The sequence below is a fragment of the Mustela putorius genome, unplaced genomic scaffold, assembly GCF_011764305.1.
Source record: "Mustela putorius furo isolate JIRA1106 unplaced genomic scaffold, ASM1176430v1.1 tig00000196_pilon_pilon_pilon, whole genome shotgun sequence".
Lineage (NCBI taxonomy): Eukaryota > Metazoa > Chordata > Mammalia > Carnivora > Mustelidae > Mustela > Mustela putorius.
The window spans coordinates 13,141,578-13,202,525 of NW_025421310.1; the positions used below are offsets into that span (position 1 = coordinate 13,141,578).

Sequence of the window (60,948 nt, forward strand, 5' to 3'; positions counted from 1 at the left end):
TGATAGACAAATGGGTAAAGAAAATGTTGTAAATATGCACAGTGAAATCTTGGGTTCCCTGGTGGCTCAGTTGGTTCAGCAATTGCCTTTGGCTCAGGTCATGATCTCAGAGTCCTGGGATCGAGTCCCATATTGGGCTCCTTGCTCGGCGGGGAGCCTGCTTCTCCCTCCGCCTCTGCCTGCTTGTGCTCTCTCTCACTCTCTGACAAATAAATAAGTAAAATCTTCAAAACAAACAAACAAACAAAAACCGAAATCCTACCATTTGCAACAACATGGATGGAACTAGAAGAGATTATGCTAAATGAAATAAATCAGAGAAAGACATATATCATATGTCTTCCTTCATATGTGGAATATAAGAAACAAAACAGAGGAGCTTACTGGTAAGGGAGGGAAAAATCAGGTGAAATCAGAGGGAGACAAACCATGAGAGACTCAACTCTAGGCAAACAAACAGGGTTGTTGGAGGAGGCAGGGCGGGGGGGAGGGGGCTGGGGTAACTGGGCGTCGGGCATTAAGGCAGGCACGTGACGTAATGAATACTGGGTGTTGTCTGCAACTGATGAATCACTGAACCCTATCTTTGGAATGAGTAATACACTGTATGTTAATCAATTGCATTTAAATAAAATAAAATTAAAAATTAAACATTTTAGAGAAATTGGGTTTGGAGTGGGAACCAAGATGTGTACGGCACTGGGCACAAGCTGGGAAACTGAGTCAGGGATGTGGATGGGGCTGAGCCTGGGGATGTGGAACGGGTGTCGCCATGATGAAGCCTTCATTCCCCCTCAGTGCCCAGGATACATGATGTTGACCAGACGAATTGGTAGCCAGTATCCCAACCCTGCGGGGCCAAGCTGCAGGCAGGTGAAGCCTGGAGTAGCCTGGGAAGCAGCAGTGAGTCTGTCTGTGAGTTATTTTTAGGAGCTCACACCTAAGGGCAGACCAAATAGTCTCCTTTTAAAACAACTAGGTGCTGGTGATTCCTCTGGAAAGTGCTGGAGAGCTGGGAGTGGCCTGATCTGAATGGCTCAATCAGAAACTGGTGACAGAAGTCTGCCCACAGGGTACAATCAAGTTCCAGACTTGACCGGCCTCCTTCACTGTCCAGCACCTCTTCGGAAGTGATGACACCACGAAGCTCCGTCTCAGGTAAGGAGGACCCCCAAAGGCTAGCACCATCCCCCTCCAGCCCCAGCGCAGCCCCCACACCTCAGCATCATCCCGGGCTCCTCCCCCACTCCTGGTTGCCTCAGAGGCATCTGTGACAAACAGCTCCATCCTTCCATTCTTTAACAAACCAGATGCCTTCTATCTGGGAGCCAAGGCTGAGGACTCAGTCTTCCCTGAATGCCCTCCCCTGGAGAGCCCCAGCTACGCAGCGCCTGCCCCTGCCAGAGCTAACGCCCTTGCCGGGGTGGCCCCAAATCCAAATCCACACCTGTAGATCCCCCTGACCTGCGGCTTCTTCCGTACTCACCTTCCTGAGGATCCCACGGCCACTTTCTCTGCCCCATGGTCCACCCTGAGATATAATGATTTATAAGAAATACATACCTGATTCAAATAACCAAAATATATTCCTCAGGTAGAGTTGGGCTTCACTGATTGTTAAAATGATTCAGAAGCGTAAAGGTGAAACGGGAATCTTGGGAATGAAGGTGACTTTTGGACCGCACCCCAGAATGGGAGCTGGCAGCCAGGAGCACCAATCCTATGAGTAAAGGGATGGAACTTTTGCTCCCACCTTCCCTAACTCCTAGGAGGGGAGAGGGGCTAGAGACCCAACCGGCCAATGGCCAGTGACTTCGTCAGACACGATCATGCAATAAGCCCCACCGTAAAAACCCAAAAGGATTAGGTTTGGAGGGCTTCCAGTCTGGTGAGTCCACGGGCGATGGGGAGAGCAGCACACCTGCAGCCGGATAGGTGCGCCGCAACCCTTCCTTCCCCAGACTCCACCTATGATCCCTTCACCTGGCTAATGAGAAAAAAAAAAAAAACTGTTATAACCTCTATCTCTGCGTAGCAGCCACAGAATGGAGTTGAATTCCCACCCTGCCGGTGTCTCAGAATTGTTTGGCATTGTGTGTACAGGAAGCCCCACATGCTGGAACTAACTCGGGGAACCCTAAAAGAGCCCCCCTTCTTTCTCCCATAGTTTCTGTCTGCATAACAATCTTCTTCCTCCAGTGTGCAAAAGTAGTCACAGGTAAGGACAAGGGTGGGGAAGAATGGGGAGCGAGGAGGGTGCCCTTGGGAAGTGGGTATCTGGTCCTTCTTGAACCCACAGCATCAGTGTCTCCACCAGATGTCCCCATGGCCTCGGGGCTGTGGCTGTGCCAGCCTGCCCCCAGGTGTGGGGACCACCTCTATAACCCCTTGGAGCAATGCTGTGATGACGACACCATCCTGCCTCTGAATCGGACTCGCCTTTGCGGCCCCAACTGCACCTTCTGGCCCTGCTTTGAACTCTGCTGTCCTGAGTCCTTTGGCTCCCAGAAGTTTGTTGTGAAGTTGAAGGTCCTGGGCGTCAAGTCCCGGTGCTTCTCGTCCCCAATCTCCAGAAACTGCCCCAGGTAAGGGCCTCTAACTGCTCATGGCTGAGGGAAGGAAGGAAGGATGAGGGACACAGGGGGTCACAAGAGGATCCCCTGTCATGTTGTTGTTCTTTAACTTATTTTTAACTTTTTTTAAGCAATCTCTACATACAACGCAGGGCTCAAACTCATGATTCTCAGATCAAGAGCTGCACACTCTAATGACTGAGCCAGCCAGACACCTCCCCACCATGTCCTATTGTTTTATCTCTGGCCATTTCTGGAAGCTTCCCACTCCTCCCCGCCTGTGTCTCATAATTTCCTAATTTATCTTTCTCTGTGGCAGAAGGAAACCTTTCTAGACAAGCTCGTTATGAAAATGTGGTATTTTCCACATGCCAGGAAGACCCCAAACTACATCACTAGCTTCCCCCCCCCCCCAACCCCACCCAGTTTCTGTGGGGCAGGCAGGAAAACCGAGAAGTTGACCCTGTGCTGGGCCCTGTGTTGCGCGTCTTGGGACACTCAGAGACTCTCCCATGACCTTCATCTCCTTGTGCCTCAGTCCCTCATCTGTAAAACAGGGGTAATACCCATTTCCCTGAGCCACTGAGGCATTGTAAGGAAGATTCTCAGGATTTGAGTATTGGGGGGGAGCAGAATGAGATGAAAACCCTTTTCTTGAAAAGTGTGCATGGGTTTTTTTTTTGTTTGTTTTTTTTTGTTTTGTTTTGTTTTGTTTTGTTTTTTGACAGATCACATGTAGGCAGGAAGGCAGGCAGAGAGAAAGGAGGAAGCAGATTCCCTGCTGAGCAGAGAGCCCGACTCGGGGCTCGATCCCAGTGATGAAGTCCCAGAACCTACGTCAGGTTCGGTGGGGTGAGGAGGTTCAGAGCCGACAACTAAAGAAAGAATTCTTAAGACGTCGTTGGTGCAAAATGGTGGTTTTTTAAAGCACGGGGACAGGACCCGTGGGCAGGAAGAGCTGCTGCCCCGATTGTGAGGGTGGGCATGTTATATACCCCACGGTTGGGGGGAGGTGGTGAAGGAATGGGAGATTTCGACAGAGTTCTCACATGCTAGAGAGGGCCTACAAGGTGCCGGGGGGAGTCTTTGCCCTTATGGCTTGATCAATGTCGTCCTTTAGGTCAGGCACTAACATCAAGATAATTGGGAGATTCTTGGTGGGGTGTTATGATCCGGCTATCATTTACATTCCCTTCTACCCCAGTCTCCTCCAGTTTATGGTGGGAGGGGGACATTAGGGCTTCAGGAACCAAGAGTTATTGCCTCTGGAAATTTGTGTTATTGATAAGGTAACCTCCCTGTTTAGGTCTCTAGGACATCTTGTAGGGCAAGGGAGATTCCTGTTCTGCAGGATTGCGATCCCTGCAAGTTAACTATTTATCGTTTTATGGCAGTCAGGGGTGCCTGAGGAATGCCACACGTATGGAGGGAAGCGGGTGAAGAGGGGGTGCAAGGCGCCAGCTTTTGCTTTGTCCTCAGACAGCCTCCTGCTCCCTCATCACCAGGACCCTGGGATCATGACCTGAGCCCAAGGCAGAGGCTTTAAGCCACCGAGCCGCCACGGAGCCACCCAGGCACCCCTGTGCATGGGTCTTTTAAAATGTAAACAAACAAGTAAACAAAGAAGTACACCAACCAAAGACGTGTGTAATTGAGAAAGCAGCTTCTAGAATATCTACCTGATGGCTTCATGTTAAATGAATTTATAAAATCGAAACTTCTCTTTTCTTTTTCTTATTGTCTTAATCTCCTCTGAAACTGCATAAAGCAAACCTCACTTAAAATGGGAGTCAGAAGCCCAGAAGGGGAAGCTTTCACGGTATAACACATACATCCCTTTGCAGAACCAACCAGAAGAAGCCTACGTGACTACCTCAGCAAGAGGAAGACTCTGTCCTTGGCAAGAGGCCGCCATTACACGCGGAACTCCCAGTGTACGCCAATGGGCTTTTCCTCTATAACAATCCCCACCTCCCTGCGTTTCTCTGGAAAAGGGGGTTTCTTGGAGGAATACAGGAGAACTGCCAATGCCAGACAAGTTAGGACTGAAACACAGGCAAGTTGGAATTGCAAATGTGGTGGCTTCTCACCGAGGGAGCTGTTGTTGCCTGGAGGGATGAGGAATGCTGCTTCCTTCCCCACAGGGGAGGTATCCTTTGTTTTCTGGACTTGCCTGTGGTTTTGCCAGGGCTTGTGTGTGTCAAATTCCAATTCTCTGCTATTCCTTAAAAGAAAAAAAAAAAAATTGAGGACAGGGAGGTGCTGGTAAAAGAACATTTCTATTGCTAGCATTGACACTATATACCCAAATGAAATGAAATCACCATCTCAAAGAAGTGGTGGCACACCCTTGTTTGTGTAAGGTTTTATTTATTTATTTTTTAAAGATTTTATTTATTTATTTGGGTAAGTATATGGCGCCTATTCCTCTTTCGGTACCGATATTCATGTGCACATGCTAGTCTGATTCTGTTTTCTCGTGATTTCTGATGATATCTGGGCAACCTTCAGTGTCTGACAGACGTGTCCAGAAACAACAGTTGCGACCTTGGGGGATGCCCCAGAGGTGAAGGAGGGCCAGGGACACCTGGTGGCCTCCTATCGGGTAGATCCGGAGGATCTACATCTGTTATATCCCAGAAAACACTATCATAGGCCACTATTTTATTTTTCATCTCTCCTACAGTCCCACTGGGGACAAGTGCTTGCGTCCTATTTTTTTCTAGGTTTGGTGACTGCAGGAATCTTCCTGTACTTCGAGATGGGACAGTACACATCAACTCCCCTGTCTCTAACCCTAGCCCATTGGTCAGAGGTTCGGGCTAGAGCTCATAATCTCTCTCTCTCTCTGTAAAGAAAGCTAAATGGCAGACTCTCTGTGCCACTGAATGGCCATCTTTTGAGGTCAACTCCCCCCCCCACCAGGGGTCTTTCCATCTCACCCTGATTTTGCAGGTCAAGAACGTCATCTACCGGCCCCGACCTGAGGGACACCCGGACCAGGAGCCCTACATCTTGGTGTGGCAGGATCTCTGCGAAAACCCTCCCTCTTGGGTTAAGCCTTTTCTGCCCCCCCCCCCGGAATCTCCCACCTCCTTCGTCCCCAACACCTGCAAGCCCAGCAGTCCTTGCTCTAACAGCACCCACCCCCTCCACCGGACCCATTCCAGCTCCCCCGAAAAACCCCCTCAAGCCCCCTATACTTCCAGACTCTCAGGACCTTCTCCTCTTTGAAGCCCCCCCTCCTTACCCTCCCGTACCTGGTCCACAGCCCCTACCACCTCAACCGGGACCTCCTGATCCGCCTTCCACCCCCTCTGCACCGGTGCCTGACTCCTCCGTCTCCCGTTTCGGACCAGCCCATGGCACCCGTAGCCGCACGACCCGGACTGATAACAACCAAGGTCCTGAAGCTGAAGCCATTATGCTCCCGCTCAGACCTTATGGCCCAGATATTCCAGATGGGCAAGGGGGCCGCATGCCAAGCCTCCAGTACTGGCCTTTCTCCTCCTCTGGTGTCCATAACTGGAAGAATAATACTCCTCCTTTCTCTGAGGACCCTGCCTGCTTAACTGATGTAATCACCTGTCTACTGAACTCCCATCAGCGCACATGGGACGGCTGCCAGCAGCTGCTCTCAGTCCTCCTCACCTCTGAGGAGAAGGACAATGTCCTCTTGAATGCCCGAAAGAATGTGCCTGGCCCCGGCGGGCAACCTACCCAGCTTCCTAATCTGATTGATGAATATTCCCTCTGATGCGCCCTGACTGGGGTCCTAATCTGCCTGAAGGTAGGAGACACCTCGAAATCTATTGCCAGACTCTAGGGGCAGGGTCTCAGGGCAGCAGGTCGAAAGCCCACTAATTTGGCTAAGGTAAGAGGTGTAATCCAGGGCCCTACTGAAAGCCCCTCTCTATTTCTAGAAAGGCTTCTTGATGCCTACCGGAGGTATACTCCCTTTGACCCTCAGTCGGAGGAACAGCAGGCGTCAATAGCCATGGCTTTCACTGGACAGTCTGCAGTAGACTTAAGAAGGAAGCTGCAGAGGCTGGAGGGATTACAAGAATTAACTATAAGAGATTTGGTCAGAGAAGCTAACAAAACTTTTAATAAAAGGGAAACAGAGGAGGAGAAAGAGGAAAGGAAGGAGAGAGAAAGAGAGGAAAAGGAAAAAGAAAGGGATAAAAGAAGGAACAAAGAGTTGACTAAGATCCTGGCCGCAATGGTAGAAACTAGTAGAAATGCCATATGCTGCTATGTTTGGTACATTTTAAACCCGTCTTTGATCCCATATTAGATGATGTTATAACCTCTATAAAAAATGATCAAGGGCGCCTGGGTGGCTCAGTGGGTTAAAGCCGCTGCCTTCGGCTCAGGTCATGGTCTCAGGGTCCTGGGATCGAGTTCCGCGTCGGGCTCTCTGCTCAGCAGGGAGCCTGCTTCTCTCTCTCTGCCTGCTTCTCCATCTACTTGTGATCTCTCTCTCTGTCAAATAAATAAATAAAATCTTAAAAAAAAATGATCAAAAACCGGACCAATTTTTTAGGGGGTGAAGAGTCCATTAATGCCTCTTTTGGATCGCGAGGTCTTGGTGGTCTATGTTAAACTTGTTCTTGCAGGCTCATGGTTGGAGAGGGTGGGCGGTGAATGAAAAAATGTTCAGGGTAAGTTTTAGCCCCTTATTTCTGGGAAGCTGACCTCAGGTGATCTTCTCTCCATACAGTTTCTTTGGAACCATCCTGGGTTAAGATAAATGTGGAGTGTCAACTGTGTTATCAGGCAACATTGTTTATCATTAAGAGGATGCCTGATCTGGACTCAAAAAAACTGTGGATGTGTGACCAGAAAGAGTTAGAGATCCTTGGAAAAAGAAAGACAGACAAAGCTTTCTTAATATAAGAAAGTTAACTTTAGCTGCCCCTGCTCCCCATCTCCTGAAAGAACAAACGGCCAGGAAGTTGCCTAATCATACCAGAATGATGAATCAGTATTAAAACTCCCAGTGCTCATTCATAAGTGCAGACAGCCTTACACACACTAGTAAGTTATCTTGGCAGGATCTAACCCCCCTTTGAGTGCTCAGATACTGGACCAAAAGGAGCCACAGAATTCATGATGCTGACCCTTGCCAACCCTGGTGACTTTGACGTGGACTCAGTCATTTCAAGATGATTTTTGCCCCAAGTCCATTCTGTATTCCCCATTGAGCAAGCCCCTTCATGACTATGGATGTACCCTCAGCTTAAAATTTCTCCAATTTTGTTCAGTTGTGTTCTCCTTTATTTGTTCCAAATAAAATCCTTTCTTTTCCTGTTCTTTGACTTGGTTGTGTCTTTTGGTTCAACACACACCAAGAGGCGAACCCAGTTTCAGGTAACAAATGACACACAGAGCCAGACAGAGGATTTCATCATCTGGGCTACAAAGTACAGTTTAAGAGCTAAACCTTGGTTTTCCTGAGTGAAGTTTCTTGTTTTTGAGCATAACACTTGTGAGTTTCCCTATTCTATTTCTTGTTTTCTGTTTATAACCACCAAGTATGATGAGTAGCAGATTTCTTCAGTTCAGGTTGACATTCACATATGTGAGCCACAATAGGGCTGTAACTCGGGGTAGCAGAGTTAAAAAGACATGGGAGGGAAACCCAATATGCACCATAACAGCACCACACATATCTTTATTGGGATGGCTTGGAACCATTTATGTGGTGCTTTCTAGCGCCCAAAATAGGCAGCTCAGCTGAAAGGGGTAAGCCCTGGGGTTGGAATTGCCACCTTGATCAATTCGATGTGGTTAGGATAACAAAATTGCTCCTCGAAAGTCAAAGCGTACCCCCCACTCCATGAGACTAACTGTGAATTTGTGGAGCTAAAGGATTGGCTCCACCGTCTTTATAATTGGATTGGAGAATGCACTTGGAGATGCCCTTAGCTCCCGGGACAAGTCATCTCCCACTTGACAGTGCTTCCTCATAATTAGGATACTGTTATGGCTAGACAACAGGCAAAGAGGGCTTTTTTTTTTTTTAAAGATGTATTTGTTTATTTTAGAGAAAACGAGGGTCTCAAGCAGACTCTGAGCTGAGCCAGAGGCTGGCATGGGGCTCCCTCTCAAGACCCTGAGATCACGACCTGAACTGAAAAGAAGAGTTGGGACACTTAACTCACTATGTCACCCAGGCAGTCTGCAGAGAGGACTTCTTTATGGTTTTACCCCCTTAGCCTCATTTGTCCTGAGACCCACCTCTATAGTTGTAAGATTACAAACAGAGGCTTTAGCCAACCATACAGCAGCCACCTTTTAACCCAACCCAACACGGAATCACCCACAAATTCAAAAAGTGGCCCTCCAAAACCTAATCCTGATTGCAAGTCAAAGGGGGGACTTATTATGCTAATACTGAAACTAAATGTTGTGTATGTATCCCAAAAGACTCTACCAATGTATCCGAAGTTTTAGTAGACATGCCTACCGAAATTAAGGCAACATCTCATTCATCTAGTTCTCCCAATGATGGGTTATCTTCCTGGTTTAGCAGAGACGGATTTCAGGATGATAATAATATTTTTGTATGTATCATTATGTAAAACGATATATAAATTATGTAACTTGTAATTATGCAAATATGTAAAATATAATTATATAATCATGTAATTATGTAAAATATTGCATAATATAGTTATGAAATTATGTAAATATGTAAAATATTTTCTAACTTATATTGAAAATTTTAGACTTAACAAAAAAGTTGCAAAGACAATAGTTATCTCTCGTAACATGGACATTTTACATGATTCTAATACAATTACTGAAACCAGGAAACTAACACTGCCATGATACTATTAACTACTCTACAGACCTTATTTTAAGTTTCCCCGATGTCCGCTACCTGCTCAGGATCCAATCCAGAATCCCACATTACAATTTGATCGATGTGACTCCTTTGTGCCCCTCCATCTGGAATAATATTCTGTGTTTTCTTAGAGTCTGTATTTATCTATTTAATTTAGCATCCATTGCAGGACCAAACTAAAGGTCCGATCTTCCCTGTGATCTGTGTTCATGCTCTGGCCCACCCCCTTTGTCTACTCATGCACACAAAGCCAATATTGTCCCTTCCCTAAATCAACCCAGAGGAAGGTACCAGACAAGTAGAGATCACCACGAAAGCCCAGAGCCCAGCAACATCATCTAACTAGACAATGCCAAACTGTTTGCCATGCCCTGCTTTGCCTTTCCCTTGGGAAACACACAGTAAGTCTCTGGCCCATGATTTCCCATCTCTGCTGCTTCTTCCTCATGACCAAACCTGGTGCTTCCTCATGTGACCCGGCATAGCATGTCTCGTTTCTAGGGAAACTGTCAGTAACATTAAACTCTTTCCAATGGCATTAGCCTGTGTCATCACTCAATAACCTTCATACATTGGGTACAAATGAGTCAGATACTTTCTTCCTTAAACTTTCCCTCGCTGGTCAGCTTTGGGAGGTATGGCCTGTGTATGCACAGCCTGGCCCTCTCTGCCCACGTGGATTTCTGGGGCTCATTCTCTGCCCTTTCTCTTTGACACCAAACGCCTGAGGTTCCAGTTCCATCCAGTTTCCAGAACAAACCCGTTTCTTTCTTTCTTTCTTTCTTTTTTTTTTTTTTTCCCAACCAGTGTTTATTGGTGACGGACTGCCAAGTGGGCACTGGCTACGGGGGCAGGAACAAACTCGTTTCTAAAGGTTGACTGTGCTCTACTCAGGTCCCTACGGCTTGCACAACTAAGTCAGTGAAAATGTCCCTGAGTAGAAAACGTAATTAGCTAGGTAATCAATTGGTATGTTGTTTTTGTTCCCATTACATATGACTCAGTGTGTCACACCCAAATTCTTGTTCTAGGGGTACCTGGGTGTCTCAGTGGGTTGAGTCTCTGTCTTCAGCTCAGGTCATGATCTCAGGGTCCTGGGATCAAGCTCTGCATTGTTCTCTCTGCTCAGTGGGGAGCCCTACTTCTCCCTCTCCCTCTGCCTGCCTCTCTGCCTACTTGTGATCTCTCTCTCTCTCTCTGTCAAATTAATAAATAAAATCTTAAAAAAAAAAAGAACTTCTCCTTCTAATGCTGTTACCAGCAAAATACTTTACTATGTGCACAAAGACTTAAGTATAAGAATATTTATTGCCACATTTTTAGGTAAGACTGAGAAATTGGGGAAACCTTAGGTAACTTTCAAAAGGAGACAGATGAAATAAATTATAATTTATTTGTAGAATGAAAATCTAGGCAGCCATAAAAAGAATACCTTGTGTGCTTTTGGGATTTTAAAGGGTGTATGTATAATATTGTCCTATTTTATAAATGGAAAAATATGGTATATACGTGTACATATTTACAGGTATGTGTGGATACATATATACATAAATTTAGAGAAAAATACAAAGAGTACATTGTAAATGCCATTACCATGTGGGAGGGGAAGGGGTGTGATGAAGAAGGTTATCATCTCTCACTGTATAATTTCTAGTGCTCAACAAATGGAACATTTTTCAATAAAATATATTCCCATTTTCCATATTGTTAGTTTAAGCAATATTTCAAGATTAAGAAAGAGGGCGCCTGGGTGGCTCGGTCATTAAGTGTCTGCCTTCAGCTCAGGTCGTGATCGCAGGGTCCTGGGATCAAGCCCCGCATCCAGCTCCTTGCTCTGCAGGAAGCCTGCTTCTCCCTCTCCCACTCCCCCTGCTTGTGTTCCCTCTCCCACTGTGTCTCTCTCTGTTCAATAAATAAATAAAATCTTTAACAACAACAAAAAAAGCTGAAGAAAGATAGGCAAAGAGGGGCACCTGGCTGGTTCAGTCTGTAGAGCTTGCAACTCTTAAGGATTTCTTTCATTTATTTGTAAAAGAGAGAGAGAAAGAGCACGAGTGTGTTGGGGGCGGGTGGGGGGAGGACAGAGGGAGAGGATCTCAGGCAGACTATGCACCGAGAGTGAAGTCTGACGCGGGCCTTGAGATCATGACCCTGAAATCATGACCTTGAGGTGACAGCCGAGCCAAAATCAAGAGTCTTATGCTTAACTGACTGAGGAAGGAAGGGAGGGAGGGAGGGAGGGAGGAAAGGGAGAATGGAGTGACAGGAGAGAAGAGTCACAGGGGATGGAAAGAGACAAAGCAATGGAAAATCGGGATGGAGAGAAAGGTGCAGGCTGGGGGGAGAAGAGACAGGAGCTTTCATTTGTAGCATCGGCAGTGGCTGGCCTGGCCTCTGGGGTGGGCCCTGGAACAAAGCTCTGTGTCCCCACTCCTTGCTGGAGACGGTCAGTAATAGGAATAGATATTCTCAGTCCAGGAGCCTCTGACCACCTGCTCTTTGCAGAGCTGACTGGACAGCCTTGCATTTATTGCCTGCTGTCGTGGAGCTGGAACCCAGCACAACCCTCAGCCAGAGTCCAGGAACGGAGGGGGTGAGGTGCTTCCATCCTAATCACTAGTGAAACTGTCCCTAGACGAGGACCCACCTCGCTTGAGTGGGCCCTTAAGTCCGTTGGACAAAACGATGGAGGTCCCCAGAGCTCAGAGTTGACGGGCCTTCCCGAGTACCACCCTGATGGGCCCTGAGGCCGGCGGGGTCCGGGGATGCCTGAGCCGATGGAAAGCCTTCCTCTTACAACACACACTGCCTCTAACCGCAGTCACAAAGAACTAGACTGTTTGTCTGGAGTCTTCCCAACAGTCTCCCAGGAGGAAAACCATAGGCAAGACAGGCCATGTAGAGGCAGCCCTCCGCCCCCTAAAATGCACCACACACCCTTGTTCCAAAAACCAGCAAAGCAGGAGGACAATTAAGGAAAGAGTTCGGATCTGGTTACCTTATTCCAAACGTGGCAAGCAAAAAAAAAAAAAAAACCAAAAACAAAAAATCTAGCAAGAAGGGTTCTTTGCAATTCCGCACATGATTCAGCATGACGTTCACGTTCAGCCTTGGTTTGGGGTGGTATCGCCATGAGAGCGCGCGTGGAGCGCTGCGGTCTCCAAAGCCTTTGATGTGCCCTGCACGCCGGGTTATCCCAGGCCAGCCTGACCCCACGCTCCACTTTCAGCTGCTGCAGGAAACATCAGCTCCAGTCCCTCTGGCAAGCCGCTCTTCAGCTGGAAAGAGGCAGAAAGGCGCGTTTGAGACCAGGGATGACAAGCATCTAGGTTAAGAGGTGGAGAGAGGGAGGATGAACCAGGGTGCTCTATCAGAAGACCCACGCATGGAAATTCCCTGCCCTGCTCTCTCCACTCCGGCCTCCAGCCCAGAGGCACCTGTCATTTCTTGGTGGCAGGAACAGACATACAGTCAGAGGTCCCACTTGGCACCTTTTACTTCAAAGTCACCTTCCCCAAGAAAGCAACGATCTCAAGGCATGAGGCCAGAAACAGGACCAATATTTGTGACAAAGGGCACTAGGGTCTCTTTGATATAGCCGTTCTCTGTGGTGGCATGGATTTAGCTCCCATAACTGGCTCTCTGTCATGTCCCAGGTCCAGAGTTCAAGGGGAAGCCTCAGCCTGAGAGCCGGGGGTCCCCGGGAAGCACTAAACCTGGTTCCCAGTTGGGGTCATATAGACGCCCACCCCACCTTCCCGTGAATTGCTTCCTCCTGCCTCCTCACCTAGACTCCAAGTCTCTGCACAAGCGCAAGAGGACGCAGACCAACCTGTGGGACAGAAACGGGGTTGGCAATGGAGCCAATCTATTGTCATTTCCTGCCTGGGGTAGGCTCTGCGGAGAGTTCAGCTTCTGGCTACAGTGTTAGTTTGAAGCAGATTCTTTGGGATCTGGTTCTGGCAGGAAGTGGGCAGTGTCCCCAGAGCTGGCCTTGGGCTCCCTGGGATCGTGAAAGAATTCCCAACTCCCAAGTCCATCTGAAGGGAACCAGACTGGACATGGGGAAAGCTCGTGTGAGCTCTCTGGAGGGTGGGAGGGGCTGGGATGGTGCAACCCATCAAGCTACAGCTGGTCCAAACAACTTCCGGGGGGCTACCAAATGTTCCAGGGATCAAGTCTGCTCAGCTGTCTCCATTTCACCCCAGTAAATCCATACACACACACACACACACACACATTCAGTGATACCAGTATTTGTATCCACAAGCACATAGCATGACGAATGTGTCTATTTTGTGAGACACTCAGAACAATGCCCCCTGGTAAATATCCAAATGTTTGCAAAACATTGGAAAGCAATCTTCTCAGGGCTATAACTTTATATATCCTCTCCATCAGTGAGGAGTCCAGATTTCAGTCAGGATAAACACACTTGGAGTAATTCATTTAGAAAAGGAATTTTTCGGAAGGGTACAAGGGAGCCCCAAGAATCAACTGGGAGGCTGGAAAAATGGGTGCAGAGCCTAGCTGTCCTAGCTCTTTTCAAAACCAAGCTATGGGGGCGCCTGGGTGGCTCAGTGGGTTAAACCTCTGCCTTCGGCTCCGGTCATGATCTCAGGGTCCTGAGATTGAGCTCCCTGTCCAGCTCTCTGCTCAGCGGGGAGCCTGCTTCCTCCTCTTTCTCTGCCTGCTTCTCTGCCTACTTGTGATCTCTGTCTGTCAAATAAATAAATAAAAATCTTAAAAATAAAAAAAACAAGCTATGGATCAAAAACCAAGAATGACTGCTCCCCAATATATGTGCCTGAAACGGGGATCTCAATGCAGTTGCTACCGCCCACCCCCCCACGAGAAACACTGTGTTTTCTGGCCCCAGAGTGCTCTGCGCACCCACCAGAAACAGGGTCAGCTGCAGCCTTCATGTAGCCAGAGAGATGGCAGCCCGGGGTGAACTGCTAGAACCCAGAGCTCTCCCAGGACCTGCTGACGTCAGGTCATATCTCAGATGTGTTCCAGGTGAGGAAATCCTGGAGAACACTGGAGCCTGGTCACAGATCTTGAGGGTCCCTCCCAAGCCACAGTGTTGACATTTTTTTTTTTTTCAAGAACTATGATCTCCAATATGGGAGCCACTGGTCACAGCAGCTTTTTTAATCAATTAAAATTAAATAAAATGTTGGGTTTATTTCCTCGATTTCCAATACAATGGAGAATGTGTTCGCCATGGCAGAAAGTTCTGTTGGACGGTGCTGAACGAAATGCTTTGAGAGGAGAATTTAAAGAGCCTCTCAGTGATGAAGTGTATAAAACCAGCAAAAAGAAGAAAGATTCCAATTTCCTAACTCTTGTGGGTTTTCTCCCACAATGTAACCCGCTGTGGTTGGGTTGCCTGGGCAGCTTGCCACAGCCTGGTGGGAATTGTCTTCTCCCAGAACATGTTCCTGGAAAGTCTCTGACTGTGCCCTTAGACACAAAATGGAAAATCTCAAAATGAAGTCTGCAAAAACGTCACCGAATCATGTACACTTGCAACTGGTAAACTTCATGACGTGTAAACTAGACCCCAATAAAGTTGTTCCAAAGTAGGATAAATTCTGTGCAAAAGACAAAATCACTTATGTAGAGTGTCTTTCTTTTTTGTTTTTAAAGATTTTATTTTATTTATTTCTTTGAGATAGAGAGAGAGTGCACACGAGTATCAGGGAGGGGCAGAGGGAGAAGCAGACTCCCCGCTGAGCAGGGAGCCTGACAGGGGGCTCGATCCCAGGGCCCTGAGGTCATGACCCGAGCCCAAGGCAGACGCTCAACAGACTGAGCCACCCAGGAGTCTGTCTATCTTTCCCCGTGATGGCCAACAGCAACACAGTACATATAAGGCTCTTCAGAAACGGCGAGGTGAAAATAAAGACAAACATGAAAAAACCACTTGTCAGAAACTGGGAAGGGACGGAGATGTGAACCTACTGCATCCGGCCACATCCTACGGTTCCTCTCAGAAGACACAAGACTTCTGGGTCAGAGACAAAGGACAGATTTGCTCCCAGCAGTAGAGAATAACCAGGTGCCAGCATTTGCACCTGTCCCCTGAGCCACAGCACCTACAGGGCAAGCAAGGGGGTCCGGGGGACGGCAGCGCACACAGAGGGTTGCATTATAGGAGATGTACTTGTATCTTAAGTAAGGAAACCCAAATTTTTTATAATGGGTGGTAAGCCTGCCTGGCTTTTGTCCTGGAAGATCTTACCACTATTATACAGGACACTGAACAAATCCGTCTTCTCCCTGGAGGGAGATACTCCCTCTTATCTTTCAAGGCTCTTCACACTACAAATATTCTTTTTTTTTTATTTTATTTATTTATTCAACAGAGAGAGATCACAAGTAGGCAGAGAGGCAGGCAGAGAGAGAGGGGGAAGCAGGCTCCCCACTGAGGAGAGAGCCTGATGTGGGGCTCGATCCCAGGACCCTGAGATCATGACCTGAGCCAAAGGCAGTCTGAGTCACCCACTAACTCACTAACCACTCACTAACCCACTGCGCCACCCAGGCGCCCCTCTTTTTTTTTTTTTTTTTTAAGACGTTTTCACACTACTTGAAAAGAACTTGGAAGAAAGAGCAGTCAATACCTCCTGGCAAGACAGGCAAAAACACAAGAGACACACGGAGAATGGTCACCAACACCAACAAACAATATTAAAACAAAGAAACACCTACAGTAGTCCCCTCCCTTCCCTTATCCATGGTGGGATATTTCCAAAATCCCCAGTGGATGTCTGAAACCATGGATAGTATCCGATCCCATAAATACTATGTTTTTTCCTATAGGATGCCATAGGTGTCCACAAATACCTATGATAAAGTGTAATTTATAAATCAGGCACAGTAATGGATTAACAGCAATAACTAATAATAAAAAGAGGATTATAATAATACGCTGTACTAAAAGCTATATGAGTGTGGACTCTCTCTCTCAAAATATCTTGGTGTAGTGTAGTGCACTCATCCTTCCCGAGATGACCCAGGAGGCGTGATGAGATGGAGTGAATGGAGTGACAGGCATTAGGACACAGCATTAGGCTACTATCGACCTGGAGATAGTCCTTCAGAATTAGGGTTATCTGCCTCCCCCCCATGGCAGGTAAAGCAGGGATTGCTGTAAATAAACGAGTTAAGAATAGAGAGCAGGCTTGTGGTCTGGGAAGTTGTTGTCTTTGCTAAGATGGTTGTGACAGTCCTGAGCAGGAGGGAAGACACTAGGATCACAGAAACGTGACCTGGTTTCCATCTTCAAGGTTGCTCAAAATCAGGGAGTGACTCCCCACTGTCTCCAGGATGAAACCCAACCCAGTCTGCCCAGCACGTCCAGCAAGGTCCTTCCTGATCTGCCCTGCTTGTTCTACAGCACCTTCTCCTCCAGCACTGCTGGCCTCTGCCATGCACCCCAACACTCTCTCCCTGTGGTTCCCCAAACAGGTTCCCAAACCTGGCTCACCTGCGGGTCTCTGGGTATTGTCCTCCTGGCCTTCACAGGAGTCATTCAATCTTTTCCGAGGGCTTGGCTGAGGCCGCCCCTCTTCCCCACCCTCCCAGCACTGCCAATTCCTCCCACTGATAATGAATAAGGTGTATGGTGGCTCAGTGGGTTAAGCAACCAACTCTTGACTTAAGTTCAGCTCAGGATCTCAGGAACCTGAGATGGAGCCTCTATCGGGGGCTCCATGCTGGGTATGGAATCTGCTTAAGATTCTTTCTCTGCCTCTCCCTCTGGCCCCGCCCTTCTCACCTTCCCACTCCAGTTCATGCGCACTGGGCAGGCACTTTCTCTCTCTCTCTCTCTTAAAAAACAAAACAAAACAAAACAAAACAAAAAAACATTCTATCTGTCCCCCATAGCGCTCATGCTTAACACTATCATTGGTTCATGGGCCATGTGGAGCCAACCTAGGCTCCTTTTAAATTTTCAAAGGCATGCATAGATAGGGTAAAACTTCCAGCTCATGCTTTTTTAAAAATTAAAAATTAAAATCGCTCTCCCTTCCTTTGACCTTCCTCCCCATCAGCACTCCTGAGTCCCACGCTTTTACCAGTTTCTGGCATTAGCCCGTTCGTGGCTTTAAATAATGTGCTTGCAATTCTCTTTGATGATTTTAAGGACCCGACTCTACCATTTCCAAGCAGTGGGATTTTTTTGTCCAGTGACTTAGTGTCTCGGACCTTCGGTGTGCTCTTCACATACAATGAAATAACCACACTTCCCCTGGCTGGTACTTAGGTACGATATAAAGCAAATGCCGTTGTAATTATCACAGACACTGGAGACTCCAGCATACTCCTTATGATCCAAATTGAGTCCATTTCTGGAATCATTTTGGATATACATATTTCAGGACATAAGAATTTGGACTCTATTTTTTTTAAGATTTTTTTTTTTTTTTTTTTTTTTTTTTTTGTGGGTGGTAGGAGCTGGCTCGGTGGCTGAGTCAGTGGAACGTCCGACTCTTGACCTCAGCTCAGGTCTTGATCTGAGTCCTGTGTTCAAGCCTCGCATTGGGCTCAAAACGTGGGACTTGAACTTACAACCTTACAAGATCAAGACTTGCATGCTGCCCGGACTGAACCAGTTGGGCGCTCCAGCTTTTGGGGGCTGAATCTACCAGCCTTGCTTCTTGCTTGACAAGAGGTTTCATGAGGTTTCTATGAAGATAACTTAATTACACTGAAATTAATTCTTCTACTAGTAATTTATGATTTGGCTTTATAGTTGGTTATACTGTTTATCTACAGCATTCTCCTCCCTGAGGCCAGGAATTCCTCTGTTGTAGGTTCAGAATTATGACTGGATTATTAATTCATTCATAAGCTAATTAATTTAGAAGACAGGAACGCAGTTTTTCACGTCTGTGATCCCATCAGCAGAGGGGTGGGTGTGTCTCCAAGGTTGGGTCTCCTGTTGGGATGCCTTGGGCATGAGGAGACAGTGTGGAAATCTGCTATGCCAATACCAACCTACGCAGTGCCTGCTGAGACAGCACATACAGTAAAACTGGAAGGATACAGAAATTAGCACGGCCCCTGTACAAGGAGGACACGCAAATCTGCAAAGCGCTCCCTTTTAAAATAAACAAACAAAAGCAGAAATATACACCAACCCACACAGGCTTCTGCCAAATTAGGGGAGGAGGGCTCATTTATATGCGAGTATCCTCAGACTCTAACAGCCCTCCAGGCTGTCTTAACTTGCTTCAAGTAACACACCGCATTGTTTGCTGACTTAATGCCTTTGGTCTCTAACAGAATTAACTTGCCTTCCTTGAAATTTACAGACAACTGGCCTTGGGCAATAAGGGATCAGAACTTCCGCAGGCCACAGAGGCGGGCTTTCTGACTCTCTCAAAACTCTTTTAGCAAATGAGTCTAAGGTCATGCACCACATTACCAACCCCCCTTTGCACATCTGTAAAACTTGTCCTCCTTGGCAGAAAGAACAGAATACTCTTGCACAACAACAGGATATGAAAATATCAGACCTTCTTGTGCACCCCACCCAAACCCAGGGCACCAAGGAACTGGAATTTCTGGTACAATCAATCTCCCAGCACAGAGGTAACTCAGGAGCTGGCACCAGCCAGAAAGGTCACTGATCCCAGCACTTCCTTAACGAATTCAACCCCTTTGAAAAATCTCCAGGCCAGGCAGAAACTTTGGAGTTGGCCTTTGGACAAAAGCCCACCCTCTCCCCAGGTGGCCAGCCTCCTGAGTAAAGCTCCTCTCCCCAGTCAAAACTCATCTCTTGAGTACTGACCTTTCCAGGGAAAGGCTGCTGAACTTGGGTTTTAGGAACAAGACCACTCCTATTCAAAATTACTCAGGCACTTAGAGAGGAGAGGGAGGAGTCCCTCCTGCCACAACAATGCACTTTTACAAGGATGTGAATACTCTGCTTTCTCTTTCTCCAGCCTTTCCCATCTTTTTCTTGTGCCGTGGGAAGGAAGCCATCAGGAGACAGAGGGGCACAACTAGTAATATCCCACATACTTATCTCTTCACACAATTAACGTTCATGGTGACAGTAGAATCCTAGGAAGGAGCATGGATGGAATGTTCCTTCAGACAAGGCACTCTGTAGTCTGCTGCCTTGCAGTGTTTTATGAACTCTGGAAGCCTATCCTGTGGTTGCCTATTCCTTTCTGGTTCACTCTGGTGGAGTTTCTGCAGCCCCACTCTTCTAGATCACTCTGCAGCTCCATCATTTCCCACAAATGAGTCTGAAGAAGACGCACAGGGTGGGTCTGGAGGTGCCTTGCAGGGGAGGGGAGAACAGGGACCCCTTGAAGCCTCCAGGGCAGGGAAACACGGAAAGTCTAGAAAAAAGTGGGCCTCTGGCCGGTGACTTGACAAGCGATCATTTCCAGGTGGGCTTTCCCTGGAGGCCTTCAGAGAACGGCACTTGCCAGAGTCACCACTTTGAAAGTATCTGTGGTCATACGGACCCTGAGGTTTGGCAAGTGTGTCTATCAGAGTCCCAGGATCAAATCTCAGCCCCAGCTCTGTGGCTGCTCTGCCCACAACTGCTCTGGAGCCGAGATTCGAGAACCGTGGTGCCCAGGATCTTTGGTAAGGATCCGGGGCACTCCCCCCAAGCTTCTGTCTTGTCGTATCCCAAATGGACCCGTGAACCTCAAACGTAATGCTCTCTCGCCTGCTCGATTCTTGGCTTCCTGCTTCGTCATCACCCCCAGGCCAGCTCTGGCTGCAGCTCAGTCTCCCCCTGACCGGCAACTATTAGACCCGACCTTTCCTGGAGCCCTTCCTGCCACCCTGAGTCTGTGTCAACATTCACTCTGAGCTGTGGCCCATGCTGAATGCAGCTCGGTGACGTCATCTGCTGTACCCCGGTGCTGACCGCTGACCGGATGCTTATACTCTCTCCATCATTCTCATGTCCCTCCACTGCGGCTGTGGCTGCTGCCTCCCATTCTAAACTCGTGAGCTCAGGCTCGGAAGGAATCACAGGTGAGAGCAGGTGGAGTGTGGAGGGAGGAGGTGGTACCATGGATGGAGGTGGGTGTTAGGGTCTGTAATCAAAGGAGCGAGACTGATAAAAAGCGAAGGTCAAGCAAAGCTTTATTTTGCGCCACGCATCAGGAATCATAACGACCATCAAACACACCGACCGGGGCCCGCCCCTCCAGAGAGGACGACCCCTCCCTGCTTTCCAGACTAACTTTTATAGAGCAAAGGCCATGCGGTTGGGCCCGGCCACACACGGGTGGCCAATGAGATTGTAATGCACACAGGAAACTCCACAGTGATGCTAGGCGACCAACTGAATTACAATTTACCCTAGTAGACATTTGAACCAGCCTATGACACCTTGGTTAAGATTGGCACCAAAAGTCTCCCAAAGGGCGGGGCCCATACTCCTCGGTAGCTCGGAGACAGTATGCGCCCCCACTGATTGAATACCTCCACCTGGCTAGACCCACCCTTGTACTTGGACTTTGTTACCTGCAACTGGTTTCCATGACTTGCTTTTAAATAACTTCCCCGTTGGGGGGGGGGGGGCAAGGTCAATTTAAGTTTTACAACAAAATGGCAGTTCAACCGGGGTGGGGCTGCTCTGGCTGAATAGGCCCTTACAAAATGGAATCTTTTATTTGATTTGAGCAGCTTCATTTTTGATTTATATAAAAATGCAGCGTCACACACTGTTGTGATAATATTTAATTTTTAGGGGCACCTGGGTGGCTCAGTGGGTTAAGTCTCTGCCTTCGGCTCAGGTCATAATCTCAGGGTCCTGGGATCAAGCCCCACATCGGGCTCTCTGCTCTGCAAGGAGCCTGCTTCCTCTCTCTCTCTGCCTGCCTTTCTGCCTACTTGTGATCTCTCTCTCTCTCTTTGTCAAATAAATAAATAAAATCTTTAAAAAATATTTAATTTTTAGAATTAGCTTCCTGCTATTCCAACTGTATGAGGCTGTTGCTAGGATTTTGCAGACCCTGACATCATTGTAAATTTCGGGTAAGTCCATTCTGAATGTAAATTTCAGTAGTTCTGGAGCTGATGATTCTCTCAAGACAAGTTCTCTAAAAATATTTAACTTTACAAATCGGTCCTGTGTAGCGTGGATTTATTTAAATGCAAATATATCCAAGGGTATTTTGCTGTCTCATTTGACATTTCTTGTAACTTGTGAATTTGTCTAAGAAACCAAACGGGGCTTCATAATTTGTATATAACTCAAACGTTTTGTGTTTCATTGTATCTTCAACTATAAGGAAAAATGACTTTTTTAAAATTACCTTCCTGGGGCGTCTGGGTGGCTCAGTGGGTTAAGCCTTGGCCTTCGGCTCAGGTCATGATCTCAGGATCCCGGGATCGAGCCCAGTATCGGGCTTTCTGCTCAGTGGGGAGCCTGCTTCCTCCTCTTTCTCTGCCTGCCTCTCTGCCTACTTGTGATCTCTCCCTCTGCCAAATAAATAAATAAAATCTTTAAAAATAATAAAATTACCTTCCTGGAGGGGTGCCTGGATGGCTCAGTTGCTGAAGCGTCCAGCTCTTAATCTTAGGGTTGTAAGTTCAAGCCCCACACTAGGCTCCATGCTGGGCGTGGAGCCTACCTTTAAAGAAAGGAAAAAAAAAAGAATTATTAAACATTTTATGAAGGCAGAAGTTTGGATAGGATCATTTGAATATAATTTTCCTTGGGTTTTGTCTTTTGGGCTTTTTGGTAGGGGAGGAAGGGTCCGTGTTCCATAATTCCTGGTACCCTAACCACAAGCATGGTGGACCCCTTGGTCACTCACCACTTGAGGAATTTTCCTTTGTTTTCTGATGATTTTTTTCTTAATATATAGTGAACTTTGTCAAGTACCTTTCTGTGTCTATTGAAATGACCATACAGGTTCTTCCTTACTCTGACGCCATGGCAAACTATACAGATTTTTTTTTAATGATAAATAAAGTCATTGCACTTAACGTTACTGTCTTAGAAACCAAATCATCATATTCCTTAGTGTTGTATCAAACACCAACAATATCAGTTCAAATTAGAGGAAATACATGCCAATACCAGCTTCTGACAATAAAACTAAGGAAGGTTCAAGTCCCGAAGTTTGGCTACTTGAGGTCAGGAAATCATGGAAAAATTCCAGAGTATATTTTATCATTCTGCACATTGAAGGAGGGCAGGAAAGACAGCGGTGTTCTCTTGTATCACAAGATCACGTCTTCCCCTTTATTTCTAGAAGCACTAACTTGAAGAGGTCCTGGCACATTCCAGTTATAATAATTTTTCTCCCATGAACAATTATCTCATATTTGCAGTATGTTGAAAAAAAATGTCATCTTGTAAGTCTTTTCTTTTCTTTTGAGTCTGAACCACTAAGACTCCCGGGTACTTTGGGAGACTCCTGATGGGTTGGATGGCTTGCTGAATGCATCAAAAATCAAATTTGAGTCCTTGGCTCCGCCAGTGGACTGTGAGGCTCGATCTTGGGGTTCTAAGTTTGAGCCCCACGTTGGTTGTAGAGATTACTTTAAAATATTTATTTTTTAAATCAAGTTTTGTCCTTTGAAAATACTCTTAAATACATACGCACACCGCGGACATGGTGGAATGTGTATGGACATGGAGCTCAGATCTCTCTCACTGGAACTTTGACATCTGAGGAAACGTGTGTGTTAGAAGTTGCACGTTAATTCTGGTTTGTTCCTTCTCCCTGAGCGGCTGGGCTTCCTTTTCCATGTTCTTTGTTGTTCTCTTGCTCTCTTTTCTCCCTTTGCTATTTTCTGCTGCCTCAGAACATCTGCCGGCTAGGCCAGCTCGCATCCTCTTGCCATGCCCTGGTACTTTTCTTGCTACGTGTCTCTGTCACCTAATTCAGGAAACTGAAGGGAAAAAGCCAAATTTGCAGAGATGCCAATCAACCCCAGAAACCATCTGGAAGGCCAAAACCTAATGGCCCGTCCCCCTCCTCCCCCTCCTCCTCCTCCTCCTCCACCTGCCGCCTCTCCTCCTCCTGCTCCTTCTCCCCACCCACCATCTCCCGCCTCCTCCCTCTGTCTCTCCTCCTCTCCCTCCTCCAGCCTCCTCCTTCTCTCCCTCCTCCCTCCCCCCCCTCCTTTTTTTTTTTTAAAAAAGTTATCCCTACACCCAACATGGGGGTTCAAACTCACAACCCTGAGATCGAGAGTCACATGTTCTGCTGACTGAGCTAGCCAGGCGCTCCATGACACACTTTTCTTAATAATAGTTTCCTGAACTTTCCTTACAGTTGCTGTCTCGTCCTTAAAACAGCTGGATCCCAGTTGTTTCAAAATGTTTTGTGCTGGGGCCACATTCCCACCTCGCCCTGGGTCTCTACCCGTGTGGGTGGCTCTCCCTCTCAAGCAGCCCACTCTTCGTCATGCATCTGCTTAGGAACTGATGAACTATCGGCTCTGGTTGCAAAATTATCTGATGGCCAGGTGACTTCTGTCCTCTGCCAGATCTGCAACCTCGATCTCCTTAGGAACAAGAATCCTGCCTCGAAGCAGCTTTAAGCTTTAAGTCACCAACTTCCTGATGGCCAGTGGGGAAAATCACAACTTGCCCTCCCCTTCCACTCTGCTGTGGGCTGCCCCGGACACAGGATATGAAGGCTCGGGCTTCACCGACTGGGTTTTGAACGTTAAGCACACGCAGAGCTGCTGGGTTAAACCTCATTTGCTCTCTTTACATATTTGTTGGATTCTGTCTGCTTGTACTTTATTAAAGCGTTTTTGTATCCATTATTTTCTTTATCTGTCAGACAGAGAGAGCAAGGGGGAGCAGGAGGTAGAGGGAGAAGCAGGCTCCCCTCTGAGCGGAACCCTAACCCAGGACCCCGGGATCATGACCTGAGCCGAAGACAGTCACTTAACCGACTGAGCCCCCACCAGGCGTCCCATTGCCTCCATTAAAAAAAAAATTTTTTTTTAAATAAACATGTAATGTATTTTTATCCCCAGGGGTACAGGTCTGTGAATCGCCAGGTTTACACATTTCACAGCACTCACCATAGCACATACCCTCCCCAATGTCCATAACCCCACCACCCTCTCCTGACTCCCCTACCCCCAGCAACCCTCAGTCTGTTTTTTGAGATTGAGTCTTTTATGGTTTGTCTCCCTCCCGATCCCATCTTCTTTCATTTTTTCTTTTCCTGCCCCCCAACCCCTCCACATTGTATCTCCACTTCCTCATATCAGGGAGATCATATGATAGTTGTCTTTCTCCGATTGACTTATTTCGCTAAACATGATACGCTCTAGTTCCATCCACATGGTCACAAATTCATTGCCTCCATTTTCATGAGGGATATTGGTCTGTGATTTTTCTTTTTCGGGAATATCTTTCTTTCTGGCTTTGATATCAGGATTACCCTGATGTCATAAACGAGTTAGGGAGTACTTCTTACCTCGATTTTCAGAAAGAGTTTGTACGAAACTGTCCTTTATTCCTTGAATGTTTGAATCCACCAATAGAACTGTCAGGGTCTGGGATTTCACTCTCCGTTACAGGTCAACAAATTATTCCGTAATTGTTGCATAAAAGTTGGCAGAAATCTCAAAACACCTGGGTCAGAGACAGAGGACTTTGGTATTCAGAGCGTATCAAAAGGAAGAGGATTAGCGTGTCCATATTGATGCATCTCCCCCCCCCCACCACCCCCACAAGTACCATGGGGCAGGCAGGGGGAGTCAGAGCTTGGCCTGCTTGCCTGCGGTTGTATCACAACACAGAGCTTCAGGAATCTGAGCAGTAAGTCAGTCTCCTCTTTATCTGGGAGATAAAGCCTTCCGGGCTGCCAGCTGTAACCACGATCTTAAGAAATACATAAACAGCCATCTGAGCTTGGATTCCTTTCTCGCCCAACAAGAATGTTCAGGGATGCTCAGTTCCTTCTGTGGATTGCCTCTCTCTGGGGGCTCAAAGGGAGAATTCTTTCCATGTATTCTATTCGTTCAAAGTTACCAGCTTCCACCAGAAGCTGGTAACTTTGGCTGTGCCGGCATTGTTCCAATCTCTGCCTCTGTCTCTGCAGGGCTTTCCCTTCTGTCTCTAGTCAAACACCCCTCTCTTTCCCCCTTCTAAGTGTGATTGTATTTAGAGCCTACCTGGGTAATCCCAGATAATCTCCCCATCTCAAGACCCTCCCTGAGTGTAATCACACCTGCAAAGATTTGGGGGGAGAGGGTCTTTTTGCCAAGGAAAGTAACACTCACAGTTTCCAGCATTAGGATGTGGGTATCTTTGAGGAAGACCACTTTTCAGCCTACCACAGCCATTATATTACACAACCTTTCAAAGACACAGTGAACACAATTGCCCTAATCGAGAGGTTGAAACAAGGAATTAGTAAAAATCTCTCTAATTTATGAAGCATCAAAGGGCATAAGAATTTGGTAAGAGACCTGATCTTAGGTGAGGCTCAGCAATATTATCACAGATACAGATTCTCTGTATCTTCTCTGCCTTCCGAAGAGCTGACCACACTAATTGTGGCTTCCCTCATGGTTGAAATCAGGTTTCCAGAAGTTTCCGTGGGTATAGTTATAGACCTCCAAGAGGGTCTGCTATCTTTCACTCCCTCTCCCTCTCTGCTCCTCAAAATGACCTCTTAAAAATGCAAAGTGGTGGGCAGTGCCCAGCTGGCTCAGTTGCTGGAGCAGAGGTTGAAACTCTTGATCTTAGGGTTGTGAGGTCTAGCCCCACGGTGGGTGTGGAGATTATTTTAAAATTTTTAAAAATTTTTTTAATTAGAAATAAAAATGCAGGGGCACCTGGGTGGCTCAGTGGGTTAGGCCACTGCCTTCGACTCGGGTCATGATCTCAGGGGCCTGGGATCGAGCCCCACATCAGGGTCTCTGCTCAGCAGGGAGCCTGTTCCCCCCGCCTCTCTGCCTACTTGTGATCTCTCTCTCTCTGTCAAATAAATAAATAAAATCTTTAAAAAATAATAAAAAATGAAATAAAAATGCAAAGTGGGTTAGCATCACTCTTTACATGCTTTTCTGTGGCGTTCCAGTGCTCACAGCACAAATCCAGGCCCTTACCAAGCCAGACAAGCCCCAGGAGAATCTGGTTCTACTGAGCTGGCTCCCCACACACTCTGGTCCTTTCCAGTCCAGCAACAGCAACCTTCTTATAGCTCCAGAACATTATCCTGCAGTTTCTCTTCTCCACACCTCGACTCCAGCTGGTCCCTCTGACACAACAGCTCTCTCTCTGGACCCTGGCTGATTGTGCCAATAGGTGCTGAGTGATCAACACGAAACTCAGTAACTCTGGGCTCTAGTTCTTCATGGCATGGTTGCCATAGCTCTTATTAGGAGCAAACCACTCTCAGGGACACACAGACCCCCAAGAAAATCACAGAACAGTACCCTTGACAGGCTGAGGCTGTCTCCTTACTATTGAGATTGAGGAAAAGCGCGCCAGGGAGGGCAGGGACAGCTGAGGACGGCGCGCCCTCTGGCGGTGGAAGAAGGGAACAGAGGAGAAGGATGCTTTTCCCCTTCGCCAAAACCAAGCTCAAGGTCAGAGTTGATGATGATGTTCTTTGGGGGCCTGCTACCTGCCAGGCCTAATGCTAGCTGCGCCACCCATGTGAAATATAGTATATCTGGAGTTATTTTAAATAGTTAGGAGTTTCTTTGTTTCTGTGTGTCTTCCCTACTAGAAAGTGAGTAAAGGGACACCTTGTTTTTGTGTTTTTTTTAAAAGATTTTATTTATTTATTTGACAGACAGAGATCACAAGTAGGCAGAGAGGCAGGCAGAGAGAAAGGGAGGAAGCAGGCTCCCCGCTGAGCAGAGAGCCAGATGGGGGGCTTGATCCTAGGACCTTGGGTCATGACCAAGCTGAAGGCAGAGGCTTTAACCCACTGAGCCACCCAGGCGCCCCATGGGACGCCTGATTTTGTTGTTGTTTTGGTTTGGTTTTGTTTTTTGTTTTTTGTTTTTAAGATTTTATTTATTCATTTGACAGAGAGAGGGGGAGTGGGGGAGCGGCAGGCAGAGGCAGAGGGAGAAGCAGGCTTCCTGCCCAGCGGGGAAGCTGACGCAGGGCTTCATCCCAGGACCATGGGATCACGACCCCAGCAAAAGACAGACACTCAACCAACTGAGCCACCCAGGCACCCTGGGACTCCTGTTTTATTTACCATTGAGTTCCCAGGACCTGCAATAGGTAGAGCAAGGAGCCTGCTTCTCCCTCCACCTGCCCTTCCCCCTGCTTGTACTCTCGTGCTCTCTTGCTCTCTCTCCTATGCTTGCTTTCTCTCTCCCTCTCTCTCTGGCAAATAAGTAAATAAATAAAAAATTTTTATTTACTCAACAGAGATCACAACTAGGCAGAGAGCTGGGGGTGGTGGCGGGCAGGCTCCAGGTGAGCAGAGAGCCCAATGTGGGGCTCAATCCCAGGACCCTGAGACCATGACCTGAGCCGAAGGCAGAGTCTTAACCCACTGAGCCACCCAGGTGCCCCAAATAAAATATTTTTAAATAAAAATAAATAAATCTTTTTTAAAAAAGAGAAACAACAACAAAAAAAGGTATTAATCGCATGACTTAAAGTCAACTGACTGAGAGATTCAACAAATGTGCAAGAAGGTGTCCCATTCCCCCTCCTCCCCTCCTTCCCTCCAATGGCCCGAGTGAACCATGGTCTCTGGCAGGAGAAAAAAATCCATTTTGAAAGTGCACAGTCACGCTTGGTGTGGACTGTTGCTTTGCACACAGCTTTCTATGTTGTGTTTCTGAAGGTGTTTTTGCAAAGAGGCAAGACCGTATTTTGCCTAGCAGCTGTCTGCTTGATGTATAACTTTTCAATATTTAGCAATAGGGTATGTAGACATCTATCTGTACTTTTTTAAAAGAATACAAGTCAGGGGAAGGGCAGAGAGAGGGAGGAGCAGACTCTGCTGAGCATGGAAACCAAGGCAGGGCTCGATCCCAGGACCCCGGAACCCAGGACCCTGAGACCATGACCTGAGCCAAAGGCAGAGCTTAACCCACTGAGCCACCTAGGCGCCCTGGGCCTCTATCTGTACTCTTGCCCAGGAACATTCATCTGAGGGGCAGTCTTGATGCTTACAACAGCTCTCTGAGGGCAAAACTGTCCTTAAACACATTCACAGATGGAGAAACGGAGGGTAGCTTCGAATGTGATCTTCCCATGTATCTGCCACCAGCTGTATGCAAGGAACTGGGGATATAATAGTATGCAAAAAGGGGAAAATGATAGCCCCTTCCTTATCTTTAAGTCGGGTGATGACATGTCCTCAGTTGTCTGGGACAGTCCATGTTTGCCTGCTGACCCAGCAAAACTATCAGTAGCTCTGGACTACTGTAGGTCTGGGCTACTTATAGACCCCACTGTATACGAGAGACAGAAATTCATCAAAAAATTGCCCAGGTAAGTTAATAACTATGCTTGTGATAAACACGAAGGAAAGGAAATGATGTGGGGAAAACAACTGGGGGAATTCGTCACCTCCTCAGGTGACACGGAAAGAAGAGTGACAGGATGGGACAAGTGAGGGGGGCTTGGGAATGTCAAGGAAAAAAAAGAAGATTCTGCATTGTGTTTTAACTTTGTTTTTGCTACAATCGGCATTTAGTTTGACTTTCTCTCATTGTTGAGATGACAAAGAAAACCAGTGTTTTTTGCTAACTGCAAGAGAATCTGAGGAGTTTTTATAATGGCTGACTTAATTATAATGAGATCAAAGAAAAGCAGTTGATGAATTAAATAGTGAAAAAATCCAACTTCCTAAAACATACAGGGAGTAGATCTAATTCCCTATTTAGAAAAATGCATCAGTAATACAGTGTCAGGATTAAAGGTAATAAAATTGCCCACTGAAGCTCTTGTAAATGCTCACAAGGGTATGTCTCAATTTTAGGCTGACAAGAGACAGAATAAATAGAATTCTAACAAGGGAAGACTTCACACCACCTGTTCATAGTACCGGCAAGCAGTCTGATGTGTAAATATCCCTGTCTTGTTACAAAAGGCAAGCTGACTGTTTTGTCATCTTAAAGGTAAGGTACAAAGTTCCCAAATTTTTTAAGGTTCCTCTATTTAAAACTTGTACACAGGGTGAAGAAAGTCCCCTGGGGACAGGGTATCAAAGTATCCTTAAAGGCAGCAAGAAGGGCAGGGAAGCTTGATGTCTCGGGAGTGAGCCAAGCAAGGTTAGGCTGATGTCAGATCATGGTGAGGTGCTTGGGACTCATCCTAAGGGTCATGAGAAGCCACAGAAAACTGCGACTCACTTTTGAGAGTGACCTGATCAGATCTGAGCTGTGGTCTCACGGGAGCCAAGGTGCATGCTGGGAAGTCACCGAGGAGGTGGGAGCAAAATCCAGGGGCAAGACTATGGTGACTGGACCAAGATGGGGAGGGGGCAGTAGCCAGCCTAATTCATAGGACATTTAGGAGATAACAGCAACATGACTTGGGGGTGACTGGATATTTATCAGTCATTCAGGATTTATTGAGCACGTGCTATGTACGGGCTGTTGTTCTGGGCGGGGGGGTGCTGGAAACAAGAGGAGACAGAGTAGAGGTTGGTCAAGGATGGTAAGCTCATGCATGGCTTTTGTAACTGGAAGACCATCACAGCATTCCTTTAGATGGGGACTCTTGGAAGAGGGCTGATTACGGAGGAGCACATCCTAAACCATTCTGGGAACCTTGCATTTGAGTTCCCCGTGGGACATCCAATTAGTGATGTCAAGTAGGCAGGTGGATATACAGATGCAGACGTCATCTGAAAGCTCCAGGCTGGACATATAAAGTCTGGAAGTCAGCTGCATTTCAGGGGCAGCTGAAGTCATCGCATGGATGAAATCCTCCAGTAGAACAAGTATAGTAAGATGGTCAAAGAAGGAAGACGAAGTCAAAAAGGGAGAGAAAAAGACCAGCTAGAGAAGCAGAAGGAAAATCAAGACAGTCTTGTGCCACAGAGGCTGAGGAAAGGGAATGTTTCAAAAGGGATGTGGTCGACTATGTCAAATGCTGTCTAATTGCCCAAGGCAATCCAGCTAAGATGTGGCAGGACTGAAATTTAAAATAAGGTCTAACTATTTAATACAGCGCCAGGCCAAATGGCTAGCCATTTGGAGACAAAATTAACCCCCTACCTCACACTGTATACAATTGCAAATTCTTGCCAAGGTAAAAGTCTAAAAGTAGAAACACAGATAACAATATTTTTTTAAACAGAAAAAGTTTTACAGTCTTGGTGTGTTAAGGTATTCTTAAGGCAGAGCAGGAAACACAGCATCCGTAAAAGAAAGAAACAGACTTTTCTTTTTAATAAACTAGAGGAAAATGTTTACAGCACATTTGGCAGTGTCAATACTCTCCATATACAACGACCCAACAGCAAAACTGAGAGACTTAAAGATATGAACAGACAGTTTGCAGAAAATGGATGCAAATAGCCATAGATAACCACCTCTCTGATCCTTGAAGAAGTGCAAATAAAACAGTAATGACACCATTCCTTGGATTGGTAAAGCATTTTAAAGCGGATCCCATTACTGGGGAAAAGAAATACGAAAACTTTTTTAGGATGATATTTGGCAATATTTATTAAAAATTTTAATGTAGGGGCACCTGGGTGGCTCAGTGGGTTAAAGCCTCTGCCTTCGGCTCAGGTCATGATCCCAGGGTCCTGGGATCAAGTCCCACATCAGGCTCTCTGCTCAGCAGGGAGCCTGTTTCCCCCTCTCTCTGCAGCTTCTCTGCCTACTTGTGATCTCTGTCTGTCAAATAAATAAATAAATTCTTTGAAAAAAATTTTAATGTAGCTCTATTTCCTGATGTGGGTGCTGGGTACATGGTGTATACATGGCGTGAAATTAACATAGTTCTTCACTCTATTAATTCTAATAACCATATTTAAAAAGTACAATTTTCTATATGTATGTTATTCCTTGATGTTTTCTTTATGATTTTATTTATTTATTTGACAGAGAGAAATCACAAGTAGATGGAGAGGCAGGCAGAGAGAGAGAGGGAAGCGGGCTCTCCGCTGAGCAGAGAGCCCGATGCGGGACTCGATCCCAGGACTCTGAGATCATGACCTGAGCCGAAGGCAGCGGCCTAACCCACTGAGCCACCCAGGCGCCCTCCTTGATGTTTTCAAAAAGACCACAGACACAAAACGTACACACCCAATGACTCAACAATCCCAGTTATGGGATTCTTTCCTTCAATTTGCAAATTGATAACAAAAAGACGAACAACCCAATTTATTTTATTTTTTTAAGATTTTTTTCCTTAAGGCATCTCTGTACTCAACGTGGGGCTTGAACTCACAACTCTGAGATCTAGAGGTGTGTGTTCTACTGACTGAGCCAACCAGGTGCCTCCAGTATTTCAATGTATTTCCAATGTATTTCAAAAATGGACAACGGACATGGCAGCCAATCAGACATGGCAGCCAATCGACAGAAGAGGATTCCCAGCAGGCAGAAAACACAGGGAACAAAATGTCCTGAGTGGTCATAAAAATGCCATTTCAAGTTAAAAAGAGATCTCTATTGCTTTACACTCATAAATTTAATAATTGATAACATCCACCTCTGGGATACAAGGGGGTTCCAATACGGTACTGGTAGAAATAGGAATTGTTAACAGCCTCCGGGGGAAAACCATTGGGTAATAACTATTAAATATGTAGAGTCTTTGACCTAGAAAGCTTATATTTTATCAGTTATCAGTATGTATGTCTGATATTTTGTGCGTGGGGGAGGTTGTGGAATGAAGAACAGCAAAGCTTTAAAAAAAAAAAAAAAAAGCAATGATCCTCTCCAAATGGCAAGCCTATACCATGAAATACTATGAGACTATTACAAAGATTCCATTAGAATTAGCTGTGTTCAACTAGAGAGAGGGACATGGGATAGGAGGTCACAAAAAGCAAAGTGATGTGCGTGATTTGATTTTGGTGTTTTTTTTTTAAGGCTTTATTTATTTATTTGACAGAGATCACAAGTAGGCAGAGAGGCAGGCAGAGGGAGAGAGGGGGAAGCAGGGTCCCTGCTGAGCAGAGAGCCCAGTGCGGGGCTTGATCCCAAAGCCTCTGCCTTTGCTAGGGTCCTGGGATCGAGCCCCACATCAGGCTCTCAGGGAGCCTGCTTCCCACCTGCTCCCCTCTTGCCCCACCTGCCTCTCTGCCTATTTGTGATCTCCGTTAAATAAATAAATAAAATATTAAAATAAAATAAAATGGGAGCTTTTGATTCTTAAATACAGAGATTAAATGGGCAAGAGAAGGTTGGGAGGGGTGGGATGTGGGTGAAACAGACAAGAGGGATTAAGAGATAAAACTTCTAGTTATAAAGTAAGTCACAGGGGTAAAAGTACAGCTTAGGGAATGTGGTCAACAAGATTGTCATTGCATAGTTTGGGGACAGATAGGGGCCACACTTATCACCAGGAGCACTGAGTAAAGTACAGAACTGTCCAATCACTATGTTGTATACCTGAAACTTATATAAACTTGTATGTTAATTGCACCTTAATTTAAAAAGGGGGGGAGGGAGCCTTTGTTACCCAGGACCCTCCAGGAGGAAGACAAAGGCACACAGGCCTCCATCTCCTGTGTTAATGTTCCTGGTGAGTTATTCAAGGCCCCCACTGGGAAGGGAAACAAAGCTGGGCAGGGTGCCAGGCCCTTGCTCTTCCAGAAACCACAGGGCGAGGTGACCAGAGGCCTGTGCACCCCTCCCCACGCTGACTCTCAGCCAGGAGACAGGCCCCTTGGCTTTGCCACAGGCTCCCCCACTTCCCCCACCTCACCACAAAATATCCTGTTGTGGCCAGAGAAGGTAGCAGAATCTGGGGTGTAGAGAGACCCGCCTGTTCCTGTTCCGCCTGGGTGTGAAGCAAGGCCCTCCCCGCTGCCCGGCCCCAGCAGATAAAGGTGGCCCGGGCCAGCCTCGAGCTCCTAGCCGTGCCTGCGTGCCTCACCTGCTATGTCCGCCCCCTGTGCGCTGCTCACCTGGGCCCTCCTGGCTCTCTTCGGCCTCGGGCTCGGGGTGCCTGGAGAAGACCTCCCTTGCTCCTGCTGCCCCATAGTGCCCCGGAGAGAGTGGAAGGCCCCGGCATCCAAGTGCGTGGATAAGTTGAAACTGCCGGCACGCTACGTGGTGGTGTCGCACACGGCCGGCAGCCCCTGTGACAGCCCAGCCTTGTGCCTGAACCAGGTCCAGAATGTGCACAACTACCACACAGGGATGCTGAACTGGTGTGACGTGGGCTACAAGTGAGTGCGGAGCGGGGGCACAGGCCCGAACCAGGGCGGATGGAGGGAAAGGGGTGCAAGCCCGAGGGACCTGCCCTGGCCAGCCGTTCTAGACTCCCCCTGGCTGACGGGTGGGCTTGCTTTCTCCCCAGGGCGGGCACACAAGACTGTGCGCACGGCACACAGGTGCTAAGAGCAGAAAGGGCTGAAGTCCATGCTCTGCTCGCCCCCGTGGGAGGGAAAGCCTTTGCCAACACAAAAGAAACTGTCCTCTACACTGCAGTCATTTCATAAAGTCTGCCGCCTCTGCTGGGAGGCAGATAAGCAGGCTGGTTCAGCCCAGAGGACAGGGGACAGCGAGAGGGACGGGGGGTGGGGGTGGGGGTGTCACCAACGCTTTCCCCATTTTCGTTTGCTCTCCCTCCTCTGCAAAGTCAGCTTGTGGCCCCCACCGGGTCACTAAATCAGCCAATACATACGTGCAAAGCCCTTAGGACACCACCTGGCATGCAGTAGGAACCCCCAAGTTCATGGGCTCTTGCCCTTAGGCACTTACTATGTGCCAGGCCCTGCCCAGGTGCTGGGACAGGGGACACATGACCAGTGCGAATCTGGCCCAATGGGATTTAAAGACCAAAAGGGAGGAAAAAGTGGGAAACAAGCAAAGGCAACCAGATAAATTCAGCCGGTGATGGAAGCAATAAGGCAGGACGGGAGTTGTGGGGGGAGACTGAGGTGGCTCTGGGATGGGGGGCGGCGGGAAGAGTGGTAAGCTGCAAGGTGCAGCAGAGGTAAAGGCTAAGAGGACAAGTGAGAGGGTCATGCCTGGAGGACAGAGGTCAGAGTGGCTGGAGGGAGCTGGGAGGAATGACATGAAACGAACGGGGAAGACCGGGTGGGCAGCGCCTTGTGGACCACCCTAAGAAAGACTGGAGCCATGGGAGGGGCGTGAGCTCGCTGGGTGTAAGAGCTCCCTCTGGCGGCTGTGGGGAGAACAGACTGCAGGTGGGTGACTGCAGAAAGAGACGGTAAGATCTCCGTCTGGGGCCCGTGCTCCCCCTGCCCCCCCTCCCCGCACTGCGGCGAATAACTTTGAACCCTACAGGTTCTCAGACCTTGGTAAGCAGCAGTCACGGTCTGGAAATCCAGGTTCCTGGCTTCCAATGGGGCTGGGGAAACCTGACATCACTGGAATTCTAGCCGATGAGGGTATCCCCAGCAACTTGGCTCAAGCTTTTACAATCCCAAGGCTCCATCTTCCAGGATTTGTCTCCAAGACTCAGGGGCTCCGATCCTAAGTTTCCATGAGTTATTGAAAGCTTGGCTCCCCAGCCTCTGGCCTAAATCGCCTCACAGAAAAGCAGACCAAAGTCTGTTTCTCAGATTTTAGGATTTAGAGTCTGATCCCAACATTCTGGATCTCTCTTCTTGTCACTCTACATTTTTTGGGTCTCAGTGTCTTTACTGAGAAAAAGGGCTCCTCACTCGACCCAGCTGGTGGTGGTGCTGGAGGTTTAAACTAGACGCTTACATTTCACAAACACACAGGGAGTCCCAATTGCCCATGCCACGTGCTGAGACTGTGACAAGGCCAAAAGCAGCCCAGTCCTGGGGGCCATCATCACCCTGGAATTTCTAGTCTCTCTGGAGCCAGATTCTTCTGCACCTGGCTTCCTGCATGGGAGGCTCAGGACCCAAAGATTCTGAACGTCCAATGTTCTTTCCATCATTGGTGACTGTGAGAGCTAGAGGTTGGAGGCAGTGATCTCGCAACTCCAAAATGCTGATCTTCTAGCTAATCCCAATGTGCCAAAATCAGACTCGCTCCATCAAGATGTGTCAGATGAGTCTTGAGGATCTGATGCCAGGACTGGAAACTTCCAAGAGCCAGATGCCAGGACTCCAGGGTCTGTATCTGGTTTTGATGCCAATCCTGAGTCTCAGATCCTGTCACTCAGTGTACTCCAGCAGGAAACAGAGAGCAGGAAGCAGGCTGAGCCAAGGGGAGAAGAGCTTCTTGGAGGAGAGTTCTGAGAGGGAGGGGTCTACGGGGAATGACCTTGGGGTTGACAGTGTACCTGCCTCAGAGGACTGCATAAGAGGACTCAGCAAATCAAGAGTTCAACAAATCCTCCTGGGGGGCTGGAGGAAGCAAGGAATCACCTGGGTGGGAGTCTCAGGGACCCGGATGAGAATCCAGACTCCTCTCTCTGGTTGTGTGATTGCAGGCAGATGTCCCTACCTCTCTGATTCTCCACCTGCAGAATGGGGGCAGTATTGGCTCACGGGTGGCTGTGAGAATGTAGTGCCGTGCCTAGGATGTGGCAGGGGCAAGAGGCATTGGATTTCAGGAGAAGAGGGAGGTGTTGAGGGGAATTATGTGTGAGTAGCATGGGGCAGGGGAGGAAGAGGGGAGGAGGCCCTCCCTTACTCATCAAGTCCACCCCCCCCCACCCACACAGCTTCCTGATTGGCGAAGATGGGCTTGTGTATGAAGGCCGGGGCTGGGACACCAAGGGCGACCACACAGGCAAGATCTGGAACCCTATCTCCATTGGCATCTCCTTCATGGGGAACTATATGGGTGAGTGTCCAGCTGCTGGCACGGTGGGCCGGCCTGGGATCTGGGGGATGGTGCCGCATGCTTTGTGGTCCTTGGGAAGTTCTGCCACCTCCAAGCTCTGTGACCTCGGGAAGGGAGTCGGCTTCTCCAAGCCTCACCAATTCCTTCAGAGAATGACCGTTTCTTTGCAACTGCATGGTCTGGGCCAGGACGAGTTAATCTGTATAAAAGTTCTTCGGCCAGTCTGTGGCTCATAGAATATGAACCTGAGACACAGCCACCGTCATGGGGAGGACCCAGAGGTCTGGGGGCAGAGGAGGGAGGATAAGCTCTCATCTTGATACTTGCTGAGGGTTTAACCTGTACCAGGCACTGTTGTGAGGGCTTTACATAAAAAAACTCATTTTCTTGTCCCACAGCCCCATGGGCACATGCCATCATTCCCTCCTTTTGCCAATGAGGAAACTGAGGCACAGCAGGATTAAGTTCCTACTAGAGGACTGGCAGACCCCGTTCTGGGTGCTGGTGGGGCAGGGTGCACAATTGGAACCACTGCCCCACACTACCTCTGCCCCTCAAGGAAGCCCCAGCCTAACTCCTGCTTCTGTCTCCCCCAGAGCGGTCACCTCCACCCCGGGCCCTCAGGGCGGCCCAGAGTCTTCTGGCTTGTGGTGTGGCTCAGGGAAAGCTGAGTCCCAGATATGAGGTCAAAGGACACCGGGATGTGCAGCGGACACTCTCTCCAGGTGACCAACTCTATGAGATCATCCAGACTTGGCCACACTACCACGAGTGAGACCCTGTCTACCTCCTCCACACCCAGAAACCCCACCACCGACCCTCCAATAAAGGAGCAGCTCAAACTGCGTTCCTGCGTCCCACCACATGTCTCCCCTCCCTCTCTACCTCCCACAAGACCCCCAGCCATTCCCACCCGCCCCCGGGGCCCAGCACTCTGTCCTTGCTGGTGCTCAGAACCTAGAGGCCCCGACCCTGAACCAAGACCCCAGAGATCCCAGCTTGGAAGGAACATCACAGCTCAGAACCCAGAGGTCTCAGGTCAGAGCGCAGGAATCAGCACCAAGTTGGCCCAGATGTCACTGACAGCAGCTCAGGGGTCACGTGGGACCGCGAACCATGCTCCACAACACCCCTCCTCTAGCACTCAGTCAAAGATATCCTGTGCAACATCTCTGCTTGGACCCCTTTGAGGATGAGCTGCTCACTACCACCCTTCATTACTTTAGAGAGTCGGCAAGTTTTTCCTGACTCTGAACCCCAAAGTGCCTCCCAGAAAGACACCAGGCCCCATTTACAGCCACCACCCAATCCTCACGTCTTCCCTACTCCAGCCCCACACCCTTCAGTCATAAGCTGAAGGATCCCAGAGGCAAATACGTTTATTTACAAAATGCACATACCCTCCCTCCCAGCATGCAGTGTGTTGGGGGGAATCAAGGCTTCACACACCTGAAACCCCCTGTGAGCACCAGCAGAGGAGGAGCCTGAGTGGGGCTGGATGGACAAGCCGACCAGCGCCCCCACTCGGAATCCAGTTGTGGGGGGGATGGAGGGGCTGTACTCCCTGTGGGGGTCACGACCGTGTGTCCAGTCGGTTCATATATTCCTGCAAGGCCTTCAGGCGCGCGTCTATTTCGGCCATGTCCGCCGCCTGGTGGTCGGAGCTGTATTCTGTGAGAGCGGGTGTGGGTGCAGTGGCCGTGAGGGCCCAGCACACTTCCCTTGGGCCCAGGGGGCTGGGGAGGGAGAGATGTGGAGTTCCGGGCTCACCTTTCATAGGGACCCAGCCTCCTGAACTGGTCAGGCGTCTCTGATGGTGGCTGCGTTCCAGAGGGGTGGACTTCTGCTGCTGGGGGAGACGGGAAGGAGGGGTTCGGTATTCTCCCTCCATTCCCGTCCCCCAGATCCCACTGGAAATTTTGAACCTAAGGGCCTCAAAGAACTGGGGCTGACACCAACTGGGCACTTACTAGATACAAAATCACCTCCTGGTATCTCCACCGAAGCCCCCTGGGATGAAAACTACTACCATCCCCTTTGAACAATTTACAAAACTGAGGTTAAGGGGCACCTGGGTGGCTCAGTGGGTTAAAGCCTCTGACTTCTCAGGTCATGATCCCAGGGTCCTGGGATCAAGCCCGGCATTGGGCTCTCTGCTCGGCCGGGAGCCTGCTTCCCACCCCCCTCTCTCTGCCTGCCTCTCTGCCTACTTGTGATCTGTGTCTGTCAAATAAATATATAAAATCTTAAATTTAAAAAAAAAAAAAGAAAAGAAAGTGATGATAAGAACTACCAGGAGTCACACACGTGACAGGAAGGCGGGGCCATGTTTTAAGAGCTGGTCACTTGAGGCCAGGTGCCATCAGCAGGTATCATCTCCCCCAACCCAACTCCACACTCCCCTCCAATCCAATGGTCTCAAAACATTCTGCGTCCAGATGCATTTCAAAAGACCCCTTGGCAACCTGACTGCCCCAGAATGGGAATGATGGGCTTCTGGTGGTTTCCTGCTACCCCCACCCCCTTCAAGATCTGGGGAAAGACACTCACCTTCCTGGGCCCACCCCAGGTTGTGGGGCTGGGAGGCTTCCCGTGGCGGCGCACGCTTGACAGGAAGAGAGTATTCAGGAACAGCGCGAGGAGCCTTGGGCACCTCCCACCTAGCCCACCAGGGTGGTTTCAAGGCTCCCGTCCCTATCACCCAATCTCCCCGCAAAAGCCTGTTTCCAGACACCCCAAATTCCCGTTTGGAGGCGGTCCTTTCCCTGGGCCCAAGTTTTACCCTCTAGGAAGGGATTCGGAGAAATCCTCCAACTCGCTGCAGGAGCTGGCGGACGAGCAGCGGCTGCGGAAACTGTCCACTAGAGCGGGGAGCAGAGAGTAAGCCAAGCCTCCCGTGCTCGCCCGCCTGGGGCGCCCAGCCCGCCGGCCCGCCCCGCGCACTGCAGCCCAGTTACCCGAGGAGCTGCGGTTTCGAGAGCGGTGAGCCGCGTCCCCTCGGCCGCTCACTGCAGCGGGGGGCCGAGTCTGGCGAGACCAGGAGAGGGACGGACCGTCCCCGCTTCCTCCGCTGCCCAGTCGGTTCCGCTGCTGCTGCTGCCTAGGGAGCGGAGGAGGAGACACCACCCTGTGCACCCAACTGATGCTAGGAATGGCGTCAATGGGACCCTCTGGGTCACAGCCAGGGCCAGTATCCCAGCTGAGGTCACACAGGAAAGGGAAGGAAAAGACATGCGGACACACAGACCTGGGGGCAGGGGCAGGAAAGGAGGTGGAGGTAAGGTGGAAAGCAGGAGCAGGGAAAGGGAAAGATAGAGCGGGTGACAGACGATGGCGACAGATGGGAGACGAGGATGGACAAGTGCACAGGCCCGGGGGTGTGTGTGTAAAGGGACAGGTAAGGAGGAAATGGGCGCTAACCTCAATTTGATCTCTCTCTGCTTCTTCTCTTTGGCTTTCACAAAGGCTGTAGGATCAAAACGTGGCGCGCGACTACCTAGGATGGGGTGGGAGAGCGTGGAGAGAAGAGGCTGGGGTCACAGGACCACGTCTCCACAGCGCCAGTCCATCCCCCACCCTACCGCGGGCAGGGCAGCGCAGGGCAGAGACCTGTGGGCGAGGGTGAGGGGCGGGCAGGGCGGCCTCTACCCCGGCCCCCCCGGCCACTCTCCCGGGAAGAAGAGCGGGTCGCACCGCGACCACGCGATGTGGAGCGCTCCCGCGACGATGAAGCCCGATCCTCCCGCGCCCGGGGCTGCGGCACTGGCGGAGTCCGTCTCCTGCGGGCACAGGGCCCAGCGTCCGTTTCCCACCCGCCAGCTCCTATGTCAACTTCTATCTCAAGCCTCTTCTCGGATCACACCCTCTCCCAACCTTCAGGTCCATCCTCATCAACTAGACATCCACGCCCTTGCACAGAACCTCACAGATACCTTGTCCCAGGCTCCGCCCCTCTCGGAGCCACAGAGAACCCTCCCCCCATAAAAAGAACCTGTCACTTCCCTACATCCGAACAAACCCCCTTCACCGGACCCTTCTTCCTGAGGTCTCCCACAGCTCCCTAGAAACCCTTTCCAATACTCCATCACCCATCCCAATAAATAACATCGGACATCAACCAGATCCCCACCAGCTGGGCCACGCCCTTTCGCTCCACAAGATCCATAGGTCCCACCCCTCCCCCCCTTATCTCCAGCCCCAGTCTCCTGACTGACCCTTCAAGCCCTGTCCATCTCTTCACAGACTCGTCCTGCCGTATCCAACTTTCCGCCCCACGCAGTCTATCAGATTCCTTCCAACCCTCTCTCCCCCCCTACTCTAAGCCTCCCTTTCACTCAGGTCCCGACCCTACGGCCTGGGCCCCGCCCTCCCACCCACAGACTCCGCTCCTGCTCCCCAGGCCCCACCCATCCAGTCCCTGGCCCCGCCCCTCCAGACCTCCTCTCTCACCCCTTCTTGTACACAGCCAGCTCGGTGTTCACCGTCCTAAGCCGGGCGCGCAGGCTCCGCTCCGAAGCCTTCACCTCCTCGAGCTGCCAGGAGTGAACAGGGGCGTAGAGGACCACACTGAAGCCGAGGTGCAAACGCCACCGGTCACCCCGCCGCCCGCCACACCCCCTCACCTCCTTGGCCAGGCGCCGGCAATCCTGGCTGCGGCGGCTGACCCCGCGGTGTCCGAGGCCCCGCTCTTGCCGCAGCTCCAGCTCCAGGCCCCGGACGAGCCCACGCAGGGCCTCAGCCTCCTGGCGCGCTGCCCTCCCGGCCAGAGCCTCCTCGCGTGACTGGCCCAGCTGCGCCTCCAGTTCTCGCTTCTCAGATGCCAGGCGTGAAACCCTGGGGAAGACAAGAGGGAAGACAAGAGGGAGGAGGACTCACAGGATCCCATCATTGTCATTTCTCCATGGCCTGGGCACGAACCATTTCATCTGCTCCACGAAGGTAGGCAGGCACCCCCACCACTCCAGCTGCCCCCATGGTCCCATCATCTCTCCGCCTCCCGCACATGAGGAACACGGCCACATCACTCCCACTCATCCCACGGGGAGAACACAGCCCTGTGAGTTCCAATGCCAAAATAAGTCATTGATCTGTCCTTCTCTGTACCCTGAAAACCTAGCCCTGAGGTAGGTCCTGACCTTGGACTTCCTCCAAGACTCTCAGTCGGCTCACACTGCCTCCTATTCACCAGAAGACTCTTTCTAAAATGCAAATCCAATGGGGCATCTGGGTGGCTCAGGTGGCTAGGCTTCTGATTCTTGATTTCGGCTCAGGTCATGATCTCAGGGTCCTAAGACTGAGCCCTGCATGGATCCTCTCATCTGGCTCCACGCTCAGCCTGGGGTCTGCTTGTCCTTCTCCCTCCCCTGCTCGCACTCTCTCACATGCGAGCTCTCTCTCTCTCTCTAAAACAAATACATAAAATTTTACTTACTTATTTATTTTTAATTTTAAAGATTTTATTTATTTATTTGTCAGAGAGAGATCACAAGTAGGCAGAGAGACAGGCAGAGAGAGAGGAGGAAGCAGGCTCCTTGCCAAGCAGAGAGCCTGATGCGGGACTCCATCCCAGGACCCTGAGATCATGACCTGAGCCAAAGGCAGAGTCTTAATCTACTGAGCCACCCGTGCTCCCATAAATAAAACTTTAAAGATGCAAACCCAATCAGGTCATTACTATGCTCAAAACCTTCCTTGAGAAAAAGACGTACACACAGGCTATTCATTGCAGAACTCTTTGTAATAGCAAAAAGAGTAGAAATAACCAAAATGTACACCAACAGAAAATAAGTTGAATTTCTACTGTATAGCCACTCAATGTCCTAGCCAGTGCAATAAGGCAAGAAAAAGAAATCAAAGGGAAGGATTAAGGAAGAATGAAGAAAACAGTCATTTGCAGATGAAATGATTATAAGTATTGAAAATCAAAGTCTACAAATTATAAGAAATAATAAGAAAACTGACCAAAGTTACTAGATACAAAATCAACATATAAATAAAACTATCAGGTGTCTAGGTGGCTCCGTTAACCAACTGAGCACCTGCCATCAGCTCAAGTCAAGATCTCAGGGTCCTGGGATCCAGCCCTGGGGCTCCCTGCTCAGCAGGGAATCTGCTTCTCCCTTTCCCACTCCCCCCAACTCCTGCTCTCTCTGTGTCTCTCAATTAACATCAACATGGTTTATATTTAAAGAAACCATTAGCAAAATCATCCAAAGATGGAAAAATCTAACAAAATATAGACCTACATAAACACATAGGTATACTGTTTACATATTAGAATACACACTATTGGGGCACCTGGGTGGCTCAGTTGGTTAAGTGACTGCCTTCAGCTCAGGTCATGATCCCAGAGTCCTGGGATTGAGTCCCGCATCAGGCTCCCAGCTCCATGGGGAGTCAGCTTCTCCCTCTGACCTTCTCTCCTCTCATGCTCTCTCTGTCTCTCTCAAATAAATAAATCAAATCTAAAAAAAAAAAAAAAAAAGAATACACACTATTTATACAGATTTCAGCTTTTCAGCTTCCCCTAAATTATTCTATAGATTCAATGCAATACCAATAAAAATCCCAACAAGTTTTGGGGCACCCGGCTGGCTCAGTCAGTGGAGCATCTAACTCTTGGGTCTTAGGGCCATGAATTCAAGCCCCATGTTGGGTGTAGAGATTATTTAAAAAGAATAATATCTTAAGCCCATTATTAAAAAAAAATTCCAGCAAGTTTTATGTTTTTGTATTGAAAAACCTATTGATTCTAAAATTCATAAAGAAATGTAAATTTCCAGGGCGCCTGGGTGGCCAGGAAGTCTGCTTCTCCCTCGTGCATTCCCCCTGCTTGTATTCCCACTTTCACTGTCTCTCCTCTCTGTCAAATAAATAAACAAAATCTTTTTTTTTTTTAGATTTTATTTACTTATTTGACAGACAGAGAATCACAAGTAGGCAGAGAGAGAGGGGGAAAGCAGGCTCCCTGCTGAGCAGAGAGCCCAATGTGGGGCTTCATCCCAGGACTCTGGGATCATGATCCGAGCCGAAGGCAGAGGCCTTTTTTTTTTTTTAAGATTTATTTATTTTTTTATTTATTTGACAGACAGAGATCACAAGTAGGCAGGGAGGCAGGCAGAGAGGGAGGAAGAAGCAGGCTCCCCACTAAGCAGAGGGAGCCTGATTTGGGGCTCAATCCCAGGACCCTGGGATCATGACCTGAGCTGAAGGCAGAGGCTTTAACCCACTGGGGCACACAGGTGCCCCAAATAAATAAAATCTTTAAAAAAAAAAAAAAAGGAATTGATCAAGTAAAGAAAAAAAACAAGAGAGAGAAATATAAATTTCCGGGAAGGCTGGGTGGCTCAGTTGGTTGAGAGTCTGCCTTTAGCTCAGGTCGTGATCCCAGGGTCCTGGGATCGAGCCCCACATTGGGCTCCTTGCTCAGCTAGAGGCTTGCTTCTTTCTTTACCTCTGCCTGTCTATGCTCTCTTTCTCTCTCTGAAAAATAAATAAAATCTTTTTTAAAAAATGTAAGTTTCAAAAAATAACCAAGAAAAATTCTTAAAATGGAAAAACAAAAGTCAGAAGACTTCCTCTACCCAGTATCAGCCTAATTATAAAGCTACAATAATTTTAACAGTATGGTGCTGGCACAAGGACAGACAAAACAATGGACTACAGAGCACAGAACCTCACCTGATGTGTGATACATATATAAACATTATTGATGATAAAGGTGAAAATGGCTAGGGAGTAAGGAAAGGATACTCTTACCAATAAATGTCATTGGGCTGATTGGTCATGTGAAAAAAACCATGAATGCTCTCCTACCTCCCCAAAAATCAATTTCAGGTATATTGTAGACATAAATGTGAAAAGCAAAAGACAAAGAATTATAGAAGATGATACAGGACAACAGCTTCATGATACTGAGAGAAAAGGATTCTAAAAACAGACATAAAAATCACTAACTTCCGAGAAAAAATTTATAAATTAGTTTACATAAAATTAAGAACTACATAAAGGTGCCTATTTATCAAAAGACACTATTAAGAGAGTGAAAAGGCCAGCTATAGAGGGCAAGAAGGTTTCTGAAATACATAAAATTAACAAAGGGCTCATATCCTGACTATATAAAGAGTTCCTGGAAATCACTAAGAAATAGATGACAGAAGAAAAATAGGCAGCTGACAAAACAGGAAATCCAAATGGCTACTAAATATATGAAAAACTGTTCAGTCTCACTGGTAATTAGCAAATGAAGAGTATCAAGAGATGCTAGGCTGATGGAAACTTAATAAGAAGGAACCAAGTCTCCGTATCCAAACTCATCAGCCCCAACACCACCTGACAGTAGGCAAGCACACAGTACTACCACAGAGGGCGTCTTGCCAGAAACCTAAATCTGATGAGCCTATAGGTTTAACAACTACTTCACAGGAAATACAAAGGATGGGGAATGCATTAACCATAGAGACAGAATGAAGTATTTACAGAGGAGATATGATATCTTGGATTTGCTTCTGAGGGAAAGGGGAGTACACAGATCAAACAAGATGGGCAAAATGTAGATAACCATTGAATCGGAGGCAAAGGACGTGGGCATCATACTATTGTCTACTTTTGTGTGTTCTTGGAATTTTTCCTAATAAAACACTTCTTGGTGCCTGGGTAGCTCTGTCAGTTAAGCGAATGCCTTCAGCTCAAGTCCTGATCCCATGGTCCTGGGATCCAGTCCCCCCTCAGGCGCCCTGCTGAGCAGGGAGCCTGCTTCTCCCTCGGCCTGCTGCTTCCCCACTTGTGCTCTCTCTCTGTGTCAAATAAATAAATAAAAATCTTTAAAAAAACAAAAAAGTTCTTAAAATTTGTGGCTCCCCTATATTCTCCAAGGAGCTTCCCATTCAGCCCCACCTATTTGACGTCCCTCTGCCCTTCCTCTCCCCCCACCTTCCCCTCCAGCCAAGCTTCTCTTTGCAAATACAAGTCTTCCTTCTGGAACACTCTCTCACCTTCAAATGTCACATCCCCTGCCTGCTGCCAGGCTAGGTCACGTCTCTCTCTTCTCTGCTTTTGTGGTTCTCTGTACATTTCCTTCCTAAAGCTAACATTTATCAGTGTGATTATCTGTTTTCTGTCTGGATCCTCCAGCCGTCTGGCCACTGTGAGGGACCCGAGTTCTGCCGCCAGATTGACTATGTTTGACTCTACCCCACTTATTACAAGCTGGGTGACCTTGGGCAGTTTGACCTCACATCTCTTATTACAAGCTGGGTGACCTTGGGCAGTTTGACCTCACATCTCTGCAAAGTGGGATGATAAAAATAATAATTCCCACCTATAAGGTTGTAAGAATCTATGAAGAGTGTTTGGGATCATGTCTGACACTGAGTAAGGGCTCAAGAGGCATTAACTAGGGCTGGGCAGCGTGCCTGGCACACAATACAAACCGGGAAAATGTCCGATGGATGAATGAATGAATTGGGAGTCTTCCCGAACTCCCGAACTCCAGTTAGGAAGAGGAAGTTGGGAAGAGGAAGATAAGAAGCCTTTGACCAGCTATAGGATCTCAAGCTACCCTTGCTAGTTCTGGCTGGTTCTGAAGGGCAAAGGGCACCACGCTGTGGCCAGTCTGGGAAACACATACATCCACACAAACCAGTCCTAAGGCTGAACTGGGGACAAAGCTTGCGCTGCTTCCCAGCAACGCACAGCCAATCTCTTCCAGGAGGACCCACAAGGCTCTCCAGCTCCGTAAGCTCCCACTCCTCCCCGTCAGCCCCAACACTCAGTCCTGGCCGAGCAGCCTAGCAGCTGCCAACAGAACAGAGCGCAGCAGCTAAAGGAAACAAAGGGGGCTTGGTGCTGGCTGCCCAGATTCAAGGTCTAGCCTGGCCATATTACTCACTGTGACTGGGGCAAATTCTCTAACCTCTCTGGGCCTCCACGTTCCTCCCCAGCAAAACGAGGATGACAGCAATGCCTGCCTTACAAGGATTAAAGGAATGAAGTCATAAACCACTGAGCAGAATCCCTGGTACACAGTGAAATCCTCAATAAACATTAGCTGCTGTAATAATTATTATTGTTACTTCTATTATTGTTACTGAGCGCCTGGGTGGCTCTGACTGACTGTGCCATGTCCGACTCTTGATCTCAGCTCAGGTCTTAATCTCAGAGTTGCGAGTTCAAGCCCCGTGTTGGGCTCCATGCTGCGTGTGGGGCCTGACTTTAAAAAATAAAAAATAAAAAAGATAAACAAATAAAAATATTATTTGCCCTACCCAATGGATGGGGCCCCCTCCAAGTGGGGATGGAGTCCCTGATTCAGCACCCCACAAGGCATAGCACCTGGTAGGTACTCAGTAAACATGCCAAAAAGACTTTGCTTTCTTCACTTTACTCTCCTAGTCCCCTTGTTCTCACCACATCCTACCAAATACAATGCCTTTGCACATGTTGTTCCTTCTGCCTAGAATACCCTTCCCTTACTGGGCAGGCTCCAGTCTCCCCTCTGGGCTTCCCACGTTCCACCCACTGTGAATCGTAACTGTCTGCAGACAGAGCTATCTCCCCCCACTCGACTGGGAGTCCCAGGAGGGCAGGGCCAGGACTGTCTCCGTCAGTGCTGTGTCCCCAGCACCACCCAGCACGAGGCAGGCACAGAGGAGGGGCTCAGAATAAGTACCTGGTGAATGAGGGCCCACCATCCTCCCAGTAGCCCGGAGCACGGGGCCCTGAGGCGCCCCCCCAGCCCCAGCCGCCCTCCCCTCCCAGACTCACTGCTCCCTCAGATGCCAGATCTCCGTGTCGCGAGTGTCCCGAGCATCCGGGCCGTCTAGCCCTCGAAGGCGGCCCAGCTCCTCCTTCAGTGAGCGGATGATGCCCTGCAGGACCACAGGGTCTGGCTTGCCCTGGTACGGGAGGGGCAGCGGGTAGTGAATCCTGGGGAGGATTAGAACCGTGGCAGCTCAGAGGCCAAGAATCCACCCAAGGGCAACTACCAGAACCTGAGAGCCTTTGAGTATGAAAACCCCCAATTCCAAAAACCTCACATTCCTAGAGACTTAAGTTCCCAATGCAGCTTCGAGCCCACTCCCTGCTCCCCTGCCCCTCGCACCCACCTGCCGGCCGGCAGACTCCCTTATCTAGCAGACTTGGAACCACCGGCACCGACAGGCCTGGTGGAGTCTGAGCTGACTCCCCTGTCATTCACTGCTGATGGAGTGAACCTGCCACCAAGCACAGTCCTAATTCAGATTCCACAGGGGTAGATTCTAAATGGCCCAACCTGCAACACCTCTTGGCTGAAGAAAGGTAAGTCACCTCAATCTACTGCCCCACCAGATGCTATGCATCTGGGACTGACATCCTCCCGCTAGAAAATCAGATGCAGCAGACACCATCCCCTGGCTCCCCAATGGCCATTTCTGGCACCCTTTTGCCTTGCTGCCTCCCAATATACAGGCTTATTATCCTAGCATCCCCTGCATGTGACTGCTTGTGGCCACGTATTAAGGAAAGGCCACAAGACCATTCCTGGCCAAGTATTACAGGAAATCTGTTGGGCATTTCCTAAGAACACTTTTGCTTTCCTGATAAAAATGGTAGATCCCATAACAAGTACAGCCCCGTTCTCTTCCTTTTGCTTTGATATAGAATAAGTGCCTGGAGGGCCAGCAGCCATTTTGTGACCATGAGAGGTAAGTATGGAGGTCAAAAAGTCAACACATCAGGGATGACAAAAGGAAACAAAACAAAACAGCGGGAGCCTGAGTCCCTAATGAAACTTTTTGTTGTGTCATAAACTATTTTTGTTTCAAGCACGAATAATAGTTATTCTATTTATAGCCCAACACAGTATTTAATGATACAAATCTCAACCCTGAAGATTCCAAAGGCAACACCCGCCCCCCACCCCCGCCCTTGCCCTCAGGGGGTTCCTGAGTTCTAACCACATCCCCACCTGCGCACCAGCCTGAGCTTAGAGCCAGTCCCTTATCCCCACCTGTCAAACTCCACAGAGTAGATGAGGATCAGGTAGCGCTTGGAGTTGAGCTGGGCTGATCTGGAGGCCAAGGGGCCTGAGCGGCTCCCCATCTTGCGATTCCGCAGGGACTCCAGATCTGTGTAGGTCAGTAGGTCAAGGGTGACCGACTCACTGCTCTGTTGGAAGAGCACGAGGACGGGAGGAAATGCTGGGCAACCCGACAGGGCCACACCCAGAGCACACAACCCACCTACCCAGGCCACACCCCATCCATTCTTTGGGCTTGCTGGGCTTTTCCTACACTGAGGAGGATGATCAAGATGGCCCTGCCTTAGGGCTGGCACAAGGATGTCAGAGGGAGAAACAGGAAAAAACCTAAATGCTCACCCATGGGAGACAGCTTAGTACTGTGGCTCTCCAAGCATTGCCTGAAGACCCATGGGGGTCCCCAAGACCCTTTCAGGGAATCCATGAGGTCAAAACAATTTCCATAATAATACTAAGATGTCATGTGCCTTTTTTTGCTTTGCTGGCATTTATACCAACAGTGCAAAACAATTGTGGGTAAAAGCAATGGTACCCATCAGCACACATCAAGCCAGCGGCATCAATGTAGTAGTAGTCACTGTATTCTCTGTTGCCCCGTAGTCCCAGTGGGGGGCCAGGAAGGAAGAAGAAAGGAACGAACAACATAACACAGGAAATCAAACCTAGAATGTTCTTTTCTTTTTGTTTTTTTTTTAAGATTTTGTTTATTTATTTGACACAGAGAGAGACCTCACAAGCAGGGGGAGCAGCAGGCAGAGAGAGAGGGAGAAGCAGGTTCCCCGCTGAGCAGAAAGCCCAATGTGGGGCTGGAGCCCAATGTGGGGCTCGATCCCAGGACCCCGAGATCATGATCTGAGCCGAAGGCAGATATTAACCAGTTGAGCCACCCTGGTGCCCCAAATCTAGAATGTTCTTGGTGAAGCAGTAAAAATCATTAATTTTATTCAATCTCCATCCTGGAGAACATGGCATTTTACTACTCTGTGACACGATGGGAAGCACACATTCTGTGGCATTCCAAAGTATGACAGTTGTCTCAGGAAGAACACTTCTGTAATCGAGCTTAGGTCTAAATTAGCCACTTTTTCATGGTAAACTATTTTTACTTGAAACAACGACTGACAGACATAACTACGGTTATTCAGACTTGGGTGTCTGGCAGACATTTTCTCAAAAATGAACAAAGTCAGCTTGTCACTTCAAGAAAAACAGCTACCGGTATTTGTTGCCAATGGTAAAATTCAAACTTCACAGCAAAAATTAGAATTTTGGAAAACTTGGATCTGACACTGGGTGCTTGATAGCTTCTTGATGTTGAAAGACTTCCCTGGTGAGATCAGGGAGGATATTAACAAATGTGACTTCCTGATATTGTATTAAAAAAAATGTGTCAACACTTGGAAGATCTATATAACTCAGTGAACCATAATTTCTTTCTTTTTTTTTTTTTTAAGATTTTATTTATTTATTTGACAGAGAGAGATCACAAGTAGGTAGAGAGGCAGGCAGAGAGAGAGGAAGGGAAGCAGGCTCCCTGCTGAGCAGAGAGCCCGATGGGGACTCGATCCCAGGACCCTGAGATCATGACCTGAGCCGAAGGCAGCGGTTTAACTCACTGAGCCACCCAGGCGCCCTGAACCATAATTTCTAAATGACCATCGCATGACATCATAAGATGGGTAAAAGATCCAAGTAAAGTTCAAGATACATCCATAGATTTTAATGTAACCTGATCATGTTCACGGATAGGCTTTTGGACTCCACACTGCAACAAATCTTTAAGAAATTACCACCTGCCCACTTTTAGTATGTTAGCAAAGAAGGATTTGCACAATTCCCTGATTAAGGGGCTCCCTTTTCCAACTACATAGGTATATGAGAGAGATTTTTCTGCATATACTTCAACCAAAACAAATCACAACAGACTGAATGCAGAAGCACATATAAGAATCTAGAAGTTTTGGGGGTGCCCAAGTGGCTCAGTCAGTTAAGCGTCTGGTTTTGGCTCAGGTCATAATCTCTGAGTCCTGGGATTGAGCCCCTCCTCAGGCTCCCTGCCTGCTTCCTCCCTCTCCCTCTCCCAGTGGCTCCCCCTGCTTGTACTCTCTTCTCTCTGTGTGTGTGTCTGTGTGTGTGTCTGTGTGTGCACGCGTGCATGTCAAATAAGTAAAAATCTTTAAAAAAAAAAAGGATCTAGTTTTCTATTAAGCAAGACATTAAAGAGATTTACAGAAATGTAAAATAATGCTGTATTTCCCACTAATTTATTTTGTTTTAGAAAATGTATTTTTGGAGTGCCTGGGTGGCTCGGCTGGTTGAGCGACTGCCTTTGGCTCAGGTCATGATCCTGGAGTCCCGCATTAGACACCCTGCTCAGCAGGGGGTCTGTTTCTCCCTCTGACCTTCCCCCTCTCATGTTCCCTCACTCTTTCTCTCTCAAATAAATAAAATCTTAAAAAAAAAAAATGTTTTTTTCTGGGGCGCCTAGGTAGCTCAGAGGGTTAAGCTTCTGCCTTCGGCTCAGGTCATGACCTCAGGGTCCTGGGATTGAGCCCCACGTCAAGCTCTCTGCTTGGTGGGGAGCTGGCTTCCCCCCATTCTCTCTGCCTGCCTCTCTGCCTCCTTGTGATCTCTCTCTCTGTCAAATAAATAAATAAAATCTTAAAAAAAAAAAAAGAAAATGTATTTTTCATTAGAACGTTCTTTAATATGTAATTGGTTTATTATGGTGATTTGTAAGTCAATTCATAAATATCTTTAAGTTATTCTCAGTTTTAATTTATAAGACAACTTAATCTATAATATAGCAAATATTGATAGGTAAAACCTTCATAAACAAAAGCTCTTTGATGTCTTCAATAATTGTTTTTATGATTTTATTTATTTATTTGACATAGAGAGACACAGCAAGAGAGAGAACACAGCAAGGGGAGCAGGAGAGGGAGAAGCAAGCTTCCCGTGGATCAAGGAGCCCAACATGGAACTTGATCCCATGACCCAGGATCCTATAATCCCAGGATTATGACCTGAGCCGAAGGCAGATGCTTAATGACTGAGCCACCCAGGCGCCCCTCAACAATTTTTAAGAGCATAAAGAGATCATGACACCAAAAATCTCGAGAACCATTAGGTTAAACAAATCATGCCACCTGGGTATAATGGAATACTAAGCAACCCCTAATAAGGATAACAAACTCAGAAGTTGATGACAATAATAAAAAGACAGTATCGGGGCGCCTGGGTGGCTCAGTGGGTTAAGCCTCTGCCTTCGGCTCAGGTCATGATCCCAGAGTCCTGGGATTGAGCCCCACATTGGGCTCTCTGCTCAGCAGGGAGCCTGCTTCCCCCTCCCTCTCTGCTACTTGTGATCTCTGTCAAATAAATATTTAAAATCTTTAAAAAAATTAAAATAAAATAAAAAGACAGTATCTGTAAAACACTTAAGAGCCAGACGCCATTCTAAGTTTTTTATAAAGAGGTCATTTAATCTTCACCACATTGTGAAATAGGGACTACTGTTATCCCCACATTACAGTTAAGAAAATTAAGGCATGGGGTGCCCAGGCAGCTCAGTCAGTTAAGCATCTGACTCTTGACTTCAGCTCAGGTCATGATCTGAATTGAGCCCTACACTGGGCTCGATTCTTTCTTTCCCACTGCCCACCCCCCTGCCCCTGTTTGTACACTCACTCTCTCTCTCTCTCTCTCCCCCTCTCTCTAGGAAAAAAAAAAAAAAAGGAAAAGAAAGGGGAAAAAAAGAAAAGAAAAGGAAAGGAAAGAAAAAAGAAAAGAAAAAAAGAAAACTAAGGCATGGAGGGGAAGTAACTGGCCCACGGTTCCCAGCTACTAAGTAGCAGTGATGAGTAGGAGTTCAGAATTCATGCTCTTGGCCATTATGCTACACTGCCTATACATGCTAAAATGTTAACAGTCTAAAGTAGGGGATAGACGGGATTATAAGAGACTGTCACTTTCTAACTCACACACTCTTTCACTGTCATAATTTTACAAGTACAAATTCTCTCTATAATCAGAGAAATAATGTAGCTCATAGTTTTAAAATGATGTCTAAGTAGCATCCCTACCACTCTAACTTCTAGCCTGCTTTTTTTTTTCCTATTAATACTTTTAACTATTTGCCATTATATATTTTTTCAACTTTCTGTTTTTCCCACTAGAATGTCAGCTTCGTAAGGACAGGAATTTTGTCTCTTCTGTTCACTGCTATATCCCAATGGCTATCACAGTGCCTGGCACACTGGAGATACTCAGTAAAAATGACACGAATGAATACTTATATTCACTGATGTGACTAAATGTTTATAAAATATTGTTGAATCTTTTAAAAACAGGTTAAAGAATATTTTGGGAAGTATATCCACTATATAAAATTACACATCTACAAATACACACACATACACACACTTTCACAAGTAAACAAAGAAATAGAGAAATGGCTGGGGTGCTTTTCACCAAAATATTAATAAAATATCATCAGGAATGAGTATTTGGAGTAAAGTGATTTTTACTTTCTTCCTTACGTTTCTTTGTGACATGACTTTTACTCTCTTCTTTACATTACTCTGTGACATGAATTTTCTACATGAGAGTATCTATCACTTACATTTGGGAATGAAAAAGATAGCCCTGTCCCTTTAAGGAAATACAAGGTAGAGGGTCTTGCATATATCAGTTGGGTATCTACCTCCCCAGGGATCCAGAAAACAGAAACCTCCCCTGACCCCCAGCCCTGGCCCCTACCTGGGTGAGAGCCGACTCTAGCATGTTACAGAAGATGTTGAACTGTTTGAAGTTCCCCGTCTTGTGAGTCAGATCTTCGATGACTGGGTAGAGAGAAAAGTCCTTCCTGAAGTCTGACCACTTGCCCAGCCCAAGAGCAATGCATCCAAGCTTTTCAACTTTCTACACCTCTCGTGCTTCTGGCCAGAGGGATGAGCCCTCCACCCCCTCCCCATGTTAGAGTCTCTTGTCAGGTAGAAGAGGCAGATGGGCAGGTTCCTGGTTGGCCTCATCTTCAGGGGAAGGTAATCCTGAGGAAGGACAGGTGAAGCCACCCCAGGCAGGCACACTCACAGCTGGCGTCAAACTGGCCCCGCCACTGGTCAGCCGTCATCCGGTCCTCTACTTCCAGCTCTAGCACCTGCCCAGACACCACCACCCGCACAGCATGCTCCACACCCCGGAAGACGTAGTCCACCTGCAGGCCAGCTGGCTGGTCCATGGCCAGTGTCACTGGGGAGAGGGATGAGACAGAGACCCAGAGGGGCTGAGAGCCTGGGCTCCGAAGCTGGAAGGCCAGAATTCATATCCTGGCTCTGCCATTCACCAGCTTCAGCACCTTCGGAAAAAGACTCCCTCTTGTTCTCATCTAGAAAATGGGTATAATAATGGCATCGACCTCACAGAGTGGTCATGAGGATTAAACTGGACCATACACATAAAAGCATGTAGAACTGTGTCCATACCCAACACGTGCTGGCTAACAGAATACATGGTTTCTGACAAGAGAACCATGATTAATACTATTATTAATTTATTAATCCTCATACTCATTATATATTAATTAGTCATTCATTCATTCATTCATTCAAACATTTATGGAGAAAAATCAAGCTGCAAAGGGGGACAGAGAATACTGAGGTCAGGAAGGGCAGATTTTAAGTCAGGCTTCAGGGCCGGCTCCTTGAGGAGGCAACCTATGGGCATATGGCTATCTAGCAAAAAGTGGTTCAAATCGAGAGAACAGCAGCACTGTATATTATCGATGACACACTTAAATCATGTCTAGTGAACTCATAATCGACCTTATTAATTGGTCTGTTCTAAGCCTAAGTCCCTTCTCTTAGCCAATGAGTTACCACTTGCTGTTAGTTCTATGAGGTGGAAGAAAGGGGCAGATCTCTGCCTTCAGCCTGGATTTTAGCAGCTGGTGCAGAATGAGAGGCCTGGGCTGCCTGAGTTCACATGTAGCTTCAGCTATGTGCACATACGCAGGCAAGTTACTTCAACTCTCTTGGTGCCAGATTCCTTATCTTTAAAGTACATGCCATCCTGGGTGCTGGGATATGATGACAAACCAGATTATGCCCCACTCTCAAGAGGGCAGCAACAGTCAGAGGTATAAAAATGTCTGAAAAAGGGAGGGAAGTAGTGGAAAAAGGAGATGCTGGGGGTAAGGGTTGTTCTTTTAGCTAAGGTAGCCAGGGAAGGCCTCTCTGAGCAAAGGCCTGGAGAGGGGTAAAGCAATGGGTTATTATCTCAGAGAAGAGTATCCAGGCAAAGGGAACAGCCAGGCAAGAGCTCCAAGGTGGGATGTTCCTGATTTATTCCAAGAACAGCGAGGTCAGCATGAGGGAGGGACAGAGATGAGATCTAATGGGCCAGATGGCGCTCACACAGGCCTTTGTAAACCCACAAAAGGATGTCCGTGCTCATCTCCTTGGACTGGTGTAAGGATTAAGAGTTAATCACGTTAAAATCTTTGGACAAACTGAGCAATGTCCGACACACAGCAATCACTAAAACACATACTGGCAACATCATCATTATTATTTGTTGTTGTGTCTTGAAAGGCAGTACAGAAACAAGGCAAGCTCATTTTTCTTGCTGGTGGACAGATGGGGAAATTGAGGCTCAGCGGAGTACCACAGCTGCCCCCAAAACAGAGCTACCCAGGGCTGCCCCAACCCAGATCATGGGGATCTCTCCAAAGCCTGGGCTCCTTCTCTCCCCCACATCCTTTGCTCCTCACACTTCCCCAAGAACTCCTCCTAAAGGCTGATACAGAAAATATAATATTGTGAGGCCAGAAAATGATGAGCCCCAAAACACTAATAAGTCAGTGGTTTTTAACCTTTTAAGAGTCTTTGCACCTTTGATAGTCTAATGAGATCTCTGAACAAGATCTCCCCAGATAAATGAATAGACCCATAACCCTTTGCAAGTAATTTCAGGGGCTCCCAGACCCCCCGCCCCCAGGCCCATCTACAGATTCCCCTTTCTCAAAAGCCCAAGGACAACCGCCAAAGCCCCAGACATTCTGGTAGGCTCCTCTGTCTCTAGGCCTAAGCTCTTAAGTTTATTCGGGGGAGGGGTCTCTCGTCTTTGGAAGCGGCTGATGAAATCGTGAGACCTCTTCCCCTTGCAAATCCACTCTCACAATTAGCCACTCTCACGATTAGCCACTCTCACATTCCCTGGAGGCGCAGAGGTGGGGTTAATAATCTCTGACCTATGGGCCAACAAATGGCTACACGTTTCAATACATCCTGCATCCCCTGGTCCTCAGTGCGGGTGCCAGGCAGCGCTGGCCCCGCCCCACCGGGTGTCCTAGACCTCGCCCCCCGACCCCGCCCCTCCAGCTCCGAGGGCCAATCAATGGTTGCGCCGTTCTGGTTACCAAGGCGTTGGAGGTACCCGCAGAACGCCTGAGGAGCTGCACCTTCACTTGCCCAATTCACCACCCCACTCGTGGTACCCAACTCCCGGGGGTGACAGAAAAATAAAGGGACCCATCCCACCCCATCTCCACCACCAACCCACCCCTGCTCTCCTCCTTCCCCACTCCCCCGCATAAGCTCCCCACTCTCTTCCAGAGAATAGCAGCCCTTCACTAAATCACAGGGCCTTTCGGAATCCAACTGCCCTGATGTCATCCGCCTCCACCTCAGTCCCCAGATATTAAGCCCCTGAATATTCTCGCTGAATTCCATTGTCCCCTTACACACACCTGCCTCCCACACTTCATAAACTTCGCCCGCTCCCCTCCCCTCATCCCTTCTTCTCCGCTGCTTGTCGTGAGCGCCCAACAATTGCTGATGAAATAAACCCACACCCCTGCCAGCTCCCCATCGCTCATGCCCCAGAGGGCCTGGAGATTTTGGACTCTCCCACCCCTCCCCGCTGCAGAACCTCCCTCCTTCCCTCCATATCTCAGCCTCATTCTACCACATACGTGAAACCAGCCCTCTCCACTCCCTTCCCCAAGTCCCTTATTGCCATTCTGCATTCCCAGATTGGGGGGGGGGGTGCATTCCCCTTCTCCGTAAATCAGCCCCCATGTTCTCCATGGGTTTCCCCATATTCTACCTAAATTTTGCTCCCTCCTACTTCTCCTCCTGGATTCTGCATATTTGCCCAAGGTTCTACGCCACAGTGGGGCTCTACCCCCATTTTCAGCCTGTCTTACATTATCCCCACATTTCACCTAGATTCTGCTCCCTCCCAAATCCTATGTATACCCCCCCCAATATTTTCCACCTCTCTTCCCTGGAGAGCCTTCCCAGAACACCCCTCCCTGCTCCCCCCCAATTTGGGGGGGTTCCCCAGGCCCCGTTTCCCTCCCCCCTTCCAATCTCCCCACCGTGTCCTTCTACCTGCATCCTCTGTCCTTGCTCTGTGACCAGTGGCTCATCCTGGTTGCTGGTTTCGTTCCAGTCCCAAGACTCTCCTAGCTCTTCGCCTCAGCTTCCAGACCCTGCATTCGAGGCCCCGCCCTCACCAACCCATGACGTCAGCCCTTCAACCTTGAGCGCTCTGCGTGCACACCCCAGCACCCCACTCTGGCCCACACACCTGACCCCATTTCTCGGGCCTAGTGACATCACGGCTTCAGCGCACACGCGCATACACGTACGCACACGCACGCAAGCACACACGCACAAGCACACTCAGCTTTCCGACCCTGGGGCCTTTCCCTCTCATCTTTCACTAAGGTGACTCCCCTCTCGGTTTCCAGGGTTACATCACTGTCCCTGGCTCCTCCTCCACCCAATAGCGCTCCCTGGATATTTCCGATTTCACAGTCCTTGCCCTAGGGTGGAAGCTGAGAATCTTCCACGCTGGGCTCCCCTAAAACAAATCCACATCACCATCTCCCACACAGGACACGGGCAAATCCCCGCCTCTGTCAGCCCCCAGTCACGACAGCTATTTCACACTGGCTGCAGCACCGGCTTCCTCCAACATCACAGATTCCGGCCTGGCCAGGACTTAGCTGGCCTGTCCTATACAGTATATGACCCCCACACCTCTCATACATACATACATACACACACACACACACACACACACACACACGCTTGGCCTGAGTTACCACTCCCCACCATGTGAGTTTTAGCTGGCTAGAATCCCCCTCCCCTCACCCTGTACTCCCCCAGAATACAGACAAGAGCCTTCCACCCTGTCCTCCTGGAATATATAAACACGAAAGCCTTTAAGGACTCCCCACAACCTGCCTCTCCATAGTGCACACTGCAGCCCACTCCTCCCCCCATCCCCAGAATATCCAAATACCCTCCCCTACTATTCCTCAAACGCTTTTTGCCTTAGATGAGGACTACACGCACCCATCAGTGACTTGTCCTAATTTTGCTCTCAGGTAGATGCTGTAACCATCCCCCATTTCACAAAGGATGAAACTGAGTTTGCCTAGAACCCTGCAGTGAGGGGCTGGCACACTGGTTCCCCTCCCCATCACCCAGCTACGCTTCTGTTTCCTCCCATAATTCTCTGCTCCTTTCCCTCCAGGCACCATCCTTAAGCATGGTACCTTAAGCCTGGTACCTTAAGCATGACCCACACCGCAGGACAGGGACTCCTGGGTTCAGCTCCTGCTCCTCCACTTACCCACAATATGGCCCAGGGCACTTCGCCTCTCTGGGTCTTCTCCCATCAGTAAAGTGGAGATGATAAGAGCTCCCATCTCACATAGGATGGTTGTGGGGATTAGAGTAATTAATACATGTACGGAGTTTCAAACAGTGCCTGGCACCCGGTCAACTGTCCACCATCTGTGCAACTAGCTGACGATTACCTGACAGACCAGAAGCCCAAGAAGGCAGAGCCATTTTGTTCGTTCTTGTACCTTCAGCACCCTGGGCCTGGCACAGATTGGGGACTACTTGTGAATTTATGTGAGAGGCCAGGAAACAGGGTTCTAGGCACTGGAGGTACAGACAAAGTCCTCTCCCCTCAGTTCATTGCTGTGTCACCAGGTCCCAGCTCCAATGTCCATTCCTGTCAGATGCCCTCTCGGACTCCCAAGCTAGGTAAGGAGCTGTCTCAATCACCAGTGTCCCCAGCACTGCCCAGTGGAGGGGTAGGTAGCCCCAGAGGGGGAGTTTAATGATGAAAGAGCTCCAGTCCAAGCTCCAAACTCGTCTGTTATTTCAAGTGAGGACTGCAGACCTTCAGCATGAACTCGGGTGCTTGATAAAAATTAAAAATAAAAAAAAAATGCAGGATCTTGGGCATGATCCCAAATCTAAAGAAGTAGAACTGGGGGGTGAGCCCAGGAATCTGCATTTTCTACAAACTCCACCAGCACTGAGATCTGAGAGCTTCTGCCCCTGGATACCACAGTCTGCCCAGTTTATTACCCCATCGTGACCCCACCACCCCACACAAGACTCTCCCAGCTCAACAACCCTGCCCTATACCACAGGGAGTCTCTCCTCCCCACCAAGAAATGGTGATGGTGATGATATAATACAAGTAACACTTTTTTAGGGCCCTATGGGCCCTTCCAGGTACTATATTCTCATGGAGTCAATACTCTAGTGGGGGTTGGGAATCTAAGAAGCCAGGGGATATAAACAAACCCTAATAGAAGTTGGGTAAGTGGTGTTAACTGAAGAAAACCAAAACCAGGTGATAAGAGGCCAGGGAGTAACAGAAGCTATTTTAGCTTGGGTGGTCAGCAATGGCCGGTCTGTGGATCTGACATTTGAACAGAGAACTGAAGGAAGTGAGGGAGAAGCCATGCAGACATCTAGAGGGAACATTGCCCAGACAGAGGGCACAGCAGGGATATTCCCCAGCTGGAAATGTATTTGCTATGTCTGAAGAACAAGGAGGCCAGGGAGGCTGAAACAATGTCAATAAGGGAGAATGGCAGGAGTCTGAGGGCAGGCTGGAGGGAGAGCCGAATCAGGTGGTGTCCTGTGGGCTTGGCAAGGTCTTGTACTGTGCGAAGTAGAAGCAAGTGTGGGAGTGCCTGGACCAGGGAGCAACATGATCTGATTTTTGTTTCAACAGGAACCCTCGACTACGGGCTCCAGGTGAGGGGCAAGGAGCCCAGCGAGGAGGCCACTGCAACAGACCAGGTTAGGGCAGGTGATGGCATGAATCAGAGCAGTAGCAAGGGAGGTGGTGAGACAGGGCTGGATTCTGGAAGTGTTCTGAAGATAGACGCATGAGATTTGCGGATTGGCAGATGACACACAGGCAAGGGAAAACAGAGTCAAGGACAACTCCAAGGTTTTTGCCCTGAGTACCTGGAAGAATGGAAGTGCCATCAGCAGGGTTTGGAGGTTGGAAGGGGAAGCTACAGGTTTGGTTTGGGACAAGCTTTTTAAAGCATGGATGTCAGTTGGACTTCCAAGGAAAGAAGAGTTGCCGTTGGACAAGCGAGTCTGGAGTTCAGGGGAGAGATCCAGACTGCAGACAGGCACCTGGGAGTTATCATTATATAAAGAGCATGTGAGGCCAAGAGACTGGGTGAGGACAGTAGGTGAGTGGTACAGAGAAGAGATGAAGTCATTCTAACGATGCTAAAGCTGAGGCACATGGGGTTAAGGAATTTGCCCGAAGCCAGCCTGACATTCAGCAGCAGGGCCAGTGGCAAAGCCAGGATTTAAACTCAGGCAACCCAAGTCCAGATCCCACAGTCTTAACCACCGGGAGGGTGTTAGGAAGTTTAAGGGTCATTCTTACAAAACCTGGCATATACTCAGCCCTAGATAAACGCTCCATATATCATATGACTTCACACCTCGCCCAGGCACACCTCCATCCTCCAAGTCCTCTGTCCGCTCCTTCTCTCTCTCCGCGTAGCTTCACCTGCCCTGCACCCAGATCAAGGCTTGTAACTCATCTCAAGGACCTCCTCTCTTCCACACCGCGCTAAAATCACCCCTCTCCTCACCCCCCCCCATTAAATCACAAGGCTATAAGAGAATGTCTGTATTTGACCACCTGCTGTCTCCAGCTTTACACACTTTTCCCATTAAAGACCCTCCTGTGAGAAACAAAACATGACCCCCCCCAACTCAGACGCCTCACAAACCCTCGTCAAAGCGCCTACCCGTATTAAACGTCACCCCCTCCCGATTCCTACACTGCGGGGTCAGCTGCCCGCCGCAGCCCACCCTCCCCCAAAGCATCCCCTCCCCCCAGGATCGCCACCCTGGCCCGCGCACCCGCCACTCTCGCAGCCTCTCACCTTCTCCACAGCCACCCCTCCTCGCGAGCGGCTCAACTGCCGAAGCTCCAGCCCCGCCCCAGGATCCGGCCTTCTCGCTTCTGACTGGCCCTGGCTCACTCCAGCTGAGTTCTCATTAGTCAAAACAGACGCCCGTCATTCCGTGTCCCGCCTCAGGGACGAACCCACCCTCCAAAGCTTGCCATTGGTCAACTCGGATGAGCGATTCCTAAATGGGCCTAGTCCCCGGTCTTCGCTCCAATCGTTACTGGCTAATTCCTACTGCCAGTCATGCAAAGAGGGTTGTTCCTCGGAGGGGGAGGAAATCCAGGAAGTAGGAATCCTTAACTCCGCCCATCACCCCCTGCGCGCGAGGAGGGGCGGACTGGAGGAGAGTTGGGTGCTC

The 60,948-nt window shown here is 48.5% G+C and overlaps 3 protein-coding genes, 1 non-coding gene and 1 pseudogene across 6 annotated transcripts; 4 read left to right on the forward strand and 1 right to left on the reverse strand.

Annotated features, from left to right (window-relative positions):
- The first annotated feature begins 662 nt into the window (after positions 1–662).
- LOC101679125 (insulin growth factor-like family member 3) lies at positions 663–4,925 on the forward strand. Its single transcript, XM_013063829.2, has 4 exons — positions 663–1,158; positions 2,168–2,218; positions 2,318–2,585; positions 4,418–4,925. The coding sequence occupies exons 1-4, from the start codon at positions 1,134–1,136 to the stop codon at positions 4,440–4,442; spliced, it is 369 nt and encodes a 122-aa protein (XP_012919283.1). The 5' UTR covers positions 663–1,133; the 3' UTR covers positions 4,443–4,925.
- Positions 4,926–5,016: 91 nt separating this feature from the next.
- LOC123391184 lies at positions 5,017–6,965 on the forward strand (annotated as a pseudogene).
- Positions 6,966–18,442: 11,477 nt separating this feature from the next.
- LOC123391293 lies at positions 18,443–18,546 on the forward strand. The gene has a single exon (XR_006605917.1). It is a non-coding gene; the product is annotated as a U6 spliceosomal RNA (small nuclear RNA).
- Positions 18,547–33,373: 14,827 nt separating this feature from the next.
- On the forward strand, positions 33,374–37,146 carry PGLYRP1 (peptidoglycan recognition protein 1). The gene is made up of 3 exons (XM_004767548.3): positions 33,374–33,737; positions 36,179–36,300; positions 36,897–37,146. Exons 1-3 carry the CDS (start codon positions 33,448–33,450, stop codon positions 37,073–37,075), a joined length of 591 nt encoding a protein of 196 aa, XP_004767605.1. The 5' UTR covers positions 33,374–33,447; the 3' UTR covers positions 37,076–37,146.
- Positions 37,147–37,661: 515 nt separating this feature from the next.
- Positions 37,662–60,628, reverse strand: CCDC61 (coiled-coil domain containing 61). Of its 3 annotated transcripts, none has more exons than XM_013064076.2 (14): positions 60,564–60,628; positions 53,414–53,572; positions 53,081–53,163; positions 48,290–48,447; positions 47,065–47,226; positions 40,923–41,133; positions 40,750–40,832; positions 39,910–40,079; positions 39,721–39,796; positions 39,258–39,400; positions 39,083–39,161; positions 38,851–38,905; positions 38,071–38,149; positions 37,662–37,971 (listed from the first exon to the last, which is right to left on the reverse strand). In XM_013064076.2, the coding sequence occupies exons 2-14, from the start codon at positions 53,559–53,561 to the stop codon at positions 37,874–37,876; spliced, it is 1,545 nt and encodes a 514-aa protein (XP_012919530.1). In that variant the 5' UTR covers positions 53,562–53,572; positions 60,564–60,628; the 3' UTR covers positions 37,662–37,873. The 3 variants fall into 3 exon arrangements, with proteins under 3 accessions (XP_012919530.1, XP_044933078.1, XP_012919531.1); XM_045077143.1 differs by lacking the exon at positions 60,564–60,628 and adding an exon at positions 56,716–60,516 and having other exon boundaries at positions 38,071–38,146; XM_013064077.2 differs by lacking the exon at positions 60,564–60,628 and adding an exon at positions 56,716–60,513.
- Between the last annotated feature and the right edge of the window lie 320 nt (positions 60,629–60,948).

Bases quoted from the DNA above. Each gene is read 5' to 3' on its own strand.
- CCDC61 (XM_013064076.2), bottom strand. From the start codon at position 53,561: ATGGACCAGCCAGCTGGCCTGCAGGTGGACTACGTCTTCCGGGGTGTG. The intron at 40,080-40,749 runs GTGAGAGAGGAG...CTGTGCCCGCAG, and splicing joins CTGGCTGTGTACAAGAAGGG to GAGACGGACTCCGCCAGTGC. The intron at 39,797-39,909 runs GTCTCTGCCCTG...ACCCCATCCTAG, and splicing joins CCCCTCACCCTCGCCCACAG to GTAGTCGCGCGCCACGTTTT.
- PGLYRP1 (XM_004767548.3), top strand. From the start codon at position 33,448: ATGTCCGCCCCCTGTGCGCTGCTCACCTGGGCCCTCCTGGCTCTCTTC. The intron at 33,738-36,178 runs GTGAGTGCGGAG...CCACCCACACAG, and splicing joins TGGTGTGACGTGGGCTACAA to CTTCCTGATTGGCGAAGATG. The intron at 36,301-36,896 runs GTGAGTGTCCAG...TGTCTCCCCCAG, and splicing joins CTTCATGGGGAACTATATGG to AGCGGTCACCTCCACCCCGG.
- LOC101679125 (XM_013063829.2), top strand. From the start codon at position 1,134: ATGACACCACGAAGCTCCGTCTCAG. The intron at 1,159-2,167 runs GTAAGGAGGACC...TTTCTCCCATAG, and splicing joins ACCACGAAGCTCCGTCTCAG to TTTCTGTCTGCATAACAATC. The intron at 2,219-2,317 runs GTAAGGACAAGG...TGTCTCCACCAG, and splicing joins GTGTGCAAAAGTAGTCACAG to ATGTCCCCATGGCCTCGGGG.